This window comes from Tenebrio molitor, chromosome Y, assembly GCF_963966145.1.
Source record: "Tenebrio molitor chromosome Y, icTenMoli1.1, whole genome shotgun sequence".
Taxonomy (NCBI): Eukaryota; Metazoa; Arthropoda; class Insecta; order Coleoptera; family Tenebrionidae; genus Tenebrio; species Tenebrio molitor.
The window spans coordinates 121,183-193,271 of record NC_091056.1 but is presented as its reverse complement, the minus strand read 5'-3'; the positions used below and the strand labels follow the sequence as shown (position 1 = coordinate 193,271).

The following is a 72,089-nucleotide window of genomic DNA, read 5'->3' as shown; positions in this document are numbered from 1 at the left end:
GGCGTCCCAAGAGTTTAGCGAATTTATTTGAATAAAATTCGATAAGGTTGTAAAGTAAAAAATTAATTATCAAATAATAATGGAAACAATATTCAAACCATAAGACGCCAGGTAATCTGTCGAGTCTTGTACTGCTTCAAAAAACAGACAAACCATTATTAAATCGTGAAATTACATTGGACCCGACGCCCTGCAAGTACTGTGCCCCACTTTCATGAAATCGTCCCCCACTACTTAAATCGCCTAAATCTGTCCGAATCCGAACCGAACACTGGTTCATTGGTTGCAGCTCGACAAACGGTACAGTGTAGCAGTTAATAATCGTGTTTGTTATTAAATCGTTTAAAATGCCAAATTTTACAAACGTGGAATTAAAAGATATGGTGCTCGCGTAGGGTGTGGCGGGTGTAATGCGGTCCTAGCGCAAATACTGTACCGGAAAAAGTTTCCCGACAGGGTTGTATCTACATAATTCAAAAACGTCTGCTTCCACGATTGAGAGACAGGAAAGTTCCATCCGCGGAGGGCACAGGCGTGTATCACGCATCAAGAACATCTTCTGCATTTACTGTGAATAAGGTACGTTAAAAGTAAAAGTGCTTTGTACTCGTACGTTTTTCCGAGACAATTCAGTGTCAGTGTCAAATTTCTTGCGTGGTAATCGTTTTCGTTGTGGCTTTTTTACCATTTCACTTTCATTTGCTCTTCATTCGCGTCGACCATGGGCCGAAATGGGGTGAATTTTGAATTTTTAAATTCGCAATTTCAGAGAGTGGAAATCGTCTTCAAATGTCTTGGTGGTTTACGGGTTAAAATATTTCCGCCTATTTTGATTACACCCTCTATTAATACGTGAAGGAAAACCTTTGTAGGTACATACCCCTTTTTAAGCAAATTGCGCGCACGGAGGAGTGTGAGATTTGGCATAGTTAAAGTTTATATGGCGAAGGAGTGTAGAAAGATAAAATTTATGTATAATATACAGCGTGTCCCCCAAAAAAAGACGACCCATAGCTCCCTTATTTATCAGAGGATTTTAATTATCTAGACACCAAATTAAATGGTTGTGAATAGGCTACAAAATGGCCTACTAAATTCACGTAAAGCTCCAAGGGCTTCAAGATTAAACTGTCAAAAAATTTTTTTTTCAAATGCGAACACATACTTTTTTCTAGTAATTCTGATTTTTATTCTGAAAATAACAATGTATAACCTCAAATAAGAAAAATCTTAAAAAATAGCACTACATTTTGAAACAAATGATGAGCACCAAGCGAGAAGCTATCAAAATTCATTGTGTTACAATGTAATAACCAAATTAAGTTGGCTGGAAAAACAAATTACAAATATGTGATAACATAATGAGATTGCGCAGAGCGCAGTTTAAATCAATTACAAATCATCCACTCAGCATTCACCCCAAATTCACTCCGCATGTACTCCGCAAATTTTTTACAGTGTATGAACGTAAACAATGGATGTTTAATTTAATTTAATTAAGGCTCGGTTTATTTACCGTCAAGTAAATTTATCTGGCCAGTAGTTGCTATGATTTACAATCTGTTCTTGGTAGATCCATGGTAATTACCGTTCAAATAAATTTACTTGAAGGTGAATAAACCGGGCCGTAATGTATTTGTAATACAGGGTGATTCTGAAATAAGTTTGGAAAAAAAAAACGGTAATTGGTGATGATGAGAAGTCATTGACAAAAAAAAATTTCTTATAAAACTTTTTTCGAGATACAAATGATTGAAAATTTGGTCAAAATTACTAGTACGCTGCTGAGTTAAAGGTGATTACCTGATTATCTTGGTAGTTTAGTAACAGTAACAATCAAAGGTGCCCGTCGGTCACAAACCCAACCTTACTCCTCTCGGTCTTTCCATAGAAACATTTACAAAGCAGTTTGCTTGCACCTACGACTTTATTGTGGACTTGATGTAACATTGGTTGCTAATGAAGTCAACAAATTCGGACAAATTTTCCCTCTTCATAGGCGTTGGAAATACAAGCATATAGGGTAAGTTCCATCCTTTTGATTTCATCTCCAAAAGTCATTTACGCAGAATTATTTTGTGTCAAGCATACTCCACATTTTTTTTCCAAACTTATTTCAGAATCACCCTGTATACAGGTGTGCCCAAAAAAGAAGACGAGTCCATAACTCCCTTATTTATCGGAGGATTTTAATTATTTATACATCAAATTAAATGGTTGTGAATAGGCTACAAAAGGCCTTAATAAATTCACATATAGCCCCAAGGGTTTCAAGGCTAAACTGTCAAAAAATTTTTTTTTTAAATGCGAACACATATTTTTTTTTAACAGTTCTGATAGAGATTTTATTGTGAAAAAAACAATGTATCACACAGTGGCGGCTCGTAACATTTTTGGCTGGGTGGGCAGACATTTTAATACTTCCATCCACCAATGTTATTATTGTTATTACATATTATATTTGTAATGTTTGTTGTAATTGCTGGAAAGGAATTTCTGTGTTAGTCACTGCTAATGGCAGTGTCCAGCAAGAACCTACGGGAAGGTCCAGAAAATCTCTTGCCGGGAAAGGAAATAAGGAAGTGTTATTTGTTATTATGGAAGTGATGAGTGTTAGTATAGTCAACAAAAATAACAAGATTTTTAGAAATATAAAACAAAAAATAAATTCTCAATAAAGTAAATAAAATAAATTCTAAGTAAAATAAAAAGTGAATACTCCGCGATGAGTAAAGACGGAGAACCTTGTGCTTATTGCTTTAAATCGTTTGAAGATGCAAAAAGTACAATTCAGTGTGTGTCATGTAACAAATTTTATCATGCAAAGTGTGAAAATGTTGAAAGTCGTAGTTTCTATAAGAAACAAACGACTTGGAAGTGTAACAAGTGTTGTGGTAATAATGAAACGGGCGAACGGGAAAAAAAGCAAGAAGGAAAAGTAAAAAATGATAAAGGTGGGGTTAACATAGTAATGGATGAGCGTAGTTTTCATATGATGTCAATTAAAATAAATGAGTTAACTAAAACGACAAATGAAATTAAAACAATGTTGGAATTAGTAATCGAAGAAAATAAAAAACTGCTTGAAGAAATAATTTCCTTGAAAAGTGATAAAGTTCAAAACAGTGTGGATAATAAAAAACTCTCATATGCTGCAGTAACAAAAAACAATATATTACTAGTAAATCCTAAAGATGAAATCAAAAGTGTGGACAAAATTGAACAGGTGCGTCAAGATATTGGAAAAAAAAATCAATCCGGCACAAATGGGAGTAGGACTTTCAATGGGAAAAACTACGAAAAGCGGCGCGGTATTACTAAATTGTAGTACTGAGAAAAATGTAGATTATGTCAAAAAAGCGATCCAAGATAATTTTGGTAAAAATTATGAAGTGATCGAATCCAAAAAAGACAAATATCGAATCAGAATACATAATGTGTATGAAAGTGAGCATTCCACTGAAAATGAAAAAATAGTACAAAAAATTATAAGACAGAATGAACTTAATGCTGATTATACTGAAATTAGAATTGTTTATAAATCTAAAGTGGTAAAGAAAAAATTCAATATAATATTGGAAGTGAATAAATATACATATGAATACCTGATGAAGAGAGATAAAATAAATATTGGATGGAGCCGATGTAATTATAAGCAAGATTATGGAGTGATTCGATGCTTCAACTGTTCTAAATATGGACATATGGCAACGACATGTGAAGGCAAAAAAGTATGTCCCATTTGTAGTGAAGATCATAGTATAAATGAATGTAATAGTAATGTAAAAAAGTGCATAAACTGTTGTCAAGCAAATAAAAGATTTAAAACAACACTGGATACAAATCACGAAGTATGGAATAAAGAATGCACCGTTCTCAGTAGAATCATTGAATCACAGAAAAAGAAATACAACTCTACAATATGCAATCAATACATAAAGAACAAAAAAAGTGTATTATATATTTCAATTGTCAAGGCTACTTAAACAACAGAGACGAAATTGATAATTATGTATGGATGAAGAAACCTTTGATTTTATGTTTGTCCGAAACGCATCTTACAAAGACCATAACAGATAAAGAAATTAGAATAAATGGTTACAGCTATGAACAATGTCCTAGCGAGAATACAAGAACAGGAGGTGTAATAATTTTTATTAAACGACATAAATATAAAGTGAATGACATAAAAAGCGTAAGTGATCATATTTGTATGTATTGCTTAAGTCGCCGATTATTTTAATGTGTAACAACTTTAATCAGTTCGCTACAAGGTGTGACATTCACTTTGACTCTCTGAAAACAATTCTTGACGCTGTAGATTGCCGACTGTTGTCTTTAAAGAGTTGAGATCATTATTATGACTTATCAGCTTGTAATCTAGTTGTATGTACCAGCACTTTATTTCTTGTAATTGGGTACTTGAAATAGATATTGCAGCTGAAAAATACTTGATAATAAATTTGTATCACTCGCCCAACAAGAATGATGCTGAATTTTTAAAGTTTTTGGATGATTATTTGGATGAGATTGGGATTTTACTGGGACAATTGTTTTAATTTAAATTTATTTCATTTAACATATTATGTTAATGGATATAGAAATATCATATGGATTATACAAAATTATACAGCAAGCAACCCGCGTTATCTATGATAGTGCAACACTTATAGATCATGTACTTGCAAATGTGAAAAATATCAGGTACGAAATACATTATACACCACGTATAAGCGATCATTTAATTGTCAAAATAAAAATTAATGAGTCAAGAAAGTGTACTAACATGTAAATTATAACAAGAAGAAATTATAAGAAATATGACAAAGAAATTTTTCAGAATAAGCTAATTGAAAATTACAGTTGGAATAATTCTATCAGTGATGTGGAAATTCTAGCTGGCGATTTATTGACGTCAATAACAGAAAGTTTAGATCTGCTTTGCCCTTGTGAAAAATATAAAACTACTGATCAGCATTATCAAAATAAATGGTTTAACTTCGAAATACAAAATGCAATTAAATTGAGAGACAACCAGTATAAATTAGCAGTATTAAATAAATCAGATGTAGAGTGGTGCGAATATAAGAAGTTGAGGAATAATGTTGTTGCGATGATTAAGAAAGCTAAGAATGATTATTATAATAAGTTGCTAGAAAATGATAAAAAACAACCGAAAGAATTATGGAGAAAATTAAAAATACTTCTACCAGGTAATAACACTCAAACACTCGAAGTGGTTTTTGAAGATGGTGTTGCTTATAATGACCCGGCTAAAATAAGTGAAAGATTTAATAAATTTTTTATAAGTAGTATTGAAGAAATTGTTAATGGAGTGAGACAACAAACATTTATATATCAAACCGCACGGTTTAATTGTGACCATAGCATCAGTATTAAATTTAATAAGTTTAAAATGATTGATATGAAAGATTTTAAAAATGCATTAGCCACAATGAAAAACACAGGAGGAGGAGAAAGTGGAATAACTACATCTATACTGAGGGATGCTACAGGGGTCATTGCTGATAGATTTATAGATCTAATCAACTCTTCACTAATGAGTGGAGTGTTTCCGGAGAAATGGAAAACATCTATAGTTATACCAGTGCCTAAAGTTCCTAAAGCTAAAAAATGTAACGAGTTCAGACCAATAAATACAGTACCGGTTTATGAAAAGTTACTTGAAATAGTTGTTAAAGAACAGCTAATGCAGCATTGTGACATGAATAAGATAATTATTAGTGAACAATCGGAATTTCAGAAAGACCATTCCTGTGAGACGGCAATAATTAATATGTATTTGTGAAAACTGGTTGAGTGAAGTGGAAAATAAAAACATTGTAGTTGCAGTGTTTCTGGATTTCAAAAGGGCCTTTGAAACAATAGATCGTCGAGTGTTGATACAAAAACTTCAGAACATTTACGGAATAGGTGAAACAGTGTTAAATTGGTTCAGTTCATATTTAACAAATAGAAGACAAAAAGTTAAGTATGAGGATGTTGTAAGTGACAGCCTTTTAGTGGAACATGTTGTCCCACGGGGGACGGTTTTAGGACCACTGTTATTTAATCTTTACGTTAATGATATTATTAAGTATGTTAACCACTGTAATATTAGTCTATTTGCGGATGACACAATGTTGTATAAGTCAGGAAAAGATGTCTATACCATTATTAACCAAATCAATGATGATTTAAGAAATATTCACTCTTATTTATGTAATAATAGCCTTAGTATTAATATAAATAAATCTAAGTACATTATGTTTCAAAGTAGATACAGTCATACAGAATTTAACAACATACAAATAGAAATTAATAATCTTTTGTTAGAGAGGGTTACTGAAATGAAATACTTAGGGGTCATTTTTGATGAGAAACTGACTTTCATTAATAATTCAATGTATATTTTAAATAAAATGTCACAAAGAGTATATTTTTTGAATAGAATTGGCAGTAACTTAAATACTTACACCAGACGATTATTGTATATTGCATTATTTTCGCCGTATTTAAATTATTGTTCGTCAATTTTATTTATGTTACCTGCTTATAAAATTCATGATATCCAATGCATACAAAATAGGGCGATGCGTACTATACTTGGATGTAATAGATACACTCCAATTGCACTTATGTTAAATGTATTAAACTTGATGACGGCAAGGCAAACGATTATGTACAATACACTTCTCACTATTTTTAAAATAAAAAATAAGATTGTACCTCAGTATTTGTATAGTAAAATTAAGTTTATTAGTGAACGCCAAAATTATAACTCAAGAAATTGCAGGGACTTTGACATAAAGTTTAGTAGATATGACATTAAATATAAGAGTATACAACGTGTAACAGAAATAAGTACATTAATTTTAACTGGTAATAAAACTCATCAAGAACAACAACTTTTCTAAATAAAATTTTTCTGTAAACGTTCTTGTTAATGAGTTAAAATTGTTTAAAATTTTTCACGAATTTTGCTACCCGCCACTGGAGACCACGCTACCTGGTCGCTGTGCTTAGAAGGTTTACGTAAACGGCTGAACGGCTCGTTAATTTATGGGGGGGAAAATGTTAAAAAAAATTGCCGATTTCGAAAAAGTGGTACATAGAAAAATTGTTCATCATGACGAGTTCTGTTACCGATTAAAATTAATGTACTTATTTCTGTTACACGTTGTATATTATGAAGGATTAAGAATGTATAATAAATTGCCCAGAGAAATTAAAAATTGTACAATTATGTTAAAATTTAAGCAGTTATTACGTGTCTATATGAGGGAAAATTTTTGAAATGATTTAATTTGTTATGTTACTATTTTGTGGGGGTTGTGGTGAATTTTGTTTGTATACAGGGTGGTCCAACACTTACCATTTTTGCGATTACGCGGTTTCTAATTATCGAAAAAATTTTACGCTTGGCTAGGAAGAGACACACATTATGGAGCTATAAGCCTGTCCCATTATTTTATTTATTATCAATTGGGTTTCGCGTCAAGAGGCGATAAAGTGAAATTAATCAAAATTCAAAAAAAAATTTTTAATCTAAATAGGTTCAAACTAATACAGAAAACAGAAATCTGAAAATAAAAAAAATTAAAACGCATCACATTGCCGATTTATTTGCAATTAAAGAAGGTGCCGCATAACTGACAGGAATTTATGACGCAGTTACACTAAGTGCCTAATCACAAACCAAACCAGAAGTAAGATTTACAATACCCCATCGCCAAACTGCAGGTACTTATCCTGTCAGGGCCGAACTCGAATATTTTACGCCTAGCAATTTCGGCAAACATTCTGAAGAAATTTTCAAATAAATTACGTAATGAAGTTGAAATTATTCAATATTCAGTTTTCTAAAATATCTATTTTACTATTTTTAAATTTTTAAAAAGAGATTGCGGTACTATTCCCGTTGCTGAAATTACAAGTGGTAAAATCGAAATTTTTTCTAAACACCAAAGATTTCTCATAGCAACGGACAGCTCTAAATATTTATTAATTTTTGTGTTATATGTCTGTGTTATATTATGTGAATTTGGAACAGCTATATCTAAAAGATATGCTTGCTTTTGTTGTTTATTTAAAATAATAATGTCTGGTCTGTTATGCTTAATATGAATGTCAGTTAAAATTGTTCTATCAAAATATAACTTGTAACTGTCATTTTCCAAACAACTTTCTGGTGTATAACTATAATGTGGTTGTGTATTCTTTAATAAATTGAATTTTACAGCTAAATTCATGTGTATAATTTTAGCGAATATATCGTGTCGTTTTTTATATTCGCTTTGAGCCAAAACGGTGCAAGAAGAAATAATGTGTTCAATTGTTTCCCCTTCAGTTCCGCAAATCCTACATTTATCAATTATCGATTGTAAACCGCATATGTGTTTTTTATAATTTCTTGTGTTTATAACACGATCTTGTATTACAAATATAAAACCCTCCGTCTCAGGGTGAATATTTGATTTCTTAAGCCATGCATGAGATGCCTGAATATTAACTTCTGGTTGTTCCAGTTCTTTAAAGTATCTCCCATGTAAAGACTTCTGTTTTATATTTGCTATTGTGTCAGGTATATTTGGCTTAACAATGTCTGAAATTATATTATCACTTAAATTTAAAGGTGTGTAGCCTTCATCGGCTGAAACCAAAGCATTGAAAAAGTTGTTATCACGAGCTCTATTGAGGAAATAATTTTTTAGTGAAGCAATTTGATTTTTTAGCAGTATTTCTAGATTTGAAAAACCCCTACCACCGTTTTCGCGTGGTAAATTAAATCTTTCAATAGCAGATTTAGGATGGTGTTTACTAAATTTGGTAAAAAGAACTCTAGTTTTAATGTTTATGTTCTGTAAATTAGTTTTGGACCATTTTATAACACCGAAAGAATAGGTCAGTAATGGAACAGCATATGTATTAACTGCTTTAATTAAATTATTACCGTTTAATTTTGATTTTAAAATAGATTTAATTCTTAAATAAAATTGCTTTTCTAAATTTTCTTTTATAATTGAATGTTGAATATGATTTGATTGATTAATACCTAAATATTTATAAAATTCTCCTTTATTTAAATTTTTAATGATTTCGCCTTCTTGAGTTATATATTCTAAATGTTCGTAATGACCGCGACATATTGATTGCATTTTACACTTATCAATACCAAAACTCATCCCAATATCATTTGAGAAATTTTCAGTTATTGTTAGTAAAGATAAAATGTGATTCTTTTTTGATGCATAAAGTTTTATGTCATCCATATAGAGAAGGTGATTTAATTTGGATAGTGTGGTATTATTAAGTCTAATATTGAAACCATATCCAGTGCTATTTAATAGATTTGTCAAAGGATTAATGGCTAGACAAAACCATAAAGGACTTAAAGAATCTCCTTGATAAATCCCCCGTTTAATTTGAATAGGCTCGGATTTTAATTTAGTATTGTTTATTGATAAATTTAAAGTAGTTCTCCAAAATGTCATAACATGAGATAAAAAGTTAATCAAATCCAAATTAATTTTATAAATTTTAAGAATTTTAATTAACCATGAATGTGGTACTGAATCATAGGCTTTTTTGTAGTCTATGAATGCGGTATAAATATTTCTATTATTTTTTCTAGCTTGTTCCATTATTACCGTATCTATTATGAGTTGTTCTTTACAACCAAAACACTCTTTAACACAACCTTTTTGTTCTTCATTAAGTATATTTAATTTTTGACAATGGTCGTAAATTATTACTTTAATGCAAGATGTCATAATTTTATAAATTGTAGGCAGACATGTGATTGGCCTATATTTTGATGGATTTTTAGTATCGAAATCTTTTGGTTTCAGATATGTTATACCATGGGCCAAAAACTCTTGAAATGTGTTAGGTTCCCTAATAAATCCGTTAAAGTGATCAAGTAAGCATTTATGAATACAAGTAAATTTTTTTAACCAAAAGTTATGAATTTGGTCACCTCCAGGGGATTTCCAATTATGTGAACTATTAATATTTTTAACTAAAATTTCAAGGCTAATTTGAATATGATGTCGATTATTACTATCTGGTATATCATTTTCTAAATGAGGAATCCATTCTGCCTGATTATTAAATTGAACTTCATTTGACCATATGTTTGACCAGAATTCTTTAATTTCGTTTATATTTGGTGTACCATTATTAGTTTTAGTTTTACTATCTGTTAAATTTTTGTAAAACAACTTCTCATTATTTCTAAATAGTTTGTTTTCAAATTTCCGTTGTTTATTATTTTTATATCTTTTGAGTCGTTTAGAATAAATATGTAACTTCTGTAATAAAATGTCTTTGATTTCTATTAATGTTTTATTATATTCATTACATTTTAAACAATGTATTCGGTTGTTATTTAAAATGGATTGAATACAATTATTTAGATGATTAGAATTTATACCCTTTAAATATTGAGTTATTCTACCTAAATCTCGTCTGATATTATTAATACGTTTATTTAGTCTTTGTTCCCATTTTGGTAATTCTTTCGTTTTTATATTATTTGTCTGGCCAATTTCTTTTGATCCATTTAATCTGATAATTGTTAAAGCTCCACTATATATAATACTGTGTAATTTTTTAAAACTTGTGGTGTTATTTACAAATTTAGGTAAAATGAATTGATTTAAAATTTCAATCATTGCAAAGAATTTTTTGGACCTTTGTTGTGTAGGTAATAGTGGTCTATTAAATGGTTCTATATGTTCAAATTCGTTCAGAGTTCTATTAAATTCATCTTCAATTTGTTCTTTAAAATTTTGATGGTAGTAAAAATTTTTATTAATAACATGTATATCATTATAACTCAAGTCTAAATTATGTATGTCTGTTTGTATGGTGTTTGGTGAATCGATAATTGGACAGAAAGAGTCATTATGATTAGATAAACTTTGTAAACTTTGCGGTTCAACAGAATTTTGGAGTAAATTATTAGAAACTTCATTATTGTCAGAATAATTAATTGACAATTCTAACTTTACATCATTTTTGATCTTTTCTAAAATTGCCGAAGGGATATAGTTTTTCTTCATAATGGCTCTCCTCTGGTCAGCTAAATTTTGAATAGTAACAGGAAACTGGGGGTACTTACTTTGGAACGCTTTAAATAAATCAAGCCTGTAAGTACTCATTATTATTATTATTATTATTATTATTAAAAATCAAAATATAACATTCTTATTAATTAGACTAAAATAAATATGAATAAAAAATGACGTTACATTTTTTTTATAAATTAAATCGATTCTTCTGTCTTTGGCTTCGGCGAAATGATCAATTATCTGGTCAAAAAATGTATCCGTTTTACGCAATGATTTTATTAATTCTTTTTCTATCGAAATTTGACCGAGATTATTTTGTCGTGTTGCGAGTGAAACTTTTAATACGTTTAAGAACGGAAAAACTTCTTTCTACCGACGCGGATGTGGCTGGAATTGTTAAAATTAAACTGATTAACTTAAATATTTCTGGAATATCTTCCTGAAGTCAGTTATAACTTATAAATTTTAGTTTTTCTCGAATTTCTACAGAGTCGCCTAAAATTCCAGGATCGGAATATAAAACACGTAACTCATTTTCAAGTTTATCATTATCGAAAAATTGGGGATAGTTATCTAAAAGTTTTTTTAATAAGTTATCAGGGAACTGTTGCTTGAAGGTTAAAAATTGATCATTATTCATAAGGTTAAAAAAATGTAATTGTTCAAAATCTTTAAATCTGTTTGAAATTTGGTTTGTAATCATATCCAAAATTTGATTATATAATCGTCTGCAATGTAGTTAGTTGTAAGTCATTTTCCAAAATTGTTCGTCTGCGCTTTGTAGGTGGATCTACTGTATTCACACTTCTTTCGAAGATATTATTAAAAAACTGTTCTTCCGTTCTGTACGTTTGAAATGTTTCTAAAAGTTTTTACGCGATCTTTACAATATGAAATATCTAACAATTTTGTTTGAATAATAGAATAAATTAGATCGGTTTCTTCGAATATCAAGTGGAAAATCTGAAGGAAAAAATATGCGTTAAAGTCGTTTAAAAAATTTAAATAGCCTATAGATTCACGTATCGTCTTGGAGTCATTCGCGGATTCAGCACTGGTGGATATTTCATTAAAAACCTCCAAAAGTTCATCTCTATATTTTAAAACTGTACTTACTATACGTGACTTGAAATTCCACCGCGTTTGAGAATTTCCCGGAATTTTACGGCTACATATTCAATTTAGAACACTTGTACTGAAAGTGTTGCAAAAAATATTTTAACTTCTTGAATTTCACCAACCGCATCTTGAAGTACCAAATTTAATCGATGTGCATAGCAATGAATAAATAGTGCCTGTGGGGCCGTGCTTTTAATTTTTGATTGTAATCCGTTTAATTCGCCCGACATTACCGCGGCCCCATCGTACGTTTGAGCTACTAATTTTTTCTGTAAATTAAATTTTTCAAATTTACCTGTTAAAAAGGAAAATAATTGATCGACCAGCACTAACGTCAAAAAATCCGAGAAACCGTTCCTTTATTTCACCAACGTAAGTATATCGAAAAACCACCGATAATTGAGAACGACAGGACAAATCTGTAGTTTCATCAATTTGCCAAGAAAAACAAACAGAATTTTGAATTTCTGACTCTATTTGCCGAGTTATGTAATAGTTAACCGATTCAATCAATTCATTTTGAATTGTTTTTGATATACCCCTAAAAAGAAGACGATTTTAAAAATTCTTCAAATTTTGGATCATAAGAAGACAAGAATTCCGCGAGTTCCCTATAATTACCGCGATTTGACGAGTCTTCTTTTTCATTGTGACCTCGGAAAGCCAAAGACGATTTAATATTTCCCGATTACTTTTTACCTTTTCATTATATTCTAAAATAAAAGTGCGATGTGCTGAATCCAAAGAATTTTCTATGTTTTGCTTTCCAAATAATTTTAATTTTAAAGCCGCGTACGTATGATCTTTAGATTTCCCGTGTTTTTCGACCGATTGATGTAACGTCTTCAAATTGTCAACTCCTGTCGTACACCATGGGCTTTTTAATTTGGAATTGTTGAACAAAAGACAGGGCCAACAAAAAAGTTTACTTTTGATTTCACTACCCGTCAGCCAATGACACTTTTCAAACCACGATGAATTAAATTTACGGTTAGAAGAATTTTTATTAGTGTTTACTAAGGAATTTAATGAAGGGGTTGGCCTGTCTAATTGTTTAATAAAAACTTTGTCATCGTACGATAATTTATTAAACGCGTTTGTCAATAAATAATAATTAACCAAATCACCGTTATTTCTTACTAATTCTCGAAGATTCTCCATGACGAATTGACGAACTACCACCACATGTATAAATCACACGATCACACGAAAGCCAGCGACTAAGTTCTGCGGACGTTACCGATTAGGTACCGATTCTTGACGAAGTTTCAGGGAAGACATGTCTGGCCTACTAGATATTATACGAATGAATTTATTTATTATTGTTTTAATAGCTTTATGGTTTATTTTAGACATATGCTGTCACGGACTTTTTTGAAGATTTTTCTCTGATATTCTTTTATAACTCTTTTTTATATTTTTAAGAATAACCCCAGCGTTTAGCAAAAATTAAATCTTGATCAAAAAAAATTGTTTTAATATTTTTTTATTTAAAATTAAGTGCATAATTTCTCACAATTACTAGTTACTTCAATGTGTCTTAGTCCTAAATATTATTACAAAAAATTTGAAATAAATTAATTGAACAGATTGGGAGAAATAAAATAAAATAAAATGTAATGTACAAATGAATGCTTTTCTACTCAGGGCAGACATGTCTTGCCTGCATTAATCAAGCTTAACAAACGTTTCTACTTCGGTCTCTTTTTTCGCGGTTTCGCACGGTTGGCCATAATACGCGTAGAGCTTTCATATTTCAACGAACAGTTCTCCGGCAAGACATGTCCACCCTGAGAAAAATTCGCCTCGGAAATGTTTTGATTTACCTATAAAAATATTTACTTTCTAATAACAAATTATCAATTAAATAATTGATAAATTTAAAAATTAAAATAAAATTTAAAAAAATATGTCATTTGGTTTTGGGTGGGCACTGCCCACCTTGCCACCCCTGACGAGCCGCCACTGGTATCACAAGTATACACTTACATACCAAAAATACAAAAAAAAACGCTACTACCGTCTATGATTAATCCCCCTCAGTGAAATCCACTCCAAGAGGGAGTTTAATTAGATTATTTATAAAAAAATCTTCGGAGTGAAATACAAAATTCTTTGACTATTAGTGGTTTGCCACCACATAAGTTAATATTGACAGTTAATTGCATCGTTTTACCGCTCAGAAACTTAAATACAATGGAAACATTAGTCAATGGAACAAGAATGCGCATCAAATTTATGCATCATAATGCTATTGATTGCGAAGTTTTAACTGGAACCGCACGCAATAAAAGGATCTTGATTCCACGTATAAATTTACCATATTCCTATTTTACCATTTAACTTCCAAAGAATTCAATTTCCAATTATACCTGCATTTGCGATGTCAATAAATAAGTCCCAAAAACAAACATTCGAAAAAATTGGAATTTTATTGGACAGCCAGTTTTTACACATGGTCAATTGTACGTCGCAGCAAGTAGAGTTCGATCATTCAATGGTTAGAGATTTTATATTTCCGAATATAACGATCGAGGGCATTTAGCAAACGATGAAAGAGTTTTTACAAAAAACATGGTCTACACAAAAGTTTTGAATCATTAAATTCATTTTCAACTATTTTAAGTTCAATGGACAACATTTATTTTTTTAACCGCCCGATTTTTTTGTTTCAATAAAAAATATATAAAAAAATAGGAAATTATTTCATTTTTCATTTTTTGTATTAATTTCTTATTTCAATTTTCTATAATTTGAAAAAGATGGGCAAATTAACTGTGTAGCCTTGGCGAAACCTGGCCAGTATAGCAATAAAAAAAAAACAAGGAAATGCCAAAAACGTGTTTTCTTTTTTAAAATATGGCTTAGCCAAGCTATCCCCACGATATACATAAGACTTGTACGCGCACTTCCCTATACTTCTCTAATAAATAAGCGTGTCAAAAAAGCACCCCAGGTGCGCGCTTCAAAACTTACTTCTAGATGGCGTTGTGTGTATGAGGGACTGTCATTTATGAGTTTTGAATAAGGAAATATCCATATTTACAAGTTTTATATTGCCACAAAGCACACACTTTTTCATTTTTAGCAAAAATCAAAATTGTCTAATATTTGAAACTTTGAAATTTAACGTACAAAGTTTAACAGTGACAGTCCCCGAAACAGACACTGCCATCTAGCGAATTTTTATGAACTATTTATCGGGCTCCAGCGGGCCCTAAATTTGGCTCTCAAAATGGCGGTGAGTGGGTATACCAGTCTTCTTTCTATCATGGCTATCCCTCTATTTCCAATCGTTCATATTTTTCAAACAACTCGAATGCATAATGACGTGTTTGTAAACTCTCGCAGCTGACGTAATAGAACAAAATTCAAACTCCTTGATAAAGAAAAACCTCAATAACGTTCAAACTCAAAAATTTAATGAATAACGGTCGAACTTCGACCCCTGGGCGACCTCTAGTTCATATAAATAGGGCAATAAACATCATTAATTTCTTCATCCATTAATACATATTTACGGAAAATTTTATTTTTAATTTTTTTAGATATTTTTTTATTTTTTTGTAATTTAGTAAAATTAATTTTGTTGGAAACTTCTCTTATAAAATCTTCGGATAACTCTTGACATGATATACATTCCCATTCAAAATCATCATCTAGTTTCTTAAAGTATTCAATAACATATGGTTTAACATTAGGTTTATTAAAGCACTGAATTAATTGTGAATAATTAAGAATGTTTATTAATTTTTTTATTAGCGCCTCCATTTATTAGGGAAAAAATATATTTTTTGTGAACAAACTTATTATTAATTAATTTAATTACAAAAAAATTTAAAAAATACGCTTTATTGCCTGACTAAATGGATTATTGTAAAATATGCAAAAAGAAAACTAAATCTACTGGAGAACCAGAATTCGGAAAAAGTTCTCATGAGCGAAGCGAATTTATTATAAAATATAGACGATGGAGAAGAATATCAATTTGCAGAAATTGCCAATCAGTGAAAAATAATATTTCTAAATCACCTGAAGATATTTTAACAATTGAATTACCACCATTCAACGGTCAGCTCAGAACTGGCACGGACCGGGGGAATCCAACTGTCTAATTAAATGTGATTTCTGCCCAGTGCTCTAAATGTCAACGTGAAGAAATTCAAGCAAGCGAGGGTAAACGGCGGGAGTAACTATGACTCTCTTATTCGGGCCTTCCCGGGTAAGGGAGCTTAGAAGCACCTACGTCCACCTCTTCGTGGTCCCGCCAGGCAATGGGGTCGGCACTGATGGATGCCGGCATCCCTCCTAATCCTGTTCATTTCGCCGGCCACGCTGAGGGTATTGTTGACTTGAGGGCGAGGGAGCGGCGCCCTGAAATTATGGACGACCGTGATGAACTCCCCCTCAGCCGAATGGAGCGGAATAGCGACCCGTCTGCCGGACGGTCCTGCCAATAGGTCCCTGAGCTGGGTGAGAGCGGCAACATGGGAGAACCGTTGGCGGGAGTTGACGCCCTCAGTAGTGGTATCGGCGTGTAGGGAAAGGGAGGGCCGCTTGCTCAAGTCGGGGTCGGCACTAGCTAACGGACGAGGTTACGGGCGGCGTGTTGGGTTTGCACCCCTTCACGACCATTTGCCCACATTTAATTGCAGGCCCAGTTACAAGAAAGAATCCCGTGTTCAACCCTGGCCCACAGGCCGGGGCCCTTGCTAACGAGGGAGCGGCGAGAGTCGGAGGAGAGCCGCCCAGTTTCCAGTGTCCGCATTGCGATAGAGTGCTGACAACCGCCAGCTGACGTGGATTGCACATCAAGAAAGCACACCCGGCGGAAGCCAACAACGCTATTAACATCGAACGGGTTCATGCCCAGTGGTCATTGGAGGAGACTCGTTTGATGGCGAGGCTTGAAGCTGATGCCATCAGGCAAGGGGGTGAGCGATTCATTAACCAGTATCTGGTTTCGCTGGTGCCCCGAAGGACCCCGGACGCTGTCAAAGGGAAGCGGCGTACGCCCGATTACCGGAGACTCGTTCAGGAAGTCCTGAGGGAGCCGGCAATGAATTTGCGAGCCCCGTCACCCGAAGGAGGAGGAGCGCCGAATCCTGACGGTGGCGAACCTTCGCGGCGAGACGATGAGGAAACTACTGACCTTTCTCCCCTGAACTATACCGGGGAGATTCGGTCTGCTCTGGAAGACCTTGTCGGAGGGGTCGACTGGACGCAGACCGGGTATGAAGGTGCCCGATTTTGTGATATCGCATGTCGGGCGCTTGGCGGGGAGAACGTTTCGGAAGCCATACTGGCCTTGCTCCGGGACGTTCTCCCCGCAAAGCGGGGAAATCCTCGTCCTCCCGCACGCGACCTAGATGGGACGCGGTCGGTTACTAACAAAGCGAAGCGACGAGCGGAGTATGCCCGGGCACAGGAGCTGTTTCGGCGGGATCCCAAAGCCTTTGCCGCTAGAATCTTCAGTGGGAATAGCCAGGACGCCTCACGTCCTAAAGGCAGCCCCGAGTTCGCTCGGTTTTGGAGACGAATCTTTGAAGGTGAGTCTCTCGAACGGGGCGAGCACATCGGGATGGTTGCAGGCGCCCAAGAAGAGGAAGGGCGTCGGGGGTTATGGTCCCTCATCTCTGTTGAGGAGGTGGCGCGGACCAGGGTCCGCCGGGGCACCGCCTCGGGTCCCGACGGCATAGCGGTGGTGGATTGGAACAATGTTCCACCTGCCATCGCAGCTCTGCTCTTTAACATCTTTATGTGGATCGGCCAAGTGTCGGATTCAGTCTCGGAGACGCATACCGTCTTCCTTCAGAAGACGGGCGAACCGCTAACACCCGCGGACTATCGACCCATTTCAATTGGGTCGGTAGTTATCAGACACTTCCATCGTCTCTTGGCTTCCCGCTTGGTGGCCATTCCCGACTTGCTCTCAGACTTCCAAAGAGCCTTCCTCAGCGGATTTGACGGGATCGCAGATAATCTGTCGGTCCTCGATACGATTCTGACGGATGCTCGGCGGAAGTGCAGGTCTTTGCATCTCGCCTCGCTAGACTTGTCGAAAGCTTCCGACACTGTCTCGCATATGGCGATTGTCGAGGCTTGTGAGGGGGCCGGGCTGCCTCGACCTTTTGTCGAGTACGTTCGGTCATTATATGGGAGTGCGACCACTTTGTTGGAGCTCGGGAGGCGATCGGTGAAAGTTAACATTAAGAGAGGCGCCAGGCAGGGCGATCCACTGTCGCCGCTATTCTTCAATCTGGTCTTAGACCGTGCATTGAAGAGGTTATTAACCGATGTTGGTTTCAGGTTGGGAATATCGTGCGTAATAACACTTGCGTTTGCGGACGACGTAATCCTCTGCGGCACCACTTCTTGGGGACTACAGAGAAATCTGGAAATCTTCGAGGAGGAGCTCCGAAGAAGCGGACTTTCCTTAAACCCTGGGAAAAGTAAGTGCGTTTCTCTTGTTGCTTCTGGAAGGGAAAATAAGGTTAAGCTAGTGATGACCCCGACGTTCAGAGCGTCGGGTAGTTGGCTTAACCAGGTCGATGGGACCACCTTCTGGAAGTACTTGGGATTACAGTTTAGGGGTTGTGGGATGGCCAGTTGCGGTTCGGACGATGTAGCTGAGTGCTTGGAGCGGCTCACTCGTGCGCCGTTGAAGCCTCAGCAGCGGATGCACTTGCTACGGGTCTTCCTTTTACCCAGATTTTATCACGTCTGGACATTTGGAAGACTCAATGCGGGCATCCTGCGTCGTCTGGACATTCGTGTTCGGAATGCCATCCGGACATGGCTGCGTCTACCCCACGACGTACCGGTGGGATACTACCACGCGCCGACTAACGCCGGGGGACTCGGTATTCCGCAATTGTCGCGTTTCATTCCGCTGTTGCGTCTCAAGAGGTTTGAGCGTTTGGCTCATTCCTCCGTCGAAAGCGTTCGGGAATGCGCGAGGACCGACAGGGCCGTGGCGAAGGTCCGGTGGTGTCGGGAGCGGTTAGCGGACGTCGTAGATCGGGTCGCGGATGGAACGCAGAGTCTTCGCGAATTTTGGACGCGTGAGCTCTATCGGTCAATGGATGGGAGGGCACTTAGGGAGTCTGTGAGAGAAACTCCGAGTACACAGTGGCTCCGCTGCTGTACCCGTGCCATACCAGCCAGAGACTGGCTCAATTACATCTCCGTTCATATAAATGCATTACCATCGCGTGTTCGAACATCACGTGGCAGACGTGACGGCGTGGATGTGACCTGTAGGGGCGGATGTTTAACAGCTGAAACCCCTGCTCACTGCATCCAGGTTTGTCACCGAACCCACGGCGGGCGAGTGTTCCGTCACGATGCCATCGCGAAGGCGCTGTCAGTACATCTTGCGCAGCGGGGTTGGAGTGTTAGGAGAGAAGTCTCCTATCAGACGGTTGTTGGGGTCCGACGACCCGACATTGTCGCTTCACGGGGGCGCGAAATCGCCGTCGTGGACGTGCAAGTTGTCGCACCTTACCCTTCTCTGGACAGCGCACACCGCAAAAAGGTCGCCAAGTATCGTGACGAGGATCAGCTCGCCACGTGCTTGGTGCGAGGAGCTTCGGTACAACCAAGGAGGAGAGCGGAAGAAGAAACGCAAGTGCGATTTGCCAGCGCAACCATCTCGTGGCGAGGTGTCTGGTCTTCCGAGTCCGCACGGTCCCTGCGTGAGTTGGGGCTGACGGACCGGGAGCTGGCACAATACAGCACCTACGCATTGCGCGACTCTTGGATGAACTGGGTAAGGTTTGGTGCGTCTACGTCCTTTCGGATGGGGCGTGGGCGCCCGTAAAATCTCCGAAGATGATCGTCAAACCATTTGGTTTCTACATCTGTCCGTTCCCTTCAGGAACGGACTAGGTTCCATCGTTTCTAATTTTTGCCGTCAAGTCTGTTGCAGGTTCGTCAGATGGAGAAACGAGAAGGATCCGTTGGCAGATCCCAGTCCATATCCTTTTCCATGTCATCTCACTTGCCCCGTAAATCCTGGCTGATATGATGATACTGGGTCTCACTCCCGAGCGCTAGATTCATTTCAATCTAGTTTAAACGCAATGAAGGAGGTTTCCAATCGGATCTGATAGCCAAATGCCTCGTCATCTAATTAGTGACGCGCATGAATGGATTAACGAGATTCCCACTGTCCCTACCTACTATCTATCGAAACCACTGCCAAGGGAACGGGCTTGGAAAAATTAGCGGGGAAAGAAGACCCTGTTGAGCTTAACTCTAGTCTGGCACTGTAAGGAGACATGAGAGATGTAGCATAAGTGGGAGATGGCAACATCGCCGGTGAAATACCACTACTTTCATCGTTTCTTTACTTACTCGGTGAGGCGGAAGGCGTGCGCCGTTCGCTCACATCTGTCAAAGAATAACACAGGTGTCCTAAGGCCAGCTCAGCGAGGACAGAAACCTCGCGTAGAGCAAAAGGGCAAAAGCTGGCTTGATCCCGATGTTCAGTACGCATAGGGACTGCGAAAGCACGGCCTATCGATCCTTTTGGCTTGAAGAGTTTTCAGCAAGAGGTGGCAGAAACTGACAGAACAGAACTGGTTTGTGGCGGCCAAGCGTTCATAGCGACGTCACTTTTTAATCCTTCGATGTCGGCTCTTCCTATCATTGCGAAGCGTCGGATTGTTTAACCGCTAATAGGGAACGTGAGCTGGGTTTAGATCGTCGTGAGACAGGTTAGTTTTACCCTACAGATGACTAGTCGTTGCGATTGTAATCCTGCTCAGTTCGAGAGGAACCGCAGGTTCGGACATTTGCTTCACGCACTCGTTCAAGCGGACGGTGGTGCGAAGCTACCATCCAATACGATTTTCTTGTTTTAAAGCATATTTCCTAGAGGTTACTTCGCATTGGCGCACGTTTCATAAAATATGATATACAGTGTATTTTAAAAATATGCCCGAAATTTTACCTACGAGGTTGTGGGACAACGTAGAAGACTAAAAGCAGTTAAAAAAATTTTACCTCAAAAATTAAATGTCAATTTATTTTTTGACATAGAATTTTTAAAATATTTTTTCCGAGTTCTACATGAATCTAGTAGCTCGCGGTTAAAGTTTGGCAGGACATTTACCTAACACCCTGTACATGACCGTATCCTACAGAAAGACATCACATTTCTTTATGTTTAGGTTCAAAATATTCCCATTACACCAGTCACAAAGAGCATCTAAATTTGATTGTAAGTAAGTAAGTAAAGTAAGTAAGTAAACTGTTTATTGTACACTGTTTTACAGGTATACAAATGGTAACGGTTAGATAAATACCTATCTAACACCGTTCCACAATTAAACAAAATAAAAGAAAATAACAAAGTATAACAAAAAAAGGAAAAAAAAAGAAAAATCAAACTTAAATCTAATTACAAAGCAAGAACTTAACATTCGTATCGAGAAACCGCTCACATCAGAACAAATAACAATACATAACCAAATCTATAAAACTGGTCACAAAAATCGTTTTATGACTCAATCAGGTAACCAACACATAGTTTTTCTATTTTAGTTCTAAATTGCCCCTCTGGCAGATTTAAATATTCAAGAAATCTATTTAATATTGTAGGAGCCATATAAGAAAAACTACCTTCAAATTTTTTGGAAGAATGTTGTGGTATCGTAAATCTATCGAATCTTATATTCCTACAATGTTCCTCAGACCTTCTAAGCAGCAGCTGATGTAAATAACTCGGAACTTTGGTTAACAAGAGCTTATGCAAAAAGACTGCTGCTTGGAATAAAGTTCGCAATCTGAAATTCAACTCATTGAGTCGCACAAGATGTGGTGTGATATGATGTCTACGCGGTACAGAGCGCACAAACCGTATGCAAGAATTCTGTATTTTTTGCAACTTAAGGCAGTTTTCATTTGTTAAGAAATAATAGTACACCAAAGAACAATAATCGGAATGTGGATAAATAATAGTTTTGACTAACTGGAGCTTCGTTTGTTGATCAAGCTGAAATTTGAGACCATATACACTTCTCAATTTTTGCATAGACTTCCTATATATATTGTTAATATGTTCTTCAAACGATAATGATCCATTAATAACCAATCCTAAACTTTTTACACTTTGAACCCACTTGACATTTTCGTTATTAAGTTTAATGGTAAAATTAGATTCAATGGTTATGCGTTGCCTCTCTGATCCTACTGTTAAAGCCAAAGTCTTCCCCGAATTAAGTCGCAAGCCATGGTCCGTTGTATAAGCAGCAATGTTAGCCAAATCAGAATTTAGATGATTTATAGCGTCATATGCATGGTCAATATGAAATGAATATTGCAATTGAATATCATCTGCATACATGTGTAATTTGCAATACTGTAAGTATTTTGGCAGATCGTAAGTGTATATCGAGAACAAAATGGGCCCGAGGACACTGCCTTGAGGGACACCCGATGTGGTTGCTTTTAACAACGACTGCATCGTATCATCTAAAAATATTTTTTGACGTCTTTCATTTAAATAACTTTTCATAAATCTCAAAGCACCTTCCTGGAAACCAATATGTTTTAGCTTGATCAGTAAGAGATCAAAATGAACAAGATCAAATGCTTTACTTTGATCGAGCAAAATTAAAATTGAGGGCTTTGACTTATCCATCGCATGAGCTAAATCATCAGTTACGCGTAAGAGAGCTGTCCGAGTGCTATAGTTACCTCTAAAACCAGACTGTATGTCAGGTAGTATATTATTTTGATCCAGAAAATTTACTATTTGCACAGCCAAAAGCTTTTCAAAAAGTTTCGATAATGCGGGCAAAATACTGATTGGGCGCAAATCGCTAAATGATGTAGGTGATGTCACTTTAGGAATGGGAATTACATTTGCAGTTTTTCATATTTTTGGATATTCGCCAATTCGAATAGATTCATTAAATAAATTTCTGATTGTGTCTATGCAATACGGCATTACCAAGTTTAACATTGCAATGGAAATATTATCTGCACCTGATGCGTTAGTTTTTATTGTTCTCAAACTTTTTAGCAAGTCATCGTTCGTTATTTCTTTAAATGAGAACATGGCGCTGCTACTTAAAGGATTGTTGTTATTTAATTCCTCAGGCTTACAAAGTGAATCTGGTAATTGATTCTTAATCTTATTTTTAGTATTTATACCCCAGTCTGATAAGTTTTTCCACAGTTTTTTTGTATCACCTTTACAGGTCTCCAAAATATATTTCATGTAAGCTCTTTTTTCAAGGTTAATTGCAGCATTTACATAATTTCTCAATTCAACATAGAATTTACGACTTTCATTCGTCCTTTTCTGTAGATATTTTTTGTATGCCTTATTCTAATCTCTATAATCATTAATCTTAAATTGTAAGTTATATATGGCTTATGATTCTTTTTTTTTATTAAATTGTTTTAGCGGTGCGTGTAAATCAAACAATGTAATTATGGATTTATTCAAAAAATTCACCTTATCGTCAATACTATCAATGTGAACTGTATGGGACCATGGAATGTTATGCAGTGCATCAAATGCAAAACTGCCCATATCTATATTTTTGATGTTTCTATAAAAATATTTACCTGAACTTACCTCTGCATTTTTGATGAGCAATTCACAAAATACCAGCACATGATCCGTGCACCCTATCATACCTAGTGTACCGCCATGTCTGCATCTCAATGAATTGGACAAACATATTACATCTATAAGCGATTCACTGTTTTCAGTAATTCTGGTTGGCTCACTAATTAGCTGATGCAAAAGAATAAAAGAGATTGTAAGGATAGGACATTTCTTCACGCACTCGTTCGAGCGGGAGGTGATTCTCTAAGGCTCCGGCCGGTCTTGCCATCTGGGCGAGGCCGTGCTGTGCCAAAGTGGTCTTACGCCGAGCCTCCTCGTGGCGAGAGTCGGGGTAGCCACCCAGAAGCTATTCTGGGTGGTGAGCTAATCGGCAAAGGTCCCAGACCAATGGCAACGGCCTGACACTGTACACCCCGGAGAAACTCCGGTCCGGTAGTCAATTTGGATCAGGGGGGTTGCCTGTACTACGATCTCAGGCCCCGGTTGCAGCGCGAAGTTCGATGGTGCTTCGTGGGGAATACCCTAGGGGAAAGAACCCTCCCATCGGGTTCACAACCCGTTGGGAGGAATTAAACATGTCGGCAGTAATGACGAGGCCTCGGATGGGGAGGGTCACGATCCCGCCTCTCCCCATTATTCGCAGGGGATCGCCCAACCCCTTGACGACCCCGCCAATCGGCGGGTGAGGACCCGAGCGCGAAACGAGGACTATGAGATAAAATTACCCTTCACAAGTCGGTCATGCGGCAAGTGTCTCGAAGCCGCGAAGGGTAATTTCCTGGCACTGAGCCTAAATGACGAAATAATGCATGCTTCCGAATACCACAGCAAAGATCTGGTATTGTTCAAGTGCACGGATTGTCAGAAAGAATACAGATCGAAGCATGCAGCTCTGTGTCACATGCCCAAGTGCACTGGGCCGCGTCCCGCACAGCAATTTGAGTTCGAGTGGGATGACACATTCAAGAGACGGGTTGGTCTATCTCAGCACCAACGTCTCAAGCACCTGCTCGCCCGCAATGAGGCTACAGCTGCCGGAAACCAAAGAGTGGCGGCAAGGGCGCCAGTGGCTCCTAGGTTTGCAAAGGAGCCACCAAAAGTAATAGCAGGAGACGTGTTCTCCATTGCTGACGTGAACCTCATGCTGGAACTTGAGGTTCGTTTCCGAGGCGAGCGAAACATTTCGAACCGTATGTTGGAGCACTTGCCTGGCAAGACAGTGGATCAAACTCAATCAAAAAGAGCCAGGCCCACATACAAGAGGATGAGAGAGGATCGGTTTAGAACGCTAGATACCAGACCGGTCCCTCTACCCGAGGTGCAAGGGGGCAGGCCAAGTTCAGAATCCTCTGAGGAGGAGGTGGCCCCCCAAAAAGAAGAGAGTATCCTGCCACCTACACCCGAATTGCCTAGGGAGGTGGTACAGGCCCCGACATACTCTCCACAACCATCCACCAGTGCGGAGCCACAGTTGTGGTTGCCGGAGGTCCCGCTGGTCGGAGAAGAATCGGCCTCTTGCTCTGCTGGATCCAGCAACAGCATTGAGCATGGCTCCTCGCCTCCACTCGATAACACACTCTCTGAGTGGACGAATGGGATAATAGAGACAGCTCTTAGTCGAAAGTTGCCCGAGAAGGCTATCCCAGAGGAGTCAATAGCAGTCATCCAGCTGCTACGCGACGCCCTCAATGAACTGATTAACAACAACAACGAAGTTCCTCAAAACCGAGTAGACGAGATCTACGAAAATGTAATCTCATTGTTGAACGTCCCCAACGATGAGAACCCCAGGAGGAACGGGCGTCGCAAAGACAAACAGGGAGGCAGACGAACGCGCCGGCGTTACGTCTTCGCCAGAACCCAGGACCTGTTCAAAAATTGTCCAGGCCGCCTTGCCCAAATGGTGAGGGACGATGTCTCGGTGGATGAGGCCACCGATGAAGGTGGTCAACAACTCAATGAAATAGACGTCGTCGAGCTGTACACAAAGTTATGGGGTACAAAACCGGCAGTACAGCTACCTCACCTGGGAGATCCAGAACCACCAATTATCGAAGCGGAGATATTACCACTCATCTCCGCGGAGGAAATACGAAAAAGGATCTCCCAAACCAAATACAAATCGGCTGCCGGGCCAGATGGAATACAAAAACGCCACATAAACCACTGGCCCGTCACTGAAATCCTCTATCTATTATTTAACTATATCCTGTGTTGTGTCAAGCAGCCGTCACAATGGAGGAAGAACCGCACGCGTCTGCTTCTCAAATATGGGAAAGATGCGAAGAGAGCAGACAGCTATAGGCCGCTTACCATAGCTTCCCTGCTGAGTCGGTAATATTGGGGAATAATCAACCAGAAATTCAGGGAGCGTGTTCGGTTCAGCCCCCGCCAAAATGGGTTCGTATCTGAGGCGGGGTGCTTCAATAATGTGCACATTCTCTATGAGTTGCTGCGGCACTCAAAGGGCAATAAGTGCGGTCTGGTCACAGTACAGCTTGATGTGTCTAAAGCCTTCGACACGATGACACAGTGATTGGGGACTGTCTGCGAAAGAAAGGTCTCCCCGAGCTGGTGGTACGGCTCGTGGAAGATTGTTACGAGAATGTGCACACGGTCATCATGCGACTCCAGCGAGGGGTGAAACAAGGCGACCCCCTATCGCCCCTCTTGTTAAATGGAGTTTTGGAACCTCTTTTGCTGCAGCTGGAGAGCCTTCCGGGATATGGAATCGGAGAGTTTGCGAACGTCTCCTCGCTAGCCTTTGCCTAGGTATGAGTATCTCAGCGCCAAAGTGCACGGCTTTCCGCATAATTCCCACTCTTGAGGTACCTAGCAGATCCCGGAATGGCATTGCAAAGTGGTGAAGCGCTCCCAGTTGAGACTGCGGAGACTCAGTTAACATACCTCGGTGCGAGAATATCTCCTTGGACAGGAATGACAATTGAGGGCCTGCACGAGCAGTTCACAAGAACAATACACAGAGTTTCCCATCTTGCTCTGAAACCGCACCAGAAGGCAGAACTGATCACCACATACCTAGTCCCACACTACCTTTACAGACTGGTGTTGGCAGTCCCACCACAAAAGCTGATTAGTCAATTAGACCAAGAGCTGAAGGCAGTGATCAAAAGTATTTACCACCTACCGCAGTCCACGAGCGATGGACTTCTCTATTGCGGAAAGAAAGACGGTGGACTAGGTATTCCCAAGCTGGAAACTGTCGTCGTCTCTTCCAGCTTGAAAGCCGGGATTCGGTTCCTAGCCAGTTCCGACCCGGCAATGATAGCTCTCGCTGAAGAGGAGACAGGGCTCAAAAACCGTCTTAAAACGCTCTGCTCCCAGAATAACATAGAATGGCCCCTGACACGTACCAAGGACGTGGACAAATGGAAACTAGGGGTCAAACAGCGACAGCTAAAAAGGTGGTCGTCGCAACGCTCGCATGGCAAGTCGGTTCAATCTCTCACCGACGACAAAATTGCCAATGCTTGGCTATACAACAAAAAGCTCCTTAAGCCAAGCAATTTCATAACGGCCCTCAAAATGCGAGCCAACGTCACAGCTGATAAAGTGGCGTTGAACAAAGCGAGACCACAGGCGGATCTCAAATGCAGGAAGTGCAAGGTCCAGATCGAGACACTGGGCCATATCCTTGGTCAATGTATTCTGACCAAGGATCAGAGAATCCGTCGCCATAACGAGATCAGGGATCTCGTTTTGGAACAAGTCATAAAGAGAGACCCACAGGCAGCAGTAACTAAGGAGCCGACCATCGGGCTCCCTACAGGGGAAAACCTAAAACCCGACCTGGTGATAAAGAGCCGGGATCGGGTCTTTGTGGTAGACGTCACGGTCCGCCATGAGGATGGGGACTACCTCACTCAGGAACGTACAGATAAGATCATTAAATACGCCCCGTTGCTGCCTGTCCTCCAAGACCGTATGGGAGCCGGTTCTGGGGAAGTCCTACCGGTCGTGGTAGGAACGAGGGGGGCGATGCCCAAGGAGACGGTCGAAGTGCTCAAACAGTTAAAGATTACCGACCGCAAAACGCTACTCACGATGTCGTTGATAGCGTTACGTGGCTCCATAATCATATACTATACGTTTATGAACTACGACGCCCGCTCTCGGCCTATGAGGGGTATCAACCGCCCCCATAGGTAAAGACTCTCAGCCAACAAGCCTCCAGCCGGCACATGTTTTAAAATGTGTGTGATACGTCTTTGTCTAGTACCCAGGTCCTATTGCCTGGGTACCACCTTTTAATTATTTATTAAACTTAGGTTAAGTTTTATTTATATGACTTAGTCGTTTTTATATTTACACCGTGTGTACGCTGCGGCGTACACACAGATTTTAAGCTTTACAATTTTAACACTCCTCGAGATCACTTTACAATCTCGAGGAGAATTTTAACAATTTTTAATCTGTTTGTGGCGTGATCAGATTTTAAATGTGTTGTTTGTATGGTGTAATTGTTGTGACTGCGGTCACAAGGTACGGCTGGAGTGCGAGTCAAGATGTGGAGCGAGTATGGCGAGAAGCTGACATCTTGGCGGCGGAGCTGGGATGGAAACATGGGTTCGTTTCCTCCTGGGCGGATACCTCCACGTGGTTCCCGTGGGCAGGAGACCCCCAGTGTGTACGGGGGTCCCTGGCTAAGTTCCGTAAACCTCCAGATGGAGACTCCTTTTGATAATTTTTCCACCCGTTATGACGGACCCTCTATTCTGGTATCGGTTTGCCCTGCAGGGCCTCTAGGCTGAGAGCCGCAGATAGTGGGCACGAGTGAGGAATTTGATGATCAACAAGAAATGTTGTTGCGTGGACCATGCAAAAGTCTGGCCAACAGACTGGTGAAAGTGTGGGCTAGCCACCCATAGAGGTAGCCAAATGGCCTGTTTCGCTCGACAAAACTCGAAAAGTGAATGTATCGCTCTGAAAATATGTACTGTAAGATTTTCAGGGTCGCTGATCACGAATTTGATGTTAGATTTATCAAATTCAAAATGGCGGATCCAAAATGGTGGACCTATTGTGAAAAAAATTAAGTTATTGCTCCGAAAGTATATATTATAAGCTTTTCGGGGTCGCTGATTATGAATTTGATATCAGATTTATCAAATTCAAAATGGCAGACCTAAAATCGAGGACCTATTGTGAAAAAAATTAAGTTATTGCTCCGAAAGTATGGACTATACGCTTTTCGGGGTTGTTGATTACGAATTTTATATCAGATTTATCAAATTCAAAATGGCGGACCTAAAATGGTGGACCTATTTTGAAGAAAATTAAGTAATTGCTCCGAACGTAGGTACTATAAGCTTTTCGGGGTCGCTGATTACGAATTTGATATCAGATTTATCAAATTCAAAATGGCGGACATATTTAAAAAAAAATAAGTTATTGCAATGAGAAATTGTATAAAAAAGTTTTCGGCATCAGTAATCATGAATTTTTGCTTTGCTTGAACTTTGAACTCCTGTCATCTCGATGTAATCAGCATTCCAATATAAATTAGAATCGTTTTTATTAATACGCAGTGAAACATTTTAAATGGAAATGGAAATTATAAAAGCGAAATAAACATGTACTAACTTTGATAGAGACGTTTTGTTCAAGCCAATTTTCATTTTTTGTGTTAAAAACATGCAGAGTTCGGTGAAAATCATTGCATTTCATTTTCATTTTCGATATAAGAGGCTCCAACAATTTGTCCTTTGAATTTTGGGAAATAGAGAAACGACAATCTTTTATTGCGGAAAATTTATTTTCAAGAATTTCTAGTTCTTGTAATGTAGCACCGCATTTATTCTGAATGTATAAAAAAAAACTGCTGCCGTGTGCACATGACATTTTTGCAGATAACTTCTTAAAAAACAAAAAATTTATTATAGTCTATTTTTTCCTGGTAGGCGCGTGCGTGCGCATTTACAAAATCCTGCAACGAAATGCGACTTTCCTATTGGTTACTTTATTTTTCTACTTACACTAGAGAAATGTGCAATATTGCAGTGTTCTGTACTGTTACTGTCAATCAGGTCCAAGCTGCCATTTTTGTTTTATCGTGTCTTAGTTTTCCTTTCGTGTTTTGTGTCTGTTTTGTTTCTGTTTTGTGTTGTGTCCGTTTATTTATTAAAAAAACAGTTCCTAGTTCTTAGAGGTTAAGTAATAAGTTTTTATATGTCAACAAGATGTCTCAATTTCGATCACCAAATAAACGGCGTAACTTGGATTTATGCTAACAGCAAGTAACAGTTTTTTTTGTTCGACACTGTCAAAATTTGAGAAATTTTTTCTATGTGAACGGATTTTGATAAATGTCACCACTTGTCAAAACGAAACGTCAAGCTAATTTTAAAGATTTTAAGCGATTTGGAGCCTTTAAGGAGTTCGTCGAACAAAAAAACGTTGTATTCAACTCATTCGTGTGTAAATTGGGCTTTTTTGGCACTCGTGCCAAAAAACCCCAATTTACACAAGAACTCGTCAAACTACTATTTATTAATGCATATTTATAGCAAATTTCTCACAAGCCGAGAAAGAAATGATCGTTAAAGTATTTCGTGGGATCTCCAAGGATTTTGCCGAGTTAACCAAGACGATTCAAATGGAAAAAACTTCAGATTATACTGGTATTGATTTCTGAGATTTTTTTTGTGTATCACAGCTTAATTACTTTTTGTTGAAGGTTGTGGATTTAGAACCATTCAGCGATACTTGGCGGAAGAAACTTGATAGGAAATGTATGATTCAATTGGATGAACATCAAAAATATCTCCTTTTCTCTTGCAAGATACCTACATGGTTATTATAAATGATTGTAGTCGAAGCAGGCCATGTCCATGTTATGAAATTTTTGCCGCTTTCATGTGAACTGTCAATTTTTGTCACTGTAATTTTTTTTATGTGAAAAGTGCGCTGAGGATTATTTTATTTTATTTTTTTAAATTAACAATTGAATCCAAAAGTATCGAGTTGTTTTGTACCCAATTTAACTCCTGTATGTATAAAATAAAAAATGTTGTACATACATATAATATTTGTTATCAATTTTTCCACGAGTTTATTCATAAACTTTTTTGTTTACATTTTACAAATTATACAAAAATTAAATCATAAACATGAGTTTTAATGTGCAACCACAAATACTGATCCCCCTAGATAATATGCAACCAAAAATACTAATAATTCCTGCATCCTGCTAAAAATTTTTAGCTATGTGATTCTACCTTTCGGAGATGCGCACGCACGCGCCTACCAGGAAAAAATAGACTTTAGTATTATTATGACGGAGCGCGCCAGCCTGTGCCGCGCAAGACGTTAACGGCTGTAACTTCTAAATAGGCAACTTTAGGCAATGCGCACTTTAATATTCAAAAAATATACACTTTAATGAACATGTACATGTAAAAATCACGCGGTTGCTCGTGGATGTAAAAAGTATACTCCACTTGTCGCCCGGCATGAAACAAATAAATTGTGAATTGCTGTCCTACAGTTAGCCTTGATTTTACAAAAGAAGAAAAATATTTTTCGTTAATTAAAGTACATACAATAGTTATACATATCTTGCTGATCGATTTCCATTTTATAAAATCAAAATCGTCCACGTCGTTTTTATACAATGATCACTTGAATTTTATGTTTGAAACACGGTAGCGAAGCGTCGTACGTGCTTACTCAAGAACCCTAAATTTCGACTGCCCTAGGGAAGCAGGTATACAATATTTTGACCCAGGTTTTTTTGATATAGATGCAGCAAAGTCTTATCTATAAGGCTAGGGCCACACTACAGACTAAATAATTGGCCGATAATTTAGTCCGATTGGGTAGCTTCGGCGCACACCAGGCAAACCAAGGCAAACTAAATTGTTTGGTTGGTCGGTGCGCAGACAGTCGACTATTAATCGGTCGACTGCTTATGCACCATTGATAAAATCTACACGAGATTAATTAAATATGAGATTAGACATATTTTTTTTATAGGTTGCAAATAACCTTTGGTGCAATATAACAAATGTTCAATTGAAATGTTCATCAAGTTGACTTTGACTTTATTTTTTAAAAGACAACAACATCGTAAATTAAGTCGGTTAGACAAAGATAGCGACAAAGATCAAAGCCAATTTGATAAACTTTTCAATTGAACACGTTTTATTTTATTACTTTCATAATCATAAATTAAAAATCAAAATTGTTGCACTGCAGAGAGCCATTGGACGCATAATGTGTGGATCACCGACTGGATACTCAATACGAAAATAACATGGCACCGGCACATGAACAACAAGGTGTTTGTGCAGTGCCATCGCTGTCAGAAATGGGGGCACGCAACAGCTAACTGTCACGCAAGGCCAAGGTGTCTCAAATGCGCCGAGGAACACCTGACACGAGAATGTCCCATTGGCAGAACACACACCCCAAGATGTGCAAACTGCAGCGGCACCCACACTGCGAACAACATTGAATGCCCGGTATACATTCAAAAACTCGACGCCGCACAGGAAAAAAGAACAAGGAGAAATAACATCAGCGATAAATCCAAACTAGTCCCTGCGCCGCCGCCAGCGAGAAACGCCTGGGAAAAAAGAACAAGTACCACCGGACACGAAGCAACCCCCACACACAACCGAACCACAGACACCACAATAGGAGACAACCCTCAAGCACAGCAAAGTAACACCATGAACCTACTCACTCAAATCAAAGAACTAAATAACCTGTGCAACATAAACAACCTAATTAGAGCCCTCACTGACTTAAACAACCTACTCAGAAAAACAACCACCTCGGAGGAGCGTTTCATGACTGTACTACAGTTTACTCAAAATGTAGCCAGCTATAACATTTAATCTTAAAATAGTCATCTGGAACGCAAACTCCCTTCAGCAAAAAACGGGAATACTTAAAGAATACCTAACTAGGGAGAAAATTGACCTAATCATGATCAGCGAAACTTGCCTCAAGCCAACAGACAAAATCGAAATCGGCGGCTACAAAATCCACAGGAACGACAGGACAAACGCGGAACGTGCATCAGGTGGAGTCGCCCTAATTATAAAGGAGGATATACCACACGCCACGACCAAGATCAAAACAACCCAGATCGAACAAGTAGGCGTAAAACTAAAAAACAACTTGCACATCTTCTCGATCTACAACAGGCCATACCCAAACAAGCTGTTCAAGCCGGACCTAGACAAATTATGTGGGTCCGCTAACAAAGTGCTAATCGGGGGCGACTTCAATGCCAAACACCCCGATTGGAATTGCGCAAGGTCAAACCCAAGCGGCACTGTACTCAAAGCATACGCGGACGAAAATGACATAATAATAAACTTCCCCAATCAACCAACACACTACCCAGACAACGGAATGACGCCGACGACGATTGATCTCTACCTGGCCAAAAACGTAACCATCACAGATGGACCGTTTGCAACAGCAGACCTCGATTCAGATCACAACCCAATTACCGTCCAAATACCCTTCCAGGAGAGACAAACACGAACAAGACAAGCAACGAAACAATACAAAACGGACTGGAAAAATATAAAAATCTGTTAGACAAAATGATCAAAATAAACCACCAAATAAAAACGGTCGAAGAGCTTGATGAAGAAGTAGAAAAACTGACACAAGACATAAAAACCGCGCACGACAAAAGCACAGTAAAAATCAAAACAAACAGCCACACCAATGCCATCAGTGAAAAAGTGAGGGATCTAATTAACAAAAAGAACAGATTCAGGAGAATATGGCAAAGGACACAGGACAAATTATACAAAGCAAACATGACCGAATTAAGCAGGCAAATACGCGAGCAAATCTCACGCGAGAAAAACGACAAGTGGAGAAGCAGACTCGAAAAGATCGAACCCGGAGAAAATGTGCTGTACAAAATAACTAAAATCCTACGTAAAAAACGAAAACCGCTGGGAGAAATTGAATACGAAAATACCACTGCCATGACCGATAAGGAAAAAGCCGACCTACTAGCCAACTACTATACCAGCGTACACGACCTTGATCTTGAAAACAGAGCCTTGACCGATTGACAAAAAGAAATAATCGACCTCACGGGAAAACTAACGAATTCAACAGCCGAGCTCGACGAGAAATACTGCAGACGAAACCTAACCAGCCCGAACGAAGTCAAAATGGTCATCAAAAAACTGCCCAACAATAAGGTCCCAGGACTCGACAATATTACGAACCGCATGGTAAAAAATTTAACGCACAAAACGGTCGTCCAACTGCACTATATTATAAATGCAACAATCAAGCTGCAACACTTTCCGTCTCCCTGGAAAAGGGCCCTCGTAATTCCGATACGCAAGCCAAACAAAAACACAGCGGCCCCCGAAAACTTCCGACCGATAAGCCTCCTATCAGGATTAAACAAAGTAGCCGAAAAAATAATAAACAACCGGATACAAAAATACGACAGCAAGCTACGATTACGCAGGACGAGCAATTCGGGTTCAGATCGGAACATGATACGACGCAACAGATAAGCAGGATTGTGACCGAAGTAATCAACAACTACAACAAGGACAACGTAACACAAATGACGATATTAGACATACAAAAGGCCTTTGACAGAGTCTGGGTGCAGGGGCTGATTGCAAAACTTATGAAAACTAAACTCCCAATAAATTTACGCTGTGACTAGCCTCCCGGCTCCGGTATTCATACGAATCCCGGTTTTATTATGACGTCACGCAAGTGATGTCATCGGCGACCGGTATTGGGGGTGTTTTGGAAGAGACAACGGTATTAGTATAAATTCCGGTTCCCGGCTAACAACGTAGACGAGACGACGCCAGACAGTGCTTGTTTTCACGTGATTGTTATTGTTTGTTTCCTGAAAATTGTGCCTTTGGTACTAGTAGATGGTGAGTACTTCATTAGGTACCTATTTTAGTTTTATACTGGGTGCCCCAAAATTCGGGGAACAGCTCAATGGGGCAATGTCAACTTATATTAGAAAATAATGAGAAAAATAATTTAAAAAACGTATAGGCTGCATCACGACACCGTTATTAAAGTTGCTGTTAACTAAAATCATGATTAAAGTAAACATAAAAGGATATAGATTTATGCAATTATAACCTGCCAGAAAGAGATGAATTCGTCACCATGCTAATTAAGATCGTGATTACTGATTACATTTAATAAGCGAGCCGTGATACGGCCCTATCTTTTAGATTTGAAGATATTTGAGCTCAAAAGTTGCAGCTTTGATCTCATTTATTTTGAATATTAAAAAAGATTTTGATTATTTGTCTTATAACGGGTGACTATTAAAATTTTCACTTGGAGTTGGCTTTGAACGAGTTTTTATTTTTGCCGTTACTTTAGCCACGCGCAAGAACGAACGACAAATGTCAGTCAGTACAATTGAAACATAACCTATAAATTTTGCGCGGCATCAGCTCATCAATAACATGAAACGCCAAATTAAAAAAAAAAAACATTTATTGAAATTAAGTAGTCTCAAGTGAGTCCTACAACAAGTGTTGAAAATGTTCCCCATTTACTTGAAGACAAATTTGCACTCTTCTCTTCAATGCTTCAAACACATTGTTAAAAATTTCAGGCGAGTTGTTGAGTTGGCGACAAACTTCACTAATCCGTTGAGTTAATTCATCCAAATTTTGAACTGGAGTCTTAAAAACTGAATTTTTCAGGTATGGCCACACAAAAAAGTCCAGAACAGTTAAATCACAAGATCGTGGAGGATAGGGAATTACGGTGTTTCTACTTATTAATCTATTATCAAAGAATTCTTGGAGAACCTGAATAGTATCAAATGCGGTGTGGGCTGTGGCCCCGTCTTGTTGGAAATATCCTTCATGTAATTCTTCATCATCTAATTGATTAATGAATTCTTGTTAGATTTCATTCCTGTAACGTTCTGCTGTGAGTGTACCTCTAAAAAATATTGGACACACTAATCTTCGTCTGCTCATTCCAAGCCAAACATCTATTTTTTGCGGATGAAGTGGTGTCTGCGTATAAAAGTGTGGATTTTCAGCAGACCACATCCGCATGTTTTGGGAATTTACATAACCAGACATTTCAAACCAAGCCTCGTCGGAGAAAAAGCTTTTGTCTAGGATGTTGTTGTCATTCAAATTTGTAAGAAACCATTGACAAAATTCAACTCGCTTTTCATAATCCGGAGGTAAGAGTTCATGTACAGCTGTTAGTTTATATGGATGCATGTGCAAGTCCTTTTTTAGAATTTGTCGACACGTTTCATATGACAAGTCTACTTGCTGAGAAACTCTCCGAATTGAAGTCTGGGGTGCTTCATTAATAATTTGTCGAACCTCCTCAATTTTCTCCGCATTACGTTTTTTAGGAGGGCCACTTCCTTTTTTGCGGGATACACTACCAGTTTCTCTCAATAAAGCAACAGTGTTTTGCAAAGTGTCGCGAAATTCTTTATACTCCACAGCAATATTTGGAAACCTTTCTTGGAATTCAGTCATGCATTCGAGAATTGAATACTTCCAGTTTCCCTCCACTTTTTGTGCAGTGCGGAAATAAGATTCTATAATGAAAGCCTTTTGTTCCACAGTAAATACCATTTTCAAAAATTTTAGAAATTGTTGAAATTTACGGCGCGAAATGTCAAACTTTTTAAATGTCAGACTTGTCAGTGTCTAAGGTGCAACGAAAAACAATGAATGATCCATAGCCAACCCTAAGTGAAAATTTTAATAGTCACCCGTTATTAGCCAGTGGCATAATAATACTGAATGATTGTGATCAGGTTCGCAATTATTTTCAGCTATAATACTTATAACTAGTGGTATGATTATTATCTGATATTATGAGTGAAATTGAGCTGGAGATTTCACGAGTCCAAAGGACGAGTGAAACGTCCTGCTTCAATTTCACGAATTTAATATCATCGATGATTAATCATGCCACGTGTTATAATCCATGAAACAATATAATTAATGAAATACAAAATTATTCATTTATTTGTCAAACTGACAAATTTATTTCAATCAAAAATCGTAACGACGAAAATAAACAAGATAATAATTTTTTTGTTTTGTATTATCGCTGTGATAGCCATGGCTTTACGCGTTTTGATTGAATCATTCATGATCACGTGATACATGAAATATATTGTCTTCATTATTTCCAGCATTTCCACGAAGTGATTTTATGTCGATTTTACCTCAAATAACGTATGGCAACATGGCTTTGATTTTTCTTTCTTATTTCCATGGATACAGACTATTAGGATGTTTTTAAATGTTGCTAAAGTCCATCCACGTTAGATTTTCCTTTTCAAGGTCAAATAATTTAATTTTTTGGCTCTGTAATTAGGTTTTGTAAATAGTGACATGCAGGTAAGCACCGTTCACGTTAGATTGAGCACTGCTAAATCGCATTATGTTGATTAGCTGCATGTCACTATTTACAAAACATAATTACATAGCCAAAAAATTAAATTATTTGACCTTGAAAAGGAAATCCAACGTGAATGGACTTAACAGTAAGGGCCACTTTACAGAAGCGAAATTAATTAAATCGTAATCAAATGCGAAATTAACTGAACACGTGATCCGATTGAACCAATCGAAGTTTCGGATTCACGGGTTAATCGCGCATTAAAATTTAATGGGAATTAAATATTTAATTCTCTTTCTATAAACTGGACCTTGGTGTAACAAACAAATAGGTCCATATCTTCTACAAAAAAGAATATTGATTTTTTTACATATTTACCTGGTATTTTGATGACTACTTAACAACGTAGGTACGGCTAAGCTGTTCCGTGAATTTTAGGGCACCCAGTATATTATGCAGAATTTAGACCTTAAAAATAGGGTTTAATGTAAACTACAAACTTTTAGGTTACGCTGAGCCTGAGGTTCTAAGCCTGTTACACGATGGCGGACATATTCAAAGTTGGACAAAAATTTCCATAGTTATTCGGATGTGGAAAATTCCCTTAAGGCTTATGAGGAACAAACCTTTGCGAAATTCTGGAAACGTGATGCACGTCTTATTGCTTCTTCACGCATCCCACGGCCAATTAGAGGGGAACTAAAACATGTGGAAGTAAAATTTTGCTGTATTTATGGAGGTCAGAAATTCAGACCATCCGGGAGTGGGCAAAGAGATATAAGGACTTTTAAGAAAGAACAATTATGTCCTGCTCATGTGGCTTTACGAGTAACGGTAGACGGAAGAGATCTGGAAGTGAGAAGTGTCTCGGAAACCCACAACCATGACAGAAGTATGTTACAGTTTCAATACCTGCCTCACCAAAGAAGATTGAGTGGTAAAGATAAAGAGAGTGTGGAAGAACTACTGGCTCTGCGAGCTAATAAGAAGTTAGTGAAACAAAAATTAGAACAGGAGACCGGAAAAGTGTTGACATTAAAAGATCTATCTAATATTGGCCAAAAGTCAGGAAAGAAGTCAGAAAATTTAGACGAATGTGTCGATGTTTTGAGAAACCGATATAACGCTGAAGTAAATATTCTTAAAGATAGAGAAAATAATTTTAAGGGCATGTTTATTCAAACATCTAATATGAAAAACACGTTCAAAGCATACCCAGAATTTTTAGGTATTGATGGTACCTATAAATTAATAAACATCGGCATACCTGTGTTTCTAATTGTAGCAGAAGATGGCAATTGTCAGACTGAGATAATTTCTTTTTGTCTTTTGACCACTGAAGACAAAGATAGTTTTACTTGGTTTCTAGAAACATTTAGAGCAAATAATCCACAGACTGAACTCACGAAATGACCGATAAAGATTTATTGGAAAGGTCAGTCATAAAAGACACTTTTTCAGAAGCTAATGTAATCATTTGTATCTTTCACTCAATGCGAACCTTCAGCCGAGAAATCACCTGTGAAAAAATAGGCATAAGCCAAGCCGATAGGAATAAGTCGCTGGAACTTTTACAGAAAATGGTGCCAAAACAGAAGGAGAGTTTGAAGAATTGCACAATGTTCTAAACATATCTGCCCCAAAACGGGTTATTGAATATTTTGACAAGAATTTACCCCATTAAGGACGAGTGGTCAATGTCTAAAAATTTCATGAAAGGTTGTTTTCAAAATACGACAAACAATCGTATAGAATCGATAAACGCGAAACTAAAGTCCGTTATTACAAAAAACAGCACATTAGTAGAGTTCGTGCATTCATTTTTCACCATTATATCATCCCTTGAAAGTGAACGAGATTTTAAAGCCATATACCAGTTACAAAAAAGGCTCGTTACCTCATACTTACCAGGCAGCGATGAACGAAATTTTCTGAATGTTTTAACCAACGAAGCTGGTAAAATGGTAATTAAACAAATTGAGTTCAGCAAAAAAGTGAAAGTCCCTTCAAAAGAAGACAACGAGTCCTGTTTTGTTATCAGCAGTACTGAAGGGCAATTACGATGTGATCCAACTGATTGCAGCTGTAATTTTAAAGCTGGTATGTTGCTTTCTTCCAGACACATATTTGCCATTCGCACGCATTTAAAATTGCCTTTGTTTTCGGAAGAGCTTGTGAATAAGCGTTGGACTTTAGATTATTACAAAACCTGTCGAAGGCGTTTGGCACATAATTATTGTAATAATAAGGCTGAAATAGAGCCGGTGTTGGGAACGAACCTTGAAGCATCAGCAACACCTAATGTAACTGTTATAAATAAAAAAAAGGCTCAAACATATGGTCAGAAAAGAAGAAAAGCATTAATTACAACCGACTCCTTAGCAAATTTAGTTGCTATGTCCAGCAATGATTCATTCGATCAGAAATTAGACAACCTGAAAACTCTAGAAATGTTGTGGAAGCAAGGTAAAAGGACAAGAGTAATAATGATCAATGAGGATGAAGCAGAGTTATCATGTGAGCTACCTAAAATAATCAGAAAATTTTCAAATCAATAAAAATGTCTTTTACAGCATCGAATGTGAACAAAAATTCTCTGGATGTCGAAAATATGCCAATTGTGCTTGCTGATACAGACACCGTGCAAATAGAAGTCATCACCAATGTCTCTGTAAATAGTGAAAATACCCTGGAGCACGCAAGTAGCACTGAAACAGCCTCCAATGAAGGCACCAACATTCAAGGTAAGACTGATTCAGAGTGCTAAAACGATTCAATCAAGTACTCGTGCATACTGAAATATTTGCTGTCATAGAAAATTAATGTTTTCACAGCTTTTGGAACCACCAGTGATGAGCTCACAAGTATTAAAATGCCGCAAAAAATCAAAAAAAGAGGACGCCCTAAAGGCAGCAATTTAACAACCATTGGACTTCCTAAAAGGAAGAAAGCAAATATCATACCATTTTTAAACATGCCATTCCAAAACAAACAAAAAAAATGTTGAGCTGGTTTGTTGGTGAGGAAGTTGCAGCCTTGGGTTTGGATGGAAATATCTATATTGAAGAAGAGTCGATTGAAACCAGATCGGAAATCATTCCTCATTCGGTTCTACATGAAAATGTAGATATTAATTTAGTTCGGTAAGAATAAATGCCAAAATGATTGTAAGACAATTTAATGATAACAATTATTTAATATTTGCATTATCTGTGCTTTATGCCTTCTCTGGAGGCACGTTAAATGTACGACTTTAAAGAAAATACCGAAATTTTCAAATAAATGGATTTGTTCGGAATGTAAGGCGTAAACAAAACCATAGAATAGTGTGGAACAAAATGATTATCATCTAGTTAGCTCGGGAATTTTTTCACATGTAAATTTTCCTGCATCGCTCTACTCTTTGAAGTAGCCACGTAGTTCTGTCAATAAATGTCATCAATCAAATTGATAATTATTACAATTTAATGTAATGTAAAGGTAACTAGATGAAGATCATTTTGTTCCACACTGTAGTTTTGTCCTGGCGATCTATAATTTTTTTTTGTTTGTTAATGATTTCTTTTGTGTTCAAAGTTTATTTTCGAATTGTTACACATACTGTTTTGTGCTCAGAGTTTATTAAATATATTTTTCTAGTTTTAGAATTAAGATATTTACCCTTTTTGAATAAACATTATACTCCAACTACACTCACCGGCAGAAAAAGCGGAACACCATTATTATTTAAAAATATATCGTCGCGGTATGTGGTTGCTCTTTTTCGATCAGTCTCTTGAAACCTTCTAACAGCTCTGTGACGACTAGCAAGAGGAGCCTCAATAGCATTAGGTGCATAACGGAAACAACAACAGTCTTCGACCAAAGCTACTGCTCTGGCAATATTTACACCAGCTAGAGGCATTTTTTTAAGTTCTGCACTTAAATTCGAAGTTAACGACAATAAAAAATTACAAAAGTTATAAAAATCTAACCAGGTTGCTTGATTATTATAAAAATAGTAAATTTAAGAAAAGAAGGTTTTTAAGCAAAAAATTTGTTTTTATGCGAAATTGCTACTAAAATGGCCTATGCTAATGCTCAAAGTTATGTTTGCTATCATCGCCTCCTGGTCAAAATACATCAAAATAGGTATTATGGGAATAATTTGTTGTTGATTAATTAGTGTTCCGTTTTTTGTGCCGGTGAGTGTACATATTGTTAAGCCGTTCTGCACTTCTGCCCTTTTCCATGCGGAGTCATGAGTGCGTGGGACGCTCTGCACGGACTCCACACACACACATATACACGTTAGCATACAGAACTTCTACTTGTACAGATCTCTGTTCAATATTTTGTAGTAAAACTCATTTTTAATTTTCATTAACTAAAAATTTCCAACTGTGCCCTAATAAATCAGAAGTGGAATAATCAGGGATCCCGGCAACCCGAAATTCTAAAAATTGTGTGATTTGTGATGAAAAGGACTTATTGCGCAATAGCTCGTGGATGTTGTGCAACGTGTCACACCCTTGTGTTGTACCCCCTGTGCCTTACTTCGTAAAGGGTGAGTACCCAAGCCTTAAAACTTTTGCACGTTGTCTAGTCTGTTGATTTTTGAACTTTTTATTGCGTGTTCTTTGTGGGGACAACAATTATCCGATCCGAAATGTGTGATCCCCCCAATCATGCCCAAAGACGCTCTCGTTCGCGACACCGCCGCAAACGTGCGTGTTCTCCTATTGCTAATCTCGATAACGAATTATTGCATCATCGAATTAAAATTCTAGAAAGTATTATCGCAAATCGCGGGGCACACTCGATTTCAGGAGTTCCTACTGCCCCTTATACAGCCGAATTTCCAGAATATTCGCCAGATTTCTCCGCTATTCCATCATCGTCGCGAAATTTAAATATCCCATCATGTAATCGCGAACAACACCATTCTACGCCGCTGCCAGAAATTCGACACGAAAACAACAGTCCCAGATATCAAGGACGTATCGAATTAATTCCAGAATTTAGTGGTTCGACGGATGGTATGACAATCGACCGTTGGCTAGATAAAATAAATTCCATTGGTAAACTTTATAACTGGGATGATCACGCCAAAATATTTTCCACCATTGCCCGTCTTAGTGGAAACGCGAAATCCTGGTACGATTGCCAAACAACGACACCAGTTACTTGGAATGAATGGGAAGAAAAACTTAGAGTCGCATTTCCACCGCATAAAAATATCGCCTCCGAACTTAAAGACTTTGTAAACATTGAAAGAAATCCCGATCAAGATGTAATCTCGTTCTATTATGAAAAATTACGAATGGGAAAACATTGCAACCTCCCCGATGAAGTCATCACCGATGTGATTATTTCAACCATAAACAACAACATAATACGAGCAAGTGCTCACGCTGCAAATTGCAAATCTACCGAAAAACTTTTGCTATTTTTAAGCGATTACAACTACGTCACCCAAACTCATAAACATCATTCAAGCGGACTAAATTTCAAGTCCCAAAGATTTACGAAGAATGACCAACATCGTTCTCAGAATAAATTCATTTCCAAACCTTTCAATAACAAAGACACCAATTATTCTACAGTGACAAATAAACGAAATATCACTTGTTCCTATTGCAAAAAGGATGGACACACGCGTGAGATGTGTTTCAAATTAAAAACAAGAAAAGAAAACAGTGAACCAGCACAGGTGCAACAGATTTCAAAAGATGACGCAAAATACCATATAAACGCCAAAATTAATAATCAAACTGTTACGGCATACGTTGATTTTGGTAGTGCTTGTAATTTAATAAAGTTGGAGAAGGCACAAGAACTACAGCTCACAATCGACAAGGAGCGAGCTATTACAATCCGTGGCTACGGTGGTGCACTTGTACCCACCCTAGGCTTAATTCAAGCAAACGTAAATGTCGATTCTGTAACTCGTTCCGTACCCGTTTATGCTGTTAAGAACCACCATCAAGAAGTTGATTTACTTATTGGGCGACCATTTACTGAATCATCAAACACCTACGTTATAAAATCTGCTGATACACTAACATTCTATGAAGAAGCTGAGTTTGAATTGTTGTCCAGTTTTCACGTTGAGGAAATTTGTAATAAATTGGCAATTCACGCTGAAGAAAATACTACCGTGGTTCCAGGTATCAATAAAATAGCGGTCCGAACGAATCTTAATCAAGGTATTGTCGTTCCTAATTTTTCAGAACAACAACATAACAGCTCTGCTCTAATTGTTCCTAGTAAACCGATTGAATTTCATAATTGTTTAGGCATTTTAACCGTATACTCCATTAGTTACGCGAATACGCTGTTACGTAAAGGGCAATGTGTCGCGCGGGGAATCCCATCTGGGCAGTCTCAGACTGAAGTACCTGTGAGACCTTCGCTCTTGACAGAAGCACAACAAACACGTTTAGATAAGCTTTTAAAAGATTATGACGACTGTTTTGCTGCTAGTACCTCAGAGTTAGGAAACACAAACGTCGAAATGAGAATTAAATTGACAAGTACTGTACCAGTATGTTACAAACCATACAAGTTATCATTTTACGAAAGAGAAGTTGTCAGAAAAATAGTAGCGGACCTTATGGAAAATAATATTATAGAGCCAACTGTTTCCGAATATGCAAGCCCGATACTTCTAGTGAAGAAAAAGTCAGGAGAAATCAGAATGGTTGTGGACTATAGAAAATTAAACTCTATCACCGAAAAGGATCATTATCCCCTACCAAACATTGAGGACCAACTTGAACGATTGGCTGGTCATACGTGCTTCACAACCTTAGACATGGCGTCAGGATACCATCAACTTCGCGTTGCGGAAGACAGTAAACCATTTACCGCCTTTGTCACTCCCGATGGACATTATCAATATAAAAGAGTTCCATTTGGTTTGACAAATGCACCAGCAGAAAACCTCCTGTGATAAGTCTGATAAAAGAATCTGATTGGCTACAATGTGTTCAAAACATGGATGACGAGTGTGGGCGAATTAAAAATGAAATTGAGAACGGATTATCCAAAGATTATAGGATTGTTGAAGGAAAAATTTGTAGAGTTGTGAACAACGAAAATAAATTATTGATCCCAAAAGACGTTCGTTGGAGGATTGTTCGCCAATATCATGACGAAAACGGACATCCGGGTTTTAAACGAACTTATGAATCAATATCCAAAAACTACTGGTTTGCTAAAATGAAGAGATTTGTTACCAAATATATTAATGCCTGTATTCCGTGTCTGTGCGCAAAGAAACCAATGGGCAAAAGACGAGGTTATCTCCATCCTATCCCAAAGGTTGAGCAACCATTTCATACACTCCATTTGGACCATCTTGGACCATTTTGTAGAACAGCTAATGACAATGTTTATGTTTTGGTAACCGTCGATGCATTTACCAAGTTTACATGGCTGGAAGCTGTAAAAGATACAAGTACGAAACCGATTATCCAATGCCTGAAATTATTAATGGAATTTTACGGAAATCCAAATCGAATTATTACGGATCGAGGTAAAGGATTTACTAGTAAAGAAATGTCAAACTTTACCAAAAGTGAGAATATAAAACACGTTCTAAACGCAGTTGCGAGCCCTAGAAGTAATGGTCAAGTCGAAAGATTCAACAGTACCATTCTTAATGCTCTAACAGCAGCAATTGAAGGCCATCATGAATCATGGGAAGATCATCTTACCGAAGTACAACGAGGTATCAACATGACCATTAATGCAACAACGGGACAAACTCCGTCTGAGCTTCTTTACGGGTTTCCACCGCGTTTAAGGTACGATGCCGATTTACCAGATCGCGAACCAATAAACAGACTAGAGCAATTAAAAAGTAACCGCACCAAGGCTTCGGGTAAAATCGCTCGAAATGCAATTAATATGAAAGCGCGTTACGATAAAAATCGCTTATGTGCCCGAACATTTCAACCTGGTGATATGGTATTCGTTGAGAGAACTCCAATCATCAAAGGACTTGCAAGTGGAAAACTTGTTCAGAAATATATTGGACCAGTCCAGGTGACGGAAGTTCTACCAAACGACCGCTACCGTGTCCAATCCCTGTCAAAGGACCGAAGACGCTTCAGAGGCGTTGTGGCCAGCGATCGAATGAAGATTTTTACCACCCAAAAATCCAAATAAAGGTGGGTAATCTTTCATATCCTTTTAACTGTCTTAAAAATTTTACTCATTCTTGTTATTTGATTAAAAACCGCAAACTCTGCGAAATAATCCACTTTAAGTAAACTATTGGATCAAGTTTGTTTCACCCAATAACATCACTGTACTCTGCATAATTCTTCTTGGTCTATAAGCCAAATTTGACAGTTTGTCCTCTTACTGCATATTGCAAATTGTTCTGTTTGCTTATAATTGCATTCACAGAAGGAGTGTTAACTTATAGAGCATTTATGACTCTACACTCAAGATTAAAACTTTAGTTTGCAGTGGTACAATTAATCTGATCCAGTTTAAAACGGTGTGCTTCAAGCTGGCGCCTGTTGAGTTCTAGAGTGTTTTTTCTGCTTGTTGTGAACTCCAGAAGTTCGCCCTTGTTGACCACAATCCAAAAATTCTAATCTCTAGGTGCCTCCAGGGTAAACTATTAAATTTTAAACTCCTTATCTGTGTGGACTCCAAGTTGACCTCGGTTGAGATTTGTGTATTGGATGTCGACTATCTACTCCCTGTTTGGTCCTTGTTGAGGTCACATTTGTTTTGTTGACTCCAGGCTAATTCCTGTTGAGGTTACATTTGAAGTGTGGACTCCAAGCTGACCCCTGTTGAGATTGATGGTACCTGATATTCAATTTTAGACTCCCAGTTTGGTCCTTGTTGAGATCGCTTGATCGACGATTCATAGTGAGCATATATGTAGTACTTCAGATAAGCCCTGTTGAGACCTTTTTATTCGACATGCAACTTTAAAGTTACAAGTATTGTTTCAAAACTTGAAAGCTTTATTTTGCTACCAAGTTAAACTTTAAGGTACTGCTTGCCTATTTTGTTTTCAGAAATCAGTCGACTTGAAAGGCCCGGGACGAGCCTAGTCAGGATGGCCGAATGTTAAGCCGTTCTGCACTTCTGCCCTTTTCCATGCGGAGTCATGAGTGCGTGGGACGCTCTGCACGGACTCCACACACACACATATACACATTAGCATACAGAACTTCTACTTGTACAGATCTCTGTTCAATATTTTGTAGTAAAACTCATTTTTAATTTTCATTAACTAAAAATTTCCAACTGTGCCCTAATAATATATACAACTGTTGTTAATGTTATTACCTCTACCTTGGACATTTGAACTTCCTTCGGCCGGGATTGTCTATCCCGTCTATAGTCCAATTTTTACCCTTGTGAGGTGATGTCACGATTTCTTTACTCGCTTTCTCTCAATTGAAACGACAGAAACAGAAAAATACAAAAAAAGCGGTACCTACGTTTATTTATTGTTGGTTACTTTGTGGTTATTTTATGCTCCTGCCAATTTGACAATTTTTAATTTCTTTCACTTATTACATACATAACCTTTCGAAGCAATTGTCAAGAAATTTGAAACATTATTATGTAGTTATTATTTATGATCAATTTAAATTTGTTTCTGATCCTAGCTCAAACATACGCAAATGGGTAAAAATTGGACTCTAGAATCTAGATGCAAATATGTATTAGGTTCCCAGCCGGGATTTCAATAATCCCGGTCATTAGTGACGTCACTTGCATGATGTCAGAACAAAACCGGGATTCGTATGAATACCGGAGCCGGGAGGCTAGTCACAGCGATAAATTTAATAAAACTCTTGCTATCGTACCTCACAAACAGAACCCTGCAAGTCAAAGTGGAAAACGCCATTTCGCATGTCAAACCAATTAAAGCAGGTGTCCCGCAAGGATCAGTCCTCGGACCAAAATTATTTACACTATACCGGGTGATTCAGATTGGTATTCGCGCCCCTATATCTTTTTTATTTTAAGAAAAAAGTATAGCAAACCATATATATTTGTAAATCGCTTATGAAACTACAATAGATGACGTTGTCAAATCTTCTTTACGATCACATATGTCAAAGTTAAGACAGTCAACTTTTTTTTTTAAATAGTACACTGTACATTTCTTAGCCTACTCTTGTAAAGCTTTTTTTTCTACATTTGAATGTGTAAAAAAAGTTGACACTTACATCAGAAAAAAATCGAGAAAAAAAATAAAATATGATTTCATTTATTCGAAAGTGTTATTTTCTAAAAAGAGCAGTTCTTTTTCGGATATTTCGTCGTTGATTGTTTAAAATATTATGAAGAATCACATCTATTAAATAAAAATAAATAATAATAATAAAATGATGGTATGAGATAACGTCTTCAGGAATGTATAGACAGTAGGGGATACTACAGTCATTATTAAATATCTAGTTTGTTATTAAAAATAAAATTATGTTTTAAAATCCGCTTTTGGTGCTTTTATTTTCGATTATAAACAAACAAGTAATGTAAGATACAAATAAATATGTTCCATTAAAAATTAAATGGCACAGTTGTTAGCTATTTCTGTTATGTACGTTTTTGTTATTGATATTAATCAATTTAAAAACCACCATTAAGTGGGTAAAATTAAAATTACAATAAACGTGCTAATGGTAACTTTGATGTTACTAGGATGCCAGACCTTTTGATCGATCTCTTTATTATGTCAAAAAGGCAGTTATGTCACGAAATATTATAAGCGACTGCCAAGAAATTTCAAACTGCCGCAAAAACAATGAAATCTTTTGAATAACACAAGATTACAACAATTCGAATTTTTATTTTCAGTTTTCATAAGGTATCATTGACACTATCTTAACCAAACATTTCTATTTTCTCCATGTCAAAAGTCAGCTCTATGCATATAGCATTACCGGTTGTATTTTCTAGGTAAAATGTTTGTGGTTTTTTACATGCATTTTTTCAACAAATTGACACAATTCGCATTACTTTAAAACATGTAAAAGAGTTACAGTGATGGATAGACGTGAACGAGATTTTTGATTTAAATATCTGAGTTGAATCTTCAATAAAACAATACTAAAATCAAAATGATTGTAATAATGAACGTAGTAAAATAGATCGTTACAATAGGTAACGTAGGAAATTCTGGGTTAAAGGGCAGAGTACAGTATCTTTATTAAACAAAGCAACATCGGGGCGGGGGGTTAAAAATGGCCAGACAGATTTAAAATAAAATTTTCAGCGGTAAAAAAAAATCTGAATAAAATCATGAAATAATAGTCGGATATATACTCGTAAACGTAATCAGAGCTTACGTTTCTTTTACTGTTTCAAGTTCTAGCGTATTAACGCTGTCAAGTGCTGTAAACGGAGAGACCTGCTTCCATACCATCGACGGTTTTATGACACAGTTATAAATTTTGGTATTCGCTGAGTGCGCGATGACAGCGCCAACTAGCGGTGACAATTAAGGCGGAATTAGACTTTGTGGATAGAACGAGAAGTAAGAATACAAACGAATAATTTCAATAAATTATTGATATTTTAGATGATTAATTATAACTATAATGTGATTTGGAAATAAATCAGTGCTTTAAATGCTTGGTTAGTGATTTAATGTTAAAAGAGTACCTAAGTAAGCTTTCATAAATCTGATGTTGTGTAGATTTTTTTTTAATAAATTATTAATAAACTGATCCCTTATGTTTATGTCTGTTCTACGTGTTTATTAAACATGTTGTTTCTTTCTATTTTCAGTAAAAAATAAGCTTATTAATTATTAAAACAGGCATTCGTTTCATTACCAAGTTTGTTCAAAGTTTACTCGACCAGGTTGAGATTCATTGGCAAAAAGATTGCCGTGAATGTCTTAATTTTTTTTTGTACTTTTAGAGAAGATTTCGAATTATATCGGGTGTGTCAAAAAGGACGGACAGGTGTTTCAGTAGCATAGCATATTATAACAATGAGCCCGATTTTATACCAAAAACTGTTATGCAGTTCAGTTAAAAAAAATCTCAGAAAGTGAAAATGAAAACGGCAGCAACGCAATTGACAACTAAAAACTATGTAGTTGTCATGGTTACATTTTTTTTTCTCTCAGTCGTTGGTGAATCAAGACGCCTAATAAAATAACATTCACACCGGGAAATAAAAATTTTCTTAACGTAAATTTGGTTTTAAGTATTTGTCAATTAATTGTCTACTTGACAGTACCTATCAAAAAATTTTCTACTAATTTACACTAACTTTTTCAATGCCTCATTTCAGCGAAATAGATAAAGGTAGAATAGTCTCACACTTAGAAAATGGTAGGACAGTTATTATGAGTGTAGCGACAGCATTTCATTTTATTAAAAAGGAAACTTGAAGGAAGCATACTTTTCGTGTTATTTATTAAAAAAACACAGGTTTCACTGAATGACAATCACAGTTCGTCCGCCCTAAATGCGCTTTTTCGACACCTCGTGCGCTGCGATCGAATTCGTTTCCCCCATCATGTCCCCCATCATGAATACCGATTATAGTGAATGTCTGCTTTTATCTAAGCCTTATTTGTTTATTAACTGTTTTATCCCATGTAATGATAATTCCTGTTTACCTACCTAACGTTCGAAAATTGATTAAGAAACGCAACAGAAATAGTGAATAATTGTGCCATGTAATTTTTAATTAAACATATGTACTTACTTATTTGTATCTTACATTACTTATTTTCTTATTAGCGAAAAGAAAAGCACCAAAAGCGGATTTTAAAACATAATTTTATTCAATAAAGCAAACTACACTGAACTGAGCTGAAATTACTACAAGAAACAATTTCTAAATGTAGGTAACTAGTCAGTATATTTGAAGATATGGGGGCTCAAAAGGTGCAGCTCTGATCTCGTTTATTTTAAATTTTAAAAGAGATTTCGACTATTTGTCTTTTACTAGCCAGTGGCATAATAATTCTGAACGATTGTGATCAGGTTTGCAGTTTTCTTCATTATTTTTAGTATTTTCAAGTAGTAATTTTATGTCCGTTTTACCTCAAATAAAAATTTAACGTATGGCAACATGGCTTTGATTTTTCTCTCTCATTTCCATGGATACAACATAAATGAAATATTTCCAGTCTATTGGGATACATTGAATGTTTTTAAATGTTAAAAATTATTATTATTTGGACAAGTTGACCAACAGCATGTCCCAATTACAGGTCAACCAAGTAAAAGACAAAGGCAAAAACAAAACAAAAAAGAAACAAAACTATCAAACCACCAAACAGTCATTAAGAATCAACAGAACTATTCCAACCCATACCAAGCAACTAGCATCCTATTGCTGGTCTCTCATGAGAGGGTTGAAATAGCACCTCTTAATAGCATCGATGCCACAACAAAATATGTCAACCATACCCTCAATGTTCTGATAATTGATCATCACCCGGACGACCGGCGACGAGAGTCCAGTATTTGTACGTCTGGTCGGAAGAAAGAAAGTGTTTTTCGTGCGACAAGCTGGATGATTTACCTTAAAAGTAACTTGCGACAACAAATCTGAACAGTCAACAAGGCCTTGGATCAATTTGAACAGGAAAACCACTGAGTGGCCAGCACGTCTCGGCAGTAGTGATGACATTCCGAGTTGTCCCAAAAGAAGATCATTAGGATAGCCTCTGGGTGGGTAACTACCAGTTAACATATGTACCCCGTTCTTCAAGAATCTGCGCTGAACGCGCTCTAGAGAGGATATGTGAATACTGTACATAGGTGACCAAACTATAGAAGCGTACTCCAAGCGACATCGAACGTAGGTGAAGTAGAGCAGCTTTAACGTGTCAACATCCACTAAATGTTGCCACATTTAGTGTAGCGAATAGATCCATTTCTTCATTTTCTTCTAGGAAAAAGAAGATTGATTTTTTTAACATTTTCACCTGATATTTTAATAACAACGTACTGCTAAGCTGTTCCGCGAATTTTGGAGCACCTGTATAATGTAAAAATAATTTTCGAAAATCGAGTTTTTTAGAATACAGAATACAGATAATTTTAACAAGCAGACCATTATTTGTCGCATTTGCTAAGGCGCTAACGTAAGTCCCCTGTTCAGCCAGGCAAGATTTTACAGTCTTGGGTAAAATGGATTGTTGTACAGGGTCATTATAAATGATTGTCCCATCGCAGTTGGCGTTGAAAATCCACACAAATTTGGGATCTGCCGCTAGCTTCGCAACGTTAGACAAACTAGTAGACAAATTTACACTACTATCGGCGATGCTAGTCTCACTCATGTTATAAAGCTTGCGGCACATTCAACTACGTCACCAACGCCTACTGCGATGAGACCGGACCACGTAAATTGCGGACCAAAACCCCAGGTATCAGTAATCTTATAGGTAAATTGCGGACCAACCTGGGGATCAGTAGTATTACCGATAAAACTGACCTTCTAAGAAAGTATCGGTGGGATGGTAGGGGATGAAGATCGGGTGTATTGAAGACATTATTTTACTTATTAGTTATCTGCATCCACTCTTGTTTTTATCGTGCCGACATCAACATGAGTTGCCAAAAAGTTACAAGTGAAAGAGGAAAAACCTTGATTATTGTAAATGGTTTTACATTTTGTCGTAAAAAAGTGGTGAAACTTTTTGGACGTGTAGCAAGAAAATGTGCAATGTTAAAATTTTCACATTTGGTGAAGAATATATAATTTCCCGACGAAATGAAATACATAACCATCAAGAAAATCAAGCAAAATTAAATACTCAAATAATAAATGCTAGTGTTAAGCGAAAAGCTATGGATGATATTTCTGAACGGCCTTCGAAATTGATACACAGTGTTTTAAACGAAAACGGTAAAGTTTCAACAATTTTACTCAGGGTAAATATTTAAAATAACACTTTTTAGCTCACGTATTAAACACAATTACAGAAAAAGATACAAGCAATATCAGAAGAAATATTTATAATAAACGTAGGCAACTGCATCCAAAATTACCATCAAATGTCCAAGAAGTGTTTGATATTTTAGAGAGCATTAGCTTACAAACAATTAAAAATGAAAACTTTTTGTTGATTTCTGACAAACAAAGGAAACCTGTTTGTATTTGCTACACAAAGTAATTTAACCCATCTTTGCGAAAGTCACAAAATTTACTTTTTGTACTCATAGCCTTGAAAGCAACGCTTCCAACATCCAACGCTCGCTCCGAAACGAGTGCTTCCCGGTCGACTCGAATGTAAAAATTGCAAAAAACACTGGCCCTTTGAGGCATTCAAAAAAAATCTGTCTTGATAATAATGAAATTTAGTTCATAAAATACAACTTCCCTGGGTTTTCCTCCATTAAAAAATTACGGAAAGATTTATAATCGTTGAAAATTGTTCCTACAAAATTCACAAATTATTGCAAAAATTGAAATATCAAGTGAAGCAATTGTTTCCAATAACCAAAGATCACTGGCTACTTGGTTTTATGTTCGTTTATGTTTAATGTATTAAAACAAAAAAAATTAATTTAATTTTCGTACAAAAAATATTGTACGAACCACTTGCGTGAAGACATCTTCCGTTCATTCGCGCATTAATGAAAGGCACTCGCTCCTTCGTCGCTCGTGCTTTAAAAAATGCGCTCATGCGGGAACATCGTCTTCCCGCACTTGGTTCGTAAATAACTATTTCATGCCGCCGGCCGTTATCGACGGTTTTGCATGATTCAAAATCCGCCGGGAACGTTAAATTCCCGGCCTAGTACTTATAACAGTGACCTTGACTAGAGAATGGGCAGGCTCAGAGACGCGAGGGTCGCGGGTTGGATTCCGTTTGTGAAACAAATTTTTTACTTTTTAAAAATGATTTAAATTAGTCGGTATGAAAAATTTTGTGGATTACACGTCCAGAAAATGTCTTGCGAGTGCTCGTGTTGCTTCGCCTCGGCTACGCAATATCACTCACACTCGCAAAATATCATTTTCTGGACTTGTGATCCAAATAACTATGGATGGAACTTTTAATTACTGTACAAAGTTTTTTTTGCAACTTTTTACCATTCATAATATTAAAAATGGGCATTACATACCCTTGGCCTTTTGTTTACTACCCGATAAATGTACACAAACTTATAGAGATGTATTGTTGTTAATTATGACAGAATGCAGTAAATTAAATTTAACGTTCTGTCCAAAACATGTGGTCGCTGATTTTGAAAAGGCAATTCACAATGCAGTTTCCGCTGTGTGGCCGGCCTCAATCCCAAATAGTAGGCTGTAGGTTCCATTTACGGCAAGCTTAGTGGCGAAAAATACAAGCTTTAGGACTATCCAAGGAATATAAAGAAAAAGGAAATCCAACTGGTAAATGGTTTTGTTCTGGATCTATCTACGATGCAGCCCACAAACGAAAGTTGCATCAGGTTAGCAGATTATTTCGTTGACGTTTTTATTAGCGAAGATGCTGTTTTTCCACTATCGATATGGGCTGCCGCTGCTGCATCGACTGAGTTAATGACTAACGCTTGTGAAAGCTTCGATTGAAAATTCAACTCTAATTTTTACAACGTACATCCCTCGTTGTTTCAGTTTTTAGAAGTGTTGAAAAACATGCAAACTGATGTTTATATTATGTTAAACACTGCTAATTTCCCTAAGAAACTGCGAAATAATATAATACGCCGACATGATTTACTTGCCCAAAAACTTGTACAATATCGTGATAGAAGAATTAGCAGATTTGAATTTGTTAAATTAATGGCATATTTAAACATAGTTTAAGTTGCATGTATTGTATATAGTAATTGTAGCATTAACCAGTTTAATAAAAGTTAAAATTAGAATTGACATGTTTTCTTTGTTTTTTATACAGTTCCAGTGCAAGTTTATATTTTTTCAAAAAATGGAATCAATTTAGGTACCGTGCCACGGTATTTTTCTACTTTGGGTCGGCGGTTGGCAATTGTTGCCGGTAGCTCAGTCTTGGGCGGGGTAAGCGAACGAATTAGCCAGACCCGAAAGACAAGAAGATAAGGACGCCAGGATCCTCCGGCACTGATGCTTCGGGAGTATCCGGATCCGACGATACTCCGGGGCCGATGCCCGAAAAGAAACACACGTGTCCCAGTTAACAAATTTAATCAAATTAGATCCTCTGGTACAATAAATATTTACAATAAGTGAACATTAAAAAAATAATGTGTACAATTGATTGTTGGAAAAAAAATAAAATTACTGTTCGATGTTCGATTGCAGCAAACAAAAAAAAATCAAGGAACGATCCTGACCGGTAACGCACAAAATAAATTAAAACTAAAGATGAAATTCCCGCGAGCCGCCGACGATACTTGTACAAACTCGGTGCGACCGCAAAACAAACGGTATCGAATTAAAACGCAACTCTTAAGTTACCGGCGTCGGATTTACAAATAATATTGTCAAAAAAAGGTTTGAATTCCAAATTACACACACACACAAGATAAAATACGCGACACAAGAGAGAGAGACAGCAAAACAAAAGAAGAGACGTTATCTCCTTGCCGAAAAACGGCTGCGGCCTCGAGAGAGGAGATACCCGGCACGAGCAAACTGGAGGCTCTGTTCCTGTAGGCGCGATATGATATTCGGGAACGATCTGACCTGAGCCTCCTGCGTCGTCCTTCGGCGTCCTGTGGGGTTTGCGGCTCGGCGGTCCTGCTGCCGTTGAGGCCGCTGCTGATTCCGGTGGAGATGAAAAAAGAAGGCCAGAAAAACAGGAAACTCGACGGATCCGCTGGAACGGGTCCGGCAAAAGGTCCTCGTAAGAGATCCGCTTAAAAGACCCTTTCATAGAAAGAAGAGAACGCCATTAGGTAACGTACGACGGGAAAACTGTGACTTACTCAGTCGGCGTGAGGTCTTTTTTTTTGGGGCGACGAAAAGCCAAAAAAAGTCCGTGACTCCCAAGATCCGGAAATTCCGATTGAGTTGGGGTTCCAAAAGGTACGCTATCCAGCACGAAACGGAGAACCACGCAACTCTTCTGACGGGCACAGGAGACTTCGTGAAAATCCCGAAAATCGGTGCGATCCACAAAAAGAAACGCTGACACGAAGTTCACCCAGTCACGGTGCTTTTGCGAAAGAGGAAGAGTGGCATCGAAACGCGAACTTATCGCCTTGCCCAAAAAAAGTCTAACCAGTCTCGGTGAAGGAAAACAGACCTTAACAGCTGTCGACCGAAGGAATATCGTGAACCGACAGGTGCGTGCGTGGTCGAATTTTTGACGCGCGACAGCGGGACCGAGATAGGTTAGAAAAATCAAAACAAAGGCACCAAAAGGCCTACGCCGTCGATCATCGATGAGAACCGTCGATCGAGACCGTCTCCAGGTGTTTTGGGAGATGAAGAGAGTTCCGTGAAAGAAGGAGAAAAAAAAATGTCCAGGGACGAGAAGGTGAAGGGAATTTATGGAGTTGGTGTCAAAAAAAGGGGAAGGTAAGTGAACGGTACATTCAGAAGACCTACTCAACTCCGATAAACTCTAGGCCGTGAAGAAAGAAGAAGATAGGAAAGAGCGAAATTTTTCTGGCGAAGGGCCAAGGTTCGCGACCTGACAAACCCGACGGTATATAGCTACCGTCCCGCTGAAATGGTGAGGATAAGGGCACGATTCCAGCTGCCTCTTCAGCTGGGGCCAAACGAAAAGAAAACGAAGAAAAGCCGACAAGGAAAACCAAAAGAGAAGACAAGGTAGAAAGGATTAACGACAACGACAAGCGAACGGGAGGATGAGGGATTGGGAAGGAAAGGACACAAACAAAACGGTCGCGGTAACATGCGATTACTCTCAGCCTAACTGCGAGCGAGAGTTTACTGAATTCGTTACTTTTAAGGTTACTTTCGAGGTGTTCGAGTAACGATGGTGCATCCCCAAGCATTAGTGGAACCCATGGGCCTTCCACTCCGGCCAAATCCGCAAAAAACGAAAAACGAACGGAATGAAATTTTCGAACCGTGACAACCGGTACCCTCGCCCGAAACCCCAGCCGCCGTCGTAGCTAATCCTTTCAGGTATCAGTCCGCAATTTACATGTGGGATAAGAATCCGTAGAGACGATACCTTCTTAGAGGGTCCGAAAAACTACGTTTCTCGTAACATTTAACGCTGTGTTAATTCAACCATTGAAGCTATAATTATGATTTTCTGTATATTTGTAGTAAAAAGTACAGCGCTTCCAATAGTGAATCGGAAATTTCGCAAATATCGATAGTTTTGAAAAAAATAACTAATAAATTTAGATTAATCAAAAATGCGCATCGTAAACTTCACTCTGCTGGGACCTATGTGAAATGTTGAAAATTTCGATACACATGCAGCGAGTCAAATGTAACTATGATATTGTAAAAGTTAAAAAAAAAAGAATTAAGTCAGTAGCCCGTATAATTTTTGAGAAAATATTTTTTTTATTCGACGAGTGAACGCGCCGGGCGGCTCCTGGCAGGCAGATATAACCCGGCACGCGTATTTAGTCGTCTATCGATGTAGGGATTGTAGCAGTCTAAAAACAATAATTGTAAAATTTTGAGTAGGTAGGTAATTTTTTTTTATTTTTGCTAAATTTACCTACTTTAAATGCTTTCTTCTTCGTCATATTCTTCCTCATATAAACAAGAAACATTGTTCTGATATTGTAACGGTCCGAATAGGTTTGATAAATTAAGAATTTTAATTTTAAAATAATTTCAACGAAATATTTTAAATACCGTTCATTTGCGACGGAAATGCTGGTCAGTTGTAAATTTTATTGTTGCTTTGTTCACAAGAGTGGCACCACACTCCTCAAGTGAAATCTGCCAACCTTTCTTTGAAAATGCAGGTACGCGTCCGGGGCAAAACATAGCCCAAGGGGAACAAGTGTTCAGGGGAAAGGGAGTGTTGCAATAAATTTATTGTAATTAAAGGGCGAGAATTGCAAATTAAAAAACAGAGCGCTTTATCGTAGAAAAGAACTAGAATCGTTTGCACTTTTAGTTAGAAAAGTAACAAAGCAAAGTAGAAAGGGAGTCGGTAGAAAACACAGAGGACCGGGTAACGGTAAAGCCAGGTAGTCGTAGAAATCAGACGTGTGAGTGAGAGAGAGAGAGAATGAAATTTACGAAGTAATTATTAATTAGAACGGTTTTGGGGAACCAAACCAATGTAGAACAATTTTTAGAAGTATCAGATCAACGGAATTTAATTGCATGAGATGACAATTACGTAACAGCGTTTCAAGCCCAATTTTGGTTTCAAAATAAGGTTAATTTGTTGTATTTTAATTCTGTTTGTTTCATGTTTATTATGTTTGTTTCATTTTAATTCTGTTTAATTCTTGGTGCTGACTTTTATTACTGTATAGAGTCGGTAATTCAGTGTTCCTGTTTAATTCTATTTGTTCCATTTTAATTGGGTTTTTCCTTGATGTTGAGGTTTATTATTGTATAGAGTCAGTAATTTAGTGTTCTTTTTCAGAGTCCTAATTCAACAACAAATTATGTACATTCGGTCTGGTCCTAACAAAAGTCTAAACTTAAACATTTAAAATAATGGTGGAAAAACGGAAACTGTAATTTCAAAAGTTCTAGATATATCGCGATCGGCGTAAAGTAGAACGGAGCTGATTGGTCACTTTGGTCAAGTAGGGGTTGCGAAAGCGGGGTGCGCGAGAAATGATAAAACCGAATGCGGAACGGAAAACAGGGGGCTTTTTTGATGCACTCGGGGTTTGATCTCCGAAGTAGCCGGGGGTACGTTCAGTACTTCCAGCAGCCATTTTGTGATCACATGCTTTACATTTACAAGGTAACTTATTTCTCTAATTCTTGTACATTATTTGTAGCCGTGATTAAATTAGTCAAACAGCATTTAGTTCTTTATCGTTCTAAAGTAAAGATCATATTATTTTCTTTGAGCTTTTGATGACCACGTGACTCTTTAGAATCTTGAATTAAATTCTTTATCGCGAAGTATGTGATCTTCTTGCATTTACCGATTGGGGGAAACGTGCTCTCGACAAGTTTAAATCATTAAAAAAAAGGGGGACATCTTAATTCACTATTCGTCGTTTTGGGACTTTCTCTCGGTTGGGGGAAGCTGCCGCCAGTGTCCATCGTTCTCAATTAGCTGTTGGTCCGGCGTAGAGCACAAAGAGCCATCGCCAAATTTAGGTGGATAGTGACCCTTTAGGTACAGCTGACACGTGAAGAGAGGTACCCTTGTCAGTCTGTTAGAACCGTTTTCCCTTTTATTTTACCCTTTATTAGACCAGGCTAAACTGAGAGGTTCCAGAGCATCGCGTCGGGTTCAATTTAATTGGGGAAATAATTGTAATCTAAATCGGATCACATAGTTCGCATCTCAAACTCGTATAATGCTGTTCGCGCCATAAACTCATATATTTGCCCAGCTTAGTCATTTATTCATGAGTCAGATCTCAATTCGTGGACGGAGAGTCAAATTTCATTGGGTCAAATTTCCACCAACTTCTGTTATTAAATTCATTTATTTATTTCTATAATTTGTTGGGACCAAACACCACCACACTCGATTATTTGTTAAATAAAATTTAAGTGAAGTGTGCTCAATCTATTTGGAAAAACCTTCCGAAGGTACGGCCTCTCGTTAGAACCTAATTAAACGAAATGAAAAATAAAACACAACGTAGTATCCATAAATATTTCTTTCTCATTATTTTTGTTTCGTATTTTTCCGCAAAAATAACATCCGATGGAATGCGGCAACCAACAATACACCAAATGAGGGAGAAAAAAAATCATCGAGGAAAGTCGAGGAAGCAGAAAGGTTACAATATTTTTTGCAAGAACAACCACTCCAGGATCTTAAGCCTTCCTTGATGCACATACATTTATTGTTTAATTATTTTTTTTTATTTAAGAAGGATAGATAAGCAATACCATTACAAAAAAAAATATATATATAATTTCTCGTCGATTCTCCTGTTCCTATAAAAAATATTAGAAAAATGTCTTCAAAGTCAATCAATATCAAAAAATATTATTTTTCCACTACTAGTCTCAGAAGGCTTCATTATTGACTCTCGAACTGACCCCAGAAGTAGAATTTCTCTCCCAAGGTTGATAATGATTTTCATTATTAACCTAGGTGAATAATGAACAGCCGTCACCTAGTAACGAAAGATTTTGGTTGATTTCATTGGTTAACGTAGAGGATTTTCATGGCAACCGTTGAAAAATGAGAACTCGGATCGTCGCATCGGACAAAATAATTTTAGTAATAATTATTATCCGAAAGGGTTTTAACGTATCTAGTAGTGGAAAAAATAGTATATAAACCATGGTGAAGAAGTCCCTTATAGCCTTCGCGTCTTAGAACCCTTGGCACGCCTCGGGCTCCTCTAATCTTGGCGCTCTGGCTATAATCATGAACTTCTTCACCTTGGTGTATAATATACTATTTTATACTAATTTGAATTGCAGTTCATTTCTCTCTTTTTTTACTTCCTGTTCTTTTGCAAAATATGCTCATTTTAAGTGTGTCAAAAGATTTACCCATGGGTTTTTTAGTGCACATATGTACCTACTTGAAAATTAAATTTGCAAGTGTTACCAGCGATGCATTTTTTAACGTTTTAAAATCGGTAAAAAAAAACCAGCATACAATGTCCTTCTGAAAACATTTAAAGAGTTAGGGAAGTTAAACTCGATGACTATGACCGAGGCGTTAAAATTTCTACTAAATTCACACTGGCTTTTTTAAAAAATAAAACTGAGACCATTAACATATTAAACCAACTACTGACTACAACCCCCAATACGAGTAAGTCTGCTAAAATATTGCCACCAACAGATGATGCTTTTGGTCAACATGTGCTAAGGTATTAACATTAAAAAATAATTATTATTATGTACATACTTCACTCAAATTTTAGATGCATTGATCAATTACGTATATCGTTGTGTAGTCATGTATAGTTTGTCCAGCGAGAGATTGGTTGACATAAAATTCATTAAATTCTACGTAGAGCAAGAAGTAGCTAACGCACGTAAAATTTGAAATATATCCTTCAAGCAGTTTATAACATTTTTGTCATGAACTTATGCTCTAATTAATGTATTCTAGTGCGTTTTGTAGTGTTGGGTTAATTTAATACAATTTAAAATCTCCCAATCTAAACAAGGGCATTTTACAACCTGTTTTAGCTACAATGGATCCCATACCTAATGACATTAGAAAACTGATGAACATTTTTTGCACAGACCAATGATGCCAAAATAATAAATGTATGTGCATGAAGGAAGGCTTAAAATGCTGCAGATTGTTCTTGCAAAAAATGTCACAACAATGTTTCTTGTTTATATGAGCATTTAAAGTAGGTCAATTTTAGCAAAAATAAAAAAAATGTACCTACTCAAAATTTTACAATTATTGTTTTTAGACTGCTACAATCCCTACATCGATAGACGACTAAATACGCGTGCCGGGTTATATCTGCCTGTCAGGAGCCGCCCGGCGCGTTCGCTCGTCGAAAAAAAAATTTTTTTCTCAAAAAGTATACGGGCTACTGACTTAATTCTTTTTTTAAAAACTTTTACAATATCTTAGTTACATTTGACTCGCTACATGTGTATCGAAATTTTCAACATTTCACATAGGTCCCAGCAGAGTGAAGTTTATGATGCGCATTTTTGATTAATCTAAATTTATTAATTATTTTTTTCAAAACTATCGATATTTGCGAAATTTCCAATTCACTATTGGAAGCGCTGTACTTTTTACTACAAATATACAGAAAATCATAATTATAGCTTCAATGGTTGAATTAACACAAGGTTAAATGTTACGAGAAACGTAGTTTTTCGGACTACACCTCAACTACGTATAAAGGCCGATTTCAAAGTTCGGTCCTATTAAAAAAAAGTTGTAGATGGCCATTCCTTATGCCCCAAAATGTCCTCTACAAGATAGTATAGGTCTCATTTAGTTATACCTTGGAATCACCTACCCTCAGAAATAAGCGATTTTACTCCACTAAATCGATTCTTCACGCCAACTTTGACCGGAAATTTGAATGAACACTCGATAGTTTTGAAGCACTATAATCTCCAAAACGTGAATGAGACATTTTATAATTAATTGTTTATGCGGTTGACACGACACATTCCAAAGACGACTATATAAAATTTGGGATTTTGATTTAAGGAAAATTCTATGATTTTTGTTTAAATTTTTCTTTGTTTCGTGCGATTTTCTTGCCGAATCAACCCTTGTGAGTAGATTAATCACCGGAAATTTGTATTTGTATTTTGCATTTCAAAACGTAATTGTCCTCGCGTTCCGGACTAATTAATACGTTTTGAAATGCATTCAAAAAAATTTCCGATAATAATCTACTCACTTGGGAGATTATTATAAGTGAAAATCTTTTTGGTGTATTAACTTTTATTTATTTGTTATTCGTAATCACACGATTTTTTAACCAATAAACGTCATTGTACTCGTATAACAATAAAAAAAAAAATAATATTCCTTATTAAAATGCACAATAATAAAATGCACAAAAAACTTGGTTTTTCATTTGTCAGTCAACACCGTTTAAATAAAGGACAAAAACTAATGGTACTGCCCTCCTATATCTCGTCTTTTCCCGTTTCGTGCGTTTTTGGGTTGCTACCTGTTTCAATGCCGTTTCGGGCACCAAGAATTTGCTGTACATTTAGATAGTGCCAGTTCGTACGTCGTCCTTTATAGGGCTTTCCCCGCAATGGTACTAATGGCCTCCAATTTATATCTGTACCTGAATAGGTAACTGGCTAAGGGAAAAGTTATTATAAAACCTCTTCACGTATAATGTGAAAAACAAGCTTATTTTGCACTTAAATGCACTCTAGATAGGTAGATATAAAGTAAGTAGGAGTTTGTCATAAAGCCTTTTCGGCAAAGTACCTTATTCTAAGCGAAATCAAACAAGTATGAGAAGCCTAAGATATAACTGATATAAGTCCACAGTCAAGTGAACGAAATCAGTCCCAACTTGAAAAGTTTTGGGTAACATTATTTGACAGCGAAACATAGTAACTACGAGAAATAAATTTATGTATAATGTACTTGATTAAAAATATGCTTTCTTAATTGGGTAGGTATTCGACTGTAGGTATTCGGTACATGACCGTATCCGGCATTCCCAAACCAGGGGGAAAGGAAGAGGAACGACCGAGGCAATCGACAGAGCAGTCGGAAACCTCAAGAGGGCGAGGGTCGGGCCAAAACATGTGGTCTTGGTGGCTCTGAACATCAAGAACGCCTTCAACTCGGCATGGTACCCCGGACTTCTGCAGCTACTGGCTCGCAGTGGTTGTCCAGGAAATCTGGGGCGGGCCATCGCGGACTTTCTGCAGGATCGCAGCGTCACTTCGGAAGGGGTGACGGTCGAGACGTCGCAAGGCTGCCCGCAGGGGTCGTGTTTAGGACCCATCTTGTGGCTCCTCATCATGGAGGATTGGTTCGCGAAGATGGACGAAGCCAGAGCCGAAGAAGACGAAGAGGACGACGTCACCATCTAGGTGCAGGCGTTCGCGGACGACCAGCTCGTATTGATTACCGCGAGCTCCCTCGCAAAACTCGAGGCATCGTGGGACAGAATATGGGCGGCGTGCCAGTCATGGGCCTCGGCACACAAACTGGAGTACGCCCCCGAGAAGACGACCGCCATCTTCGTTCCAGCCAAATCTGGCCAGGTCAGATTGGGGCAGACCGGGAGTACGCTCGTCAGGAAGAACCCGAAGCTTCGCATGGGGCAAAGGATGATCCACATCAGCGAGTCTGTCAAGTATCTGAGAGTGATAATTGACAGGGGGCTCCTCTGGATTCAACACACTAAGTATGTCGCAGGTAAAGTAATGGCTGCTGCGCATAAACTCCGTGGCGTTGCAGGCAAGGCCTGGGGCACCGATCCGAGGACTATGAGGGAAATTTACAACGGGGCCATTAGACCCGTCCTGCTTTACGGCGCGAGTGTCTGGGGCGAGAAGTCTACGGACCCCCGGATCCAGTGGCGGCTCGTTACAATTTCAACTGGTACGGCAGATTCGTTGGTATTTTTTTTAAATGCTCAAAGTTGTCGCCGTATTTGTTCCATATTTATTTAAAATAATGTTTAATAATAATAATAATATAATGGAAATTAAAAAAAACTTTTTTTTTGATAAAGAACAAATTCACTCTTCAGCGAGAACCAAGAGGAAGGTCTAGCTAGAGCAATTCTTGCTAGAAGGGGAGGATTAAGGAATTTGGTAAGGTAACGTAGGTAACTAATAATTTATAAAAAAAAAAAACGTAGCGAAACAACTATAAAAATGTAAAAGAAAACCAAATTTCAAAAAAAAAAAAATCACATATAATACCACGAGTAGACAAAGTTATGTTTGCTATGAAAAACAAGGGGCGCTTTTTACTTCATCCTCAACCGTAATTGTAATTACATTATTAATACTTTGAATGATCTCATTTTGTATGGTCTTGGACAAACCAGTGAAAATCGTGGATTCGTCTAAAAATTTATCATTATGCCGCTTAAGGATGAACTGGAGTAACAATCTCAGCAAAAAGTTGCGGAATTCTTATAATGCTATGAAACGTTTATTACGAGGAATAAATATTAAAAAAAAAGTTTTTAATTTTTGGTAACGAATTATAATCAGCTGCAAGTAAGTTTTGTGTTTATTTTCTTGATATTTAGATAATTACTTACATGTGATTTTACGATCTTTTGACTAAGACTGTACGTAAAAGTAAACAGAAGCACATTGAATTCAAGTTTCATTGCATTTCTGTTAAAGTTCTTAACGTAACTGTAGTAAAACGTGCGATATGAGTGTAATATTGCATACCGAAGTCAATTATATGCATTTTGTTCACTTTTTATTGAAATTAAAACAGGTACATAACCTCAAAAACCGTGTTTTTCCACATATAATTAGCGATTACATGGAAAATCCTCGACCAACTTTTTTTGTAAATTCATTAGAAAATTCTACGATATCCATACTTCATGTGTGAAAAATTTAAGAAAAATTGGCCATTTTGAAATATGTTTTTTATCAATTTATATACGAGCATTGATTGATTTCTCATAATAATGCATGTAAAACATCCCGAAACTTTAAAAGGTAATAACTATAAAATTCCTCGATCAATTTTTTTTTTCATTTGGCACAGTACTTTAGCATGTATAGAAGGACTCTAGTACCAATTTTGAAATAAACTTTTTTATTTACAAGCTCCGAAGAAGATAGCAGCATGGCTATTGAAACGTCAGCTACCCAGCAATCCAGACGACCGCGGCACAACCCGGAAAACAATAACCCTATTGACAACGGCCGTGAAAAACCTGCATTCGATTATCAATTTTGAGCAATTTTCGCCATTTTTCAATGTTACTCCAGTTCATCCTTAATAATTTTGCAAGTTCTCTAAAATTGCCCTGATCAAATGAATTTTAATTTTCATTATGCCCTCCAAACGCTAGCTCATGTCTTCCTAAATAAATAGTGATGTCAATTAATCGTCCAAGGGTTTCGCGATTTTCGGTGACTTTGGGATTATTATTCAATAACACTTTTGTGATGTGCGTTGTCTAAGACGTTTGCAATATTTTGTTGTTTTCTTCCAAATAATTTTAATTTTAGTAGGCCTTGTGTGTGATCTTTTGAAATACCGTGTTTTTGCAGTGCCCTACCGATCTCTTTACGATTGTTAAAGCCTGTACCGTTCCGCGGACCTGGACGTTGCTCAGAAAAAAGTAAGCACGGCCAACAAAACAATCTATTCCTAATTTCGCTACCTGTAATCCACTCGCACTTTTCATAGCATGAAACGCAAAAACCACGATTGGAGCTGTCCGCTTTACTAATTTGCAATGCAAATTTTTAGCGACAGTGTTTCATAATCTTTGTACTTTTTGCAATTACATCATTATAAAAATTTTGAATACTGCAACGAGACTGCAAAATTTTGTGAAATATTCAACAATATAACAGATGTCTTAAATTGCAGAAACGTATTTTCGAAATTCAAATATGATATCGCTGTAAATTCCATAAATTTAATTTTTTTAAAAGAATGTTGTGATAAAGCTGTAGAATATATTTCTAATTTAAAAGATAACAATAATCAACCTATTTTAAAAAGCAATAGAAAAACTGGATTTTTGGGATTCATAATTGCCATGCGAAATATATTTTGCCTATATGAAGAATATAACTGTCAGGGTTTGGATTACTTACTAACATTCAAACTATCACAAGACTTCTTAGAAACGTTTTTTTTTGTGCAGTTAGGGCTAGAGGAAGTTTTAATAATAATCCAAATGCTTGGCAGTTTCAGTCTGCCTACAAGAGGCTACTAATACGCCATGAAATAAGAGAGTTAGAGAATGGTAATACGCTTTTTGATGGTACTGACATTCTACATATCTCTTCAAAAAAAAAAAAAAAACAGCATTTCATTATCCATTGACGGGCGAGGAAGAACTAGTGGTTTCGCTATTTGACGACGATTACATGTCCACGGCATGGAAATGATCTCCTTTTGTAGAAAACGTTGTGGAATATTATTAGTGGGTTTGTGGTGTACAAAATTAGCAAATTACTACCTGTTTTTATGAAGTTAAAAAATAGAGGAACATATCTAAACCCTTCAAAGGGTGTTATTAAAATCTGCAAAGAAGCGGAAAAAATCATAAGACAATATTCAAACAAATTTATTAATGCCGCAGATTATTTCCGTTTTGACACTAAAACGGATGCGCACATTAAGTCAATGGATATTTTTGACAATCATAAAATTCAATTGTTAAAATTAGTCATAGAAACATATTTAAAATGCAGGCTCCATTATGAAGCTACGAAAAATAATGAAAAAGAGGAATATATAAGACATATATAGCAGAGAAATCTGATAAGTCGTTGAATAAGCATATAAAAGAAAATCTTTCTAATTTTGAAGTACCTCAACCTCAAATACGAACGAAATTTATCATTAGCTGAGAAAGTGGAAGCAAAAGTAGCCGATCTTGACATCAGAGGAGCTATTAAATTATTGTCCTCGGATGACTCATTAGGTTTATTCAATGAAGATGTTGCCGAAGAACTCAAAAAAAAACATCCTTCACCATCTCGTGAACTTTTTTAAATAACACTTCCTTCCAAGTTTGTATTGGTTTAAGATTGGGTTGTAATCTTTGTACACCTCATATTTGCAAATCCAATGCGAGAGTTGACGAAATTGGCACCCACGGTCTAAGTTGTTTCAAAAGCAGTGGTAGATTTTTAAGACACACTGAAATTAATTCCATTATCAACCGGTCTGTAACTTCTACTCATGTGAATTCAACTTTAGAACCAAACGGACTGTCTCGGGATGACGGAAAACGCTCAGATGGGATGACTTTATTACCGTGAATTAAAGGTCAACCTTTGGTTTGGGACGTTACTGTTGTAGATACACTTGCAGACAGTTACGTATTGAAATCATCTGAAGTCTCAGGTTTTGCCGCTGAAATGGCTTGCAAACGCAAACATAGCAAATATAGTTCAATCATTTCGTCAAACTACGTGTTTAAAGGTTTAGCATTTGAAACCTTAGGCCCTTGGTGCAAAGAAACCATCGATTTCATTAATGTCATCGGAAACCGACTTATCGCGGAATCCGGCGATTCAAAATCAAAGAAATTCCTTTTCGAGAGGATTTCCCGTGCCATTCAACGTGGAAACGCTGCAAGCATTCGGGGCACTTTTCCAGATTCCGCAATATTATCGGAAATGTTTGTATTATAAAACAAAAATGTTATGTAATTATGTTATTAATATTAAGCACAAATTAAATTTTAAATATTTATTGTATTTTTCATGACATTTTTACCTTACATAAATGTCCTAAATATCATATCCTACATCAATTCATAGTTTGATTGTTTTTATGTTGACAGTACAGAAATGGGACAGAACGTTGACAGTTTTAAATTTAAACGAAATTCGCGTCAAATTGGCGCATGCGTGTTTCGTATCATTTACCTCGCTAGTCTTAACTCTGTCTAACTCATTTCAAAATCACATAAGAGCATCTGCCTTAGTTGGCGAGCTTCGAAATAGGAGCTTTTGTTAGCATCACGCAATATAGTAGTAATATATAAAGCTCGGATTCTATGCAAATTGCATATTTGTTTCTGACGTATATAGACAAAATTTTGGATTTTCTGGGTGTATTAACAAATTTTTAATGAAATTACGTCATTTTGAACTGCATATTGTGCATATTTTAAGCACCTTGAGCATATTTTGGGAAAAAATGCATATTAGTGCATATTTCTCCAATTTTCCAGATTTTTTTTTGTCAAAAGTATGGAATAAATTCATTAAGATTTAAACAATTTTTTTTTTTAATCTTTAGACGGGTCAATTTTAGTTTATAAAAATTAATATTTTAATCCCAAACAAAATTCCAAGCAGTCATTTGCTTTCGAGTGATGACGTCATCGGTATTTTTTTTTTAAATATAAACCTATTTTTTTCTTGAATCTGATAGCCCTTTTAATTGTCTAAACGACATGACAGTATAAAATTTTGTTATCTTAGATGTTTGTTTGTTTTTGTTTGAGGTCAATTAAATTTTTTACATTAAAAATTAAATTAAATTTTTGAAGTAAAATTTGTCATTTTCTCAAAAAAATTGTTATGTAAGGTACCAATTTTTTTTATTCATCGTTTAGGTAGTAAGAAGGTCTATCAGAAATGAATGACGTCATGAGCAAGTGAAGTAATTTAAAATAAGTATTACGAGAAATAAAAATTGACCTGTTTCAGGGTTTTCGACAAATGTCATTAGTTTTGAAATTACTGAATTTATTCCATAAGTAGTTCCCACACTGTATATATATATATGCTTTGAACTAAGTATACAGGTGTCCCAACTTATTAGTTACTACCTTATTGAGGATGATTAAATGTACATGAAAAAAAAAATTCTGACAAAAAAATCAATTATTGTTATTATTATTATTAACGGTAATACAATGTAAATAAAGATATACTAATACATCATTACCTTGCAATGTTACCATAGTGGATTTAAAATAATTTCTTCGATTTCCAAAACTTCTAAATGCTCTATTATGCAGGATTACATATTGGTAGTGAGTGATCTTGTACTTTGTGATAATATGTACGATTAGAGGTAGCTGTCATGACAATTTAATACAAATATTTCGAAATAATTGACCTGTTAAGTGCCACTTTCAAAGACCTCCAAATCAGCAAATAAGTCCAATAGAATTTTTTTAGCATTTTTCTGACGTTTACGGTAATCTCTTCTACACCGTAGTGCACCGTTAGTACGCCATTTTTGGGACACCCTGTATATATTTTGTGTAAAAGTGGTAAAGTATTGTGTAATACCCACTTGTGAAAATACTTCATTAAACAATGATCACATATCTTTCTATCGGTAAGAATGCAATTTTATTATGTTCTGTATAAATATGCTTACTTTTACATGCAGAAAATTCATTGAATCATGTAATAATTTTTAAATAAATCACTAGTTTTCCAACGAACGAAAAGTTATTGGCAATGTGGAAAGCTGTTGTCGAAGAAGACCTTGATGTAAAGAAATTCTCTTACATTTGCAATGCACATTTTGATACACATGCCATTAAAAAAATCAACAATAAAAATATTTTAATTTCAGAATGTATGCCTAGTATTGGTTTAGTTAAGGTTTTTTCTTTAATTCACAATTTTTGCATCATAGTATGGCTTAATTAGATAGTTCTTTATTTTTTAGAATACCTTTTTATTTTACAGATAGCGTTTTTTTTTCAGCTTTTTCCCAAAATCAACTTTTTGTTTATAATTCGGTAGGGGAGTACATTGACAAAACTCATAGATAATTGGTGCGATTCTATTTTAAAATTCACCAATATTGCTATATAACAGAGTTGTAGTTGCTATGATATGAAGCTGTTGATTGGTTGGATCTATGCAATCAATGTTGTTCAATAACAATATTGCTAAATTTTGAAACAGAATCGCAATAAATGAGATATTTTGCCATAATTTTGAATGTTAAATAATAAAAATACACTGCGCCAAAAAAGTTAGGGATATTGTCGAATTTTTTGAAAAAAAAAAAAAAAATAAAGAAAACCTTACAACAACTTCGTCATGGTAGTGTTACGTTATTTATTTTCCCTGATGGGGAAATTTTTCCAAAATAACGATTTAACAGACTTCGGGTCGAGATGCATTGGAAACTGCTCGAGAGTACAACCTAAATGTGGGGGTGGGTGGTGATAATCGGAAGAAAGTAAACTCCGAGTGGTTTAAACGAAATGAATATACAGTGCATTTTTTTTAACTGTTGCCATAGGGAATTGCATGGTAAAACTTATACCCCTGTTAACTTTCGTTCTGATGAAAATATTCAAATCATTTTTGGAACAAAGTTGGAAGATTTTTTAAACTATCGGATAGATTACAATTCAATATCCTAAACTGTCGAAAAAGTTGAGAAAAAAATATTTTCTAGCGCGCCGGAATTATAATAGTACGTCGAGCGGTCGCCAGAATAGCGTCCCTGTCGGCTCAACCAGCACCTGACCATCTCCATTTTTGACTTTTGTCACTTTCATTTAAAAAATAAATAGCGAGATCTCCTCGAAGCTATGAACAAATTAGCTTTTGGAAGGCAGAACATCTAAACATTTATTAAAAAAAAAACAAAACCTAAAAACGTTAACGCACAAGTAACTCAACAAATTAATAGAAATTGTCAAAGGAATTGTTCGAAGTGTTTTCCTTCGACTGCTGGACAATGTCCCAAGCGATCTTGAAAATTTCTTCGCGTGTTTTATAAATGTCGCACTGTAATGGAATTACAAGCTTCAGTTATTCTTGCCCTTAATTCCTCCACAGTTTCTGGTTGACCTCTTATGCGTTTTTTTACTGTTGCCATAGGGAATTACATAATTGCATGGTAAAAATTATACCCTCTGTTAACTTATGATCCACTGCAGATTTGGTGCTAATTTTTATTTTTGTAATAGATCATTAATAAGACTACGTAATGTATATTGTTTGAACAACGACAAGCAGTTTTATTTTACTAATTTTACTCTTCAAAGTTGAAATTAATGAACGTAAATAATTTGACAAAAAACGTGGTATGCAAAATGGGAACAAAAATTAGGTTTTATATTTTAATTTATTATTTATTTTAATCATAGCCTCGAGGAGATCTCGCTATTTATTTTTTAAGTGACAAAAGTCAAAAGTGGAGATGGTCAGGTGCTGGTTGAGCCGACGTACTATTATAATTCCGGCGCGCTAGAAAATATTTTTTTCACAACTTTTTCGACAGTTTAGGATATTGAATTGTAATTTATCCGATAGTTTAAAAAATCTTCCAACTTTGTTTCAAAAATGGTTTGAATATTTTCATCAGAACAAAAGTTAACAGGGGGTTTAAATTTTACCATGCAATTCCCTATGGCAACAGTTAAAAAAATGCACTGTATTTTCACTCAGTTCAGCACACGTACAAATCTGATTATTTGACAACAAAACGTTTCTCACACTCAATAATTACGTACAAAAATGAAGGGTTGTGCCCTCGCCGCGAAAAAAAAATTGATTTCAAAAACTAAATTAAAAAAAAAGGGGAGAGCCGAACGTGAAGCCCGATATCGTCCTCGACGCTATTCTTCTACGCCGCCCACGATCGGCGGGACCGTTCCCTCGGGCCTCACCTCGTTTCCCCCAAAAAAAAAGCTGAATTCGAAATAGAAAAGGAAGTCGCGCGGCGGACGAGGACACAAAAGATAAAGAAATAAAATAAACAAGAACTCTTACAAAAAAAACTGTTATCGGCCTGACCGGCCGTTTGCAGGCGAAGTCACCAGCAAACCGATAACTCGAATCCGAACAAAAAAAAAAAACGTTCTGCCTGAAACGACGCGCTGGCTTCGCTAAAACAAAAATTTTTTTCTTTCACCCTGGCCTTGATCGTCACGGGGGGGTCGACGTCTCTGGAGACCTGGACTTACTCGGGGACTTCCTCGGGCCCACGGTAGACGACGAAATCCAGGCGTGGAATGTGACTCCGCACTCCGGCGTTTGGTTCTTCACGAACCTTCCGTCGGGGATCCTCAAATCCGCTCCTCGGCGTCTGGGTTTGGACTTCCTGGACTCTTCTTCCAGCCTCACCCTCTTCGGACCCTCGACGCCTCCACACCCTTTTCTCACCGTTCAACCACTCGCCGTTTCAGCCCCTTTCACAGTCCCGCACCGATCTGACCTCACTGACCAAAGACCAAAGACCAAAAAGCCCTTCCCCGCGCTCTCTCCTGTCTTTTATAGTTTCGCCCCTCTCAATTCGGATTATTATTATTTTTGGCGGAAAACGTCGTGTGCACGGAGATCGAAACATTGACAAAACTTGCATTTTTTTTTAAATGTTAGTACCAAATCTGCGTAAAAGAACTTCTTTTTTTGTTATACTTTTTACTGAATTCTTTTTCCATGAAATGTTGATCTTAAAGGAATAATCATTTATCCCAATTTGTGTGTACGGTTGTACCGTATTGTTTTTGCCAAATATGGAAAGAAGACGGCATTTGAGTGTGTTTGAAGTGAATAGGGCTATTAGAATGCTTGAAGGCGGTACCGCCAAGTAGAAGTAGCCCAAAATTTTGGGGTTAGCCAGAGTGTTGTAAGTAGACTGTGGAATCGGTTTGCTGAGGCAAATTCTGGTAGCCAACGGTCTAGAAGCGGAAGACAGCGAAGTACAACAGCTCGACACGATCGTTATATGCTTCTAACAAGAGAAGGCACCCTTTCTATCGAGCGTTACAAGTACGAAATGCCTTATGACAAGCTGGTAGACCAAC

The 72,089-nt window shown here is 37.2% G+C and overlaps 1 protein-coding gene, 2 long non-coding RNA genes and 1 pseudogene across 3 annotated transcripts; 3 read left to right on the top strand and 1 right to left on the bottom strand.

The window, feature by feature from the left end:
• Positions 1-24,356: 24,356 nt before the first annotated feature.
• Positions 24,357-26,553, top strand: LOC138140577 (uncharacterized). Its single transcript, XM_069061644.1, has 4 exons — positions 24,357-24,365; positions 24,425-26,115; positions 26,167-26,272; positions 26,338-26,553. Exons 1-4 carry the CDS (start codon positions 24,357-24,359, stop codon positions 26,551-26,553), a joined length of 2,022 nt encoding a protein of 673 aa, XP_068917745.1.
• Positions 26,554-29,677: 3,124 nt separating this feature from the next.
• LOC138140651 (uncharacterized) lies at positions 29,678-30,910 on the top strand. Its single transcript, XR_011162685.1, has 2 exons — positions 29,678-30,012; positions 30,309-30,910. It is a non-coding gene; the product is annotated as an uncharacterized lncRNA (long non-coding RNA).
• Positions 30,911-34,747: 3,837 nt separating this feature from the next.
• LOC138140527 (uncharacterized) lies at positions 34,748-42,574 on the top strand (annotated as a pseudogene).
• An 11,694-nt stretch (positions 42,575-54,268) lies between these two features.
• On the bottom strand, positions 54,269-55,155 carry LOC138140614 (uncharacterized). Its single transcript, XR_011162640.1, has 2 exons — positions 55,029-55,155; positions 54,269-54,969 (listed from the first exon to the last, which is right to left on the bottom strand). It is a non-coding gene; the product is annotated as an uncharacterized lncRNA (long non-coding RNA).
• Between the last annotated feature and the right edge of the window lie 16,934 nt (positions 55,156-72,089).

Coding starts and splice junctions, on each gene's coding strand:
- LOC138140577 (XM_069061644.1), top strand. Junction 26,116..26,166: donor ATAGCTTCCCTGCTGAGTCG/GTAATATTGGGG, acceptor TGTTCGGTTCAG/CCCCCGCCAAAATGGGTTCG. Junction 26,273..26,337: donor ATAAGTGCGGTCTGGTCACA/GTACAGCTTGAT, acceptor TGTCTGCGAAAG/AAAGGTCTCCCCGAGCTGGT.